Genomic DNA, 72089 nt, shown 5'->3' on the forward strand with positions numbered 1-72089 from the left:
GGCTCTCTGATCAAATCATATTAGGTGCTCACTGGCTGCAAGCGGTGGCACCTCTCCAGCTGGCGGTTGCACCTCCAGCTATCACGGGTTGCCAGAGGTTGCACCGCTCCAGCCAGAGGTGCAACCGCCCGCAACTCTGCCTTTTTAAACCCACACTAGGGCCGGCGGTGAAACCGACCCCAACTCACCCCCATTTCCTCCTCTACTCTTCCAAGTCTCCTCCACTCTCATTTCACTCCTCTAAGCCGTCCAAATACCTTCCATTTCGGAGCAAAACATCAAGAATCCTTCCCTCTCTTGAAGATTTCACAAAGGTACTCTTTAAGAAGCTTTTAAATTCTGTTTTGTTCTTCATTTACTCTAGCTCATCATCATCCCACTAAACAGCAGTAATTATGGGATCTAGAAGATCCTCAAGGGACAAGGGAAAGAGGAGATTAGTAGAAGAATTTGATTTCACTCTTTTCGATTCAAAATACCATGCTGAAAGATTTCCCTCTTTCGAACTTAGATGTATCACTAAAGGAAAATACGTAGATCTAAATGAACTAAGAGACTTAGAGACCATCCAATGGTTTGCAAACCTAGGTCTACTTCCAATCTTGCAGATTAACGAACCCATCTATCCTAGGCTTGTTAGATTATTTTACAATAACATACAAATAGATGATGAAGGAAGGATGTCCACCTATCTTTTGGGACAACACATCTCAATCACTGATAGATTCATTTGTGATATGATAGGCATTCCCATAAAAAGCATAGGACTCTACTTTAGAGGATCATGGGATGATGAAAGTATTGGAACATCCTATGTTGAAGCCTTAGGAACAATCTTTGCCAATCCTAACATAGCATTAGTTCCTAAAAGTTGTGAACATCTATTGCCTTTGAACACTAAGATACTTCATTATATCATGACTAGTATAATTCTCCCTAAACAATACCATCATGATGAAATTAGTCAATTAGAATTAGGAACTATGTACTCAATCATGAAGGGACATGACATCTGTCTTGGCTATCTTATTCAACAAAATATGTTAGAATTATCAAAAAAGGATATGATGCTCCCATATGGTGGTATAATCACTAGAATAATAAAAGCTTACGACATTCTAATATCACCAGAGGAAGAAGTAATGAAAGTAGATCGATACAGCATAATAAACAAAAATCTACTTCACCGACTAAGATGTTACTATAGAAACGGTAACTGGGTTAGACTCCCTAGAAGGACTGATCATCCTCAACCTGAACCAGAACCGGAAACACCAGTATTTAGGGGTACCCAATCTCCTCCGACCCTTCCCTTTGAGGAAACACATCCAGTTGAACAAACTCATACATCCATTGAAGAAATTGGGATTCGTATGGATCGATTTGAACAGAGACAAGAACGGATTGATCAAAGACAAGATCAAATCCTATCTGAGCTGCAGCAGATTCATAGTCAATTTAACTCCTTGTTTAGGCACTTTAATTTTCCACCGCATCAATGAACTCATTGAACACCTGTTGTTGTTGTAAACTTCTCACTTCTGATGTACTGAATATAAACATCTATTATGGTAAAAGTTATCTCAGATTTTTATGGTATCATTACTGTTTTGGCATGTGATATGTCCAAATTAAGAATGTTGAGCTTTGAAACGAAAAGTTTTGAAAACCTTGTGCTTTGATTCGAAGAATGTTGATATGTCCGAATACTTAAATTTGTTAAAATTATTTTTCGGACTATATTGTATGATCAAATCACTTGATTGCCATGTCTCTATGATTATATGCAACAAAATCTTCTCCGAATGCATCTTATTTTTCGAATGCTATGAACCAGATTTTTCGAATGCACTTTCATGAAAAATAAGTATCTGAAATAGATTTGATGAAGTGATTCATGTGTATGTATTCCATCCTGCAAAATCTTTACATGGACAATGGATTATAACACAAAGGGGAAGAAGTATTTAGAGCAATCTATGTGAAATTCCTCTATAAGCTTGCTTTGATTAATTTCCTGGTATCATGATTATTATGCTTTTTGTTGATGACAAAGGGGGAGATATATATATATGAATTGATAAACACTGCCATACTATAAGTGATGCTATAAACACTGCTATGATTATGCCATCCTTGCATCACCAAGAGATACAAAAACATGTGCTAAAGTTTGCATTATGCCCTGAGTTGATATGTTATCATGTGAAGAAAATGCAAAAACTTACTAGTATATTTCAAATGTATGCATCATGTAATAGTGCTTCACAGCTTTATATGATAATGTTCATACTACATGATGAATGGTTACAAACACAATCATACAAATCTGATGATGTATGTCAAGCCCTGACATCATCTTTGAAGAGATACATCATGATGAGTATCATGATGGGAGTATTGATAAGTTTAACTGATCTAACTTATCAATACGTCACTTGAATTCTTAGGTCTTGAATTCAAGGTTGACTTATCTCAACTATGGCATATAGACAGGGGGAGTTAAGGATAACTCCATTATCAATTGATTGTCATCATCAAAAAGGGGGAGATTGTTGAATCTCGGATTTTGATGATGAAGTCAATTGTCATTTGTTGTCTAATCTATGTGTTGAGATAAGTGTGCAGGATTAACTACGATGAAAGATAGACAAGCAGCAGGAGTTGCGCCGGAGTCAAGTTCATGATCACGTTGGGAGTTCGAGAGTTCGACGGAAGTTCGGACGGTCGTCGGAGGTTCTGCGAGAACAGATCCGAGAAGTCCAGAAGCTTGCCAAGCGAAGCTCGTCGGAACTTGCCAAGTGGATCGTCGCAAAGTCCAGGAGTTTGCCGGAAGTCCGCAGGAGCATCACCGAGGGTTCATCGGATGATCGATGGAAGTTCGCCGGAAACTCGCCGGAAGGAGCGATTGACGCACCGAAGCAAAGCTGCAGAAGTTGTCTTAGATTTAATCGTAGTTAGCACGATGATTAAGTTGGAAAATGGGAGGTGATCCCATTGGCTTAATCTTGGGGCAATTGGGCCCCTGAAAGATTGAAATTGGGTCGAATGGAATGAACCATTCGGACCCTGATTGCACCAAGAGGTGCAACCGCCCAGGCCAGGAGGTGGCACCGCCTGGGCTAAGCCTCCCAGTGAGACTGGGCGGTGCAACCTCCCCAACCGGGAGGTGGCACCGCCTGAGCTCAGTCTTCGAGCTAGACTGGGCGGTGCAACCTCCCTGGAAGAGAGGTGGCACCGCCTGAGCTCAGTCTTCGAGCTAGACTGGGCGGTGCAACCTCCCTGGCAGAGAGGTGGCACCGCCTGAGCTCAGTCTTCGAGCTAGACTGGGCGGTGCAACCTCCCTGGCAGAGAGGTAGCACCGCCTGAGCTCAGTCTTCGAGCTAGACTGGGCGGTGCAACCTCCCTGGCAGAGAGGTAGCACCGCCTGAGCTCGGTCTTCGAGCTCTGCCAGGCGGTGCAACCTCTCCAGTCAAGAGGTGCAACCGCCTGATCCCGGAATTCCGGGATTTGATCGTTTTGAGCTCCAAATTTGAATTGGGTTGGGGCCTATAAATTCCCCATCCATTCAACACTGAAAAGATACAGACCTACACCGAAATCTTGATCTTTTCTGTGATTCTAAGAGCTCAAAAGTGATTGTAAAGCCTTTAAGTCTCCTCCTTCTGTTCTTCAAGTTTTCAGTTGTAAAGTGAGGAGAGAAAGGTCTGTAAAGGTTGTCTCCTGAGCCTGTCAAAAGGAGAGAAACTGTAAAAGGGCAGTTTGGCCTTCACCCATTGAAGGAAGGCCCCTAGTTGACGTCGGCAACCTCGTCGGTGGAGGAAGCCAAAAGTGGAGTAGGTCAGGACTGACCGAACCACTCTAAATCTCTGGTTTGCGTTTATCTTTGAGCACTTTATCTTTACTGCAAACCTCCTCCACTACTACTGCTCTCTGCGCTTTCACGAACAAGTTCTAAGTGCTGTTCTTCCGAATCTGCATTCAGACGTAAAATCGTGTTTTAGTACATTACAGTTTACGTTTACGTTTTGATTATGCAGAACTGTCCTCTGTGCTTTTGCAAACGAGTTTCTTTGCAGTTTACACTTACAATTTGATTCTATTTATAACTGCAAACTGTCTTCTGCAATTTTACGAACGAGTTTCAACATTTAGACGTAAAACTGCATTTAGACGTAAATCGGCTTTCCTCGCACAATCGTCAGATTTCAGTTTACGTTTACGTCTTGATTTCAACTGCATACTGCCCTCTGCGAATATACAAACGAGTTTCAAAGTTCAGACGTAAATCTGCATTTAGACGCAAATCTGCGTTTAGACGTAAATCTGTTTTTTGCAGATTACCTTTTGAGCTGTACAACAACAGCACATTGTCTTTATACTTCTGCGCAATCTGCGCTTAGACGCAATCTGCGCTAAGACGCAAACTGCACTTAGACGCAATCTGAGTTTAGACGCAATCTGCATTTAGACGCTAACTGCGTTTAGACGCTAACTGCGCTTAAACGTAAACTGCACTTAATCATAAGTAATCTTAGAATCGGTTTTTGCATCAAAATAGTCTTTGTCGAACGAACGCAGCCTTCGCTTTTTAATCGCTGAAAAATATCCGCTGCACTAATTCACCCCCCCCCTCTTAGTGCTCTCGATCCTAACATGAGGGACTATAGGTACACGGTAACTGAGGATAGATAGGTCCAATGGATTGGATTCCCCTGTATCGTTTGGGGACTACGGCGTAGTGGCCTAGTACGTCCGTAGTCGATGAGTCAAGTGAATTATTACAGAGATAATTCACTGAGTTAAAAGGAGTTCTGACAGGTATGACTCACGACCAGCTCGATATTGGGCCTAGAGGGTCACACACATATGGTAGGCATTGCGATGAGTAGAGGTTCGGATATGAGATATCCGACGGAGCCCTTGTCTTATTGGATGCAGATCCAATACCCACCAGGGGAGGACCCATTAGGGTTTGACAGGGGACCTCTATAAATAGGAGGGATTCAGAGCCTCATAGGCTAGAGCCTTTGCTTGCCTCTCCTATTCTCCTCCCCCTCTCCACCTCAGAGTAGGCCTGGAGTTTTGAGGAGTGTCGTCGCAGCCCTGTTGTGTGGATCACCGCTAGAGAGGAGGACGCTTGACCTCCTTCACCCTCTCCTAAGGATCTGCAAGGAAACAGGGATATACGATCTCCCTAGGTAACACAATCTACTCTATACGCAGTTTTAAGTTTCGCGGATTTTGCGCACCAATCTTTGCACGACGAAGAACATCTCTTTGGGAATCGGGGATTTTGTTTTCTTATTCTTCCGCTGCGCATGTGATGTCGCCCCCCCCTAAGATTTCCCAACATATTCTTCTAGCGAGCTTCCGGCGAACTTATGGCAAACTCCTGGACTTCACGACGATCTTCTTAGCGAGTTCCAACGAGCTTCTCTGGCAAGCTCCGAGACTTCTTGGCTGGTTCCTCCAGAACTTCCGATGAACTCTCAAACTCCCAACGTAATCACGTCGTTGACTCCGGGACTTCATTTTGCTTCATGCCTTACTATCATAATTAATCCTGCGCATGTAAAACACACTTTGATCTAGACAATTAATACTGCTCTTCTTGGGCAATAGGCCGCAAGAGAGGACGATGCATCAAAGAATCGGATGAAGCGTCGATGGACCAATGACACATTAGATAACATGATTCATGCTTAGTAATAATTGTCTAGATCGAAGTGTGTTTTTACATGTGTAGGATTAACTATGATTGCAAGGCATAAAGCAAAATGAAGTCCCAGAATCAAGAACGTGATTTCGTTGGGAGTTCGAGAGTTCGTCGGAAGTCCGGACGTTCATCGGAAGTTCTGTCGGAATTGACCGAGAATTCCTAGAGCTTGCCAAAGAAGCTCATCGAAACTCGTCAAGAAGATCATCATGAAGTCTAGGAGCTTTCCGGGAGTCCGCTGGAACATTGTCGAGAGATCGTCGGAAGCTCGCCGGAAGAAACCTAGACTTACGGACTTTGTTTAGATTATTAAATGTCTTAAAATTCATAGTTAGCATATAATAGATATTAGAATTGGGCTAACCTAATTAGGGGACAGTTGGGCCAAGTTTGTGTTAGAATCAAGAGCACTAAGAGGGGGGGGGGGGGGGGGGGGGCATGAATTAGTGCAGTGGAAAGCTTTCGACGATTAAAACTGTATTCATACGATAAGAGTGATTTCGATAGAAAAGCCGATTCATAAATCACTTTAACTTATGATCAAGCAAGATGCAATTAAAGCAAGTCTATGAAGGCAGTTTGCAGTTATGATGGAAATTAGAATGTAAGCATAAACTGAAATATGATATTCGTACAATAAAATTGATTTACGTCTAAACGCCGATTCGGAAAATACTGAACTTTGAAACACGATCATAAATGCACAAAAGGCAGTAAGCTATTGAGGAGGTTTGCTGTAAAGATAATATGCTCAAAGTAAATGCAAACCGAGATTTAGAGTGGTTCGGTCAATCTTGACCTACATCCACTTTTGGCTTCCTCCACCGACGAGGTCACCGACGTCCACTAGAGGCCTTCCTTCAATAGGCGAAGGCCAATCACCTTTTTATAGTTTCACTCCTTTTGACGGACTTAGGAGACAACCCTTACAGAATTTTCTTTCCTCTCTTGACAGATCAAAACTTGGAAGAAAAGAGGAAGGAGAACTTTTAACTTATACAACACTTTTGAGCTCTAAAAATCATAGAGTAAGATCAGGATTTCGATGGTTTTTTGTTACAAAATCGCTAAAAGGGTGGGGTATTTATAGGCCCCAACCCAGTTTGAATTCCGAGCTCAAAACTATCAATTCCTGAAATTCTGGGGTCTGGCGGTTGCACCGCCTGGCAGAGCTCAAAGACTGAGCCTCTGGGCGGTGTCACCTATTGTCAAGGGCGGTTGCACCTCCTGCCAGAGCTCGGAGACCGAGCTCAGGTGGTGCCATCGCCTGACTAGGGCGGTTGCACCCCCCAGCCAGAGCTCGGAGACCGAGCTCAGGCGGTTCCACCTCTGTCAGAGGCGGTTGCACCGCCCAGCCAGAGCTCAGAGATTGAGCCTTGGGCGGTGCCACTGCCGACCCAGGTGGTGCCACCTCTGGCCAAGTAATCTGGGTCCGAATGGGCTGATCCATTTAGCCCAATTTGGGTCTATCAAGGGCCCAATTGCCCTAAGATTAAGTTAATGGGATTACCTCCTATTTCTAATTTAATCATCGTGCTAACTATGAATTTCTTAAGACATTTACTGCAACTTACTTCGGTGCGTCAATCGCTTCTTCCGGCGAGCTTCCGTCGATCATCCGATGAACCCTCGGTGATTCTCCTGGGGACTTCCGACAAACTCTTGGACTTGCGACGATCCACTTGGCAAGTTCCAATGAGCTTCTTTGGCAAGCTCCTAGACTTCTCGGATTTGTTCCCGCAGAACCTCCGACGACCGTCCGAACTTCCATCGAATTCTCGAACCCCCAACATGATCATAGTCTTGACTTCGGCGCAACTCCTGCTGCATGTCTTACTTTCATCGTAGTTAATCCTGCACACTTATCTCAACATATAGATTAGATAATAAATGACAATTGATGTCATCATCAAAATCCGAGATTCAATAGTTTGGGCTGTGTTGGGCCAAGAGAAAAGCCCAAACAATGACCAAACAGATGAAACCGTCGTGGCACAGTCTCCGAGACTGTGTTAGGTGGTGGTACTGCCCAGACTCAGTCTCTGAGACTGTATGGGTGGTGGTGCCGCTAGTCTGGGCGGTGGTACCACCTAGTGTCAGGCTACAAGCGGTGGTACCGCCTGTACCCTGAAATTTCGGGGGTTTGAATTTTGGGCTTCAAATTTGAATCCATTTAGGGCCTATAAATACCCCAGCTATTTCTACATAGATAAGGTAGAAATATTGAGCAAAACCCTATGATTCTACTATTTTAAACCTTAAAAAGTTGAGTTCCCTCCTTCCAAAGCTTAGAGTTCTAAGAGAGGGGTAAGAGGGATACCTTGTAAAAGAGGGTTATAAAATATTATCTCCTAAACCTGTGAAAAGGAGAAGAGGGGTGTCAAAGGATAGTTGGTCTTCTCCCATTGAAAGAAGACCGATAGTGGATGCCGGTGGTCTCAACGGAAGAGGAATCGACGAAGTGGATGTAGGTCACGACGACCGAACCACTATAAAAATCTGGTTTACGTTTCTCTTATGCGATTTACTTTACTGAAAACCACTTTACTTGCTTTACATCCACTATGCTCTTCTGTATGCTTTTAAAGTTAATACCTTTATGAAATGGTTTTTCGTCGGAAACAGATTTAATCACAATGAAGTTTTGAACCGATATAATTTTTACTACTGCACTAATTCAAACCCCACCCAAACCCCCCCCACTCTACCGACCCCCCCCACCCCCCCACCCCCTCATCTCTTAGTGCCGACTCTTTTCCTAACAATTGGTATCAGAGCCTCATATTTCTCATTTGGTTTAACACATAAGAGAAATAGCTCTTTTTGGCTTTCAAGAATTTCACTCTCTTATTCGTCCTCCCTTATTCCAATAGGATGGACTACACATACTGAAAAACTCGAATGAGAGTTTTTTTACTTTCGTTGGATTTAAATTTATGAAATACTATTGAAAATGATTTTCTTAGGTTTTCTCTTCCAATGAACCATTGGAATGATTTGGAGAAGAAGATTTTTTCTCTAAATGCAAAGTTTATGAATGCCCTATTTTGCGTCTTAGATAAAACAGAGTTTAATTGGGTTTCTACTTGGGAAACCACTTTCGATATTTGTCACACTCTCAAAATCACACACGAAGGCACAAATAGAGTAAAAGATTCGAAGATCAATCTTTTAATGTATAATTTTGAACTATTTCATATGAAACCAAGCGAAACCATTGGAGACATGTACACCCATTTTACGGATGTTGTCAATGGTTTAAAAGCACTTGGTAGAAGTTTTTTGAATTTTGAACTCGTTAATAAGATTTTATGATCGCTTTCTAAAAATTAGGGTTCGAAAATAATGGCAATACAAGAATCAAAGAACTTGAACCGTTTTTCAATTGAAGAACTTATAGGGCCTTTGATGACCTATGAAATAATGTATAATGCACGTAAAGAACTTGAGAACCACCTTCTAAAGAACAAGAAGGATTTCAGACTTAGAACAATTGAAGACCACTCGAGCATAAGCTCAAGTGATGGTGAACTTGAACTCCTCATGAAATTTTTAAAACGAGAATCAAAAATTAAAAATAAACTTAAAAAGAAGAAGAAGACGTCTTTGGATGAATTAAGCGCATTCGAAGACAAGAAGAAAATCAACAAAGGCAAGGTGGCAAACTATGCTTTAACGACATTCGACAATGAGGTAAACAACTCAAACAAAACTCCTTTAATTTATTTCGAAATTACATAATGCTTTTCATGAGTTGTTCTTAAATTAGTTTAGAAAAATTATCTTTTTTTTAATTACATATTTAATAAAAATAAAAATAAAATTGGATCATGCTTACCTTTCTAGTGATTTTAAAAGTAATCATGAAAATTACATGTTTTATGATAAACAAACAAAATGATTTTGATTAAAAATACCTTATGAAATCATGCTTGATGTTTTAATAATGAAATAGAATGTTAGATATAAATCTAATGCTTGTACACCTGACAAGATGAATCATATTGTTTCATGATTTTGATTAAAGATGCTCTATAATTAATGAAATCATGTTTGATTTGAAGTAATGATTTGATATCATGCTTAATAAGTTTATGTTTCGAATTTATGTATGATGATTCTTGAAATTTATGGATTATCGATTTTTATGATAATGAACGTGGCCTTTTCGATTTTAAACTATGATGTATGTTTTCATACAAAAAAAAAAAACTTGATCATGCTTATATGAAATCAATCACTTAAAATGAAACACATAAAAAGGAAAATATATCTTAATTAAAATATAATGATGACTTGAAAGCATGCTTAACGAGTTTGTATGAAGAACTTATGCATGATAATTTTTATGATCTTTTGAAAGTTATTTTTTGGTATTAATGAATGATGCATGGATTTGAAAGAAAAGAACATGCATGTATGAAATCAATCAATAAGTTGAAACAAAAGGAGGAAAGCATTTTTTGAAATTTTTTTTTCTCTATCTTATCGATTTTTCACTAAGAGATCAATAAAATTATTTATGCCATTTTGAATCTCTTGAAAGAAATGTTAAGATTTTGATGATTTTAACAATCTGAATTTGAATAAGTTTTATCAAAATCATGATATTGGTTTATTGGAATTACTTGAGATATTTTTTTTTAATCAAGATCTCTTCTTTGTACTCCTATGATTTTTCTTGGTATTTTACTAAAGAGGAGATTTTTCTATGTGAATCATAAGATTTCTTTTGCATGAATTGAAATTTTTTTCTCCTGCGTTTCCTTTTGCGATTTACTAAAGAGAATATCTTTTTCAAAATTTATGACTTAAAATTTTATTTGAATATCTTTTTCAAAATTCATGGCTTCAAATTTTATTTTAATATCTTTTATTATTTGATCTCCTAAGATTTCTCTTTGAATATTTAAGAGGAGATTTGTCAAAATGAATCATGTCTTTTGGTATTCACATGATCTCATCCTTCATGATATGATTTTTTGGCTTTGTATAATTCCTTATATTCTTGAAGTATATCTCATCATCTAATTCTTCTTGATATTCTTCATGTGATGATATGAATGCATGAAATACTCATGATATTGTTTTGAGTATCATGATATGATATTGTTTTGATATGAGTATCATGATATGAAATACTCATGATATGATATTGTTTTGAGTATCATTAAATACTCTAAAATGATATAAATTTACTAGCTTATGAGTATAATGTATGATATGATGATTGATTTATTTTTAGTATCATGCATAGATCAAGGATGATGTGTAATATTTTAAAATTGTACATGTTGTAAATTGAAACTATAATGATGTACAAACATATTGAAATAAGGTTGATACTTTACCTTTCTCATGATGTGAAGATTGATAAAAAGGGAAAAGAATTACAACATTGTATTCTTCCCTTCTATTTGACAATGACATAGAGGAGCAAATTTTGCTAGCTTGCTAGCTAGCTTGCATTCTTCAAGAAGAAGCAAAAGCTTCATCTTAAAAAGATGCAAAAATCTTGCCAACCTTCATATGTGTAAAGTTTGCTAGCTCACAAATTGTAAGTAGAAAAACTTGCTTGCATGCTAGCACATCTAAAGAGAAGCAAAAACATTGTATTCTTCCCTTCTATTTGACAATGACATAGGAGAAGCAAATTTTGCTAGCTTGCTAGCTAGTTTGCATTCTTCAAGAAGAAGCAAAAGCTTGCTCATCTCAAAAAGGTGCAAAAATCTTGCCAACCTTCATATGTGTAAAGTTTGCTAGCTCACAAATTGTAAGGAGAAAAACTTGCTTGCTTGCTAGCACATCTAAAGAGAAGCAAAAATTACAAATGTACATATCGCAAAAAGATGCAAAACTTGTTAGCTTGCTTTATGTAAAACATTATATCTTGCTAGCTTGTTATCTTGCATTATTTTTCAAAAAAACTTGCTAGCCTTCATACGAAGTAACACTTGCTAAATTGCTAGCTTGCATGTTATAAAATAATGTAAAATTTTGCTAGCTTGCACTTTGCAAAGGAAGCAAAAATGACACTTCTAAAAAGAGAAGAAAGAGCTTGCTATCTTGAACATCACCAAAAAATTGATAGATTGCCTATCTTAAGAAACAAAAATGTAAACTTGCATAATTTGCAATCTAGCACATCTTTAAAATTAATGATAATTTGATGATTATGTATGTTGTAAAGTGATGCTAAATTTGCTAGCTTGCATGATGATAAAACTGAATATTATGATTATATTGCAATGATTTGAACTTCTATGCCCAAATACTTGATAGTTGTAACTTCTCCTTTTTGTTGATGACAAAGGGGGAGAAGTATGATCATGTTATGCATGATGACGTGTTGCAAATATTCATGATAAAATTTATAATGACTTGAATTCAAGGTTCTATCAATATGACATATTGATAGGAGGAGTTAAGGTTAACTCCATCATCAATTAGCTATCATCATCAAAAGGGGGGAGATTGTTGAATCTCGGATTTTGATTATGAAACCAATTGATAAGTGTTTATGATTTGATTTACGTTTTGAGTTATGCAGGATGCTTCGATCAGGATGAGACAATTAAAGCAGGAAGAATCATGTTGGGCTAGTGGAACATGTCAGAAGATTGGACGTCTAGCTAAAGGATCAGATGACGTATCGATAGAAGGCTTCGGGCCATGGATTCAGACATCGGGCTAAGAAGAGCAGAAATTATGCCAAGGATATCAGAGTTACGGAGGTCAACTGGCCGATTGGGCAACAGGCCGCAAGAGAGGATGATACATCGAAGAATCGGACGAAGCGTCGATGGACCAATAACATGTCGGACAATATGATTCATGCTTAGTAATAATTGTCTAGATCAAAGTGTATTTTTATATGTGCAGGATTAACTATGATTGCAAGGCATAAAGCAAAATGAAGTCCCGGAATAAAGAACGCAATTTCGTTGGGAGTTCGAGAGTTCATCGGAAGTTCGGATGGTCATCAGAAGTTCTGTCAGAATTGATCAAGAATTCCCAAAGCTTGCCAAAAAAGCTCATCAGAACTTGCCAAGAAGATCATCATGAAGTCTAGGAGCTTGCCGGGAGTCCGCTGGAACATTGTCGAGAGATCGTCGGAAGTTCGCCGGAAGCTCGCTGGAAGAAACCTAGACTTACGAACTTTGTTTAGCTTAGTAAATGTCTTGAAATTAATAGTTAGCATATAATAGGGATTAAAATTGGGCCAACCCAATTAGAGGATAGTTGGGCTAAGTTTGGGCTATGTTGGGCCAAGAGAAATGATCAAATAGTGACCAAACAAGTGAAACCGTCATGGCATAGTCTCCGAGACTGTGTCAGGCAGTGGTACCTCCAATCTGGGTGGTGCTACCACCCAGACTCAGTCTCCGAGATTGTCTGGGCGATGGTACCACCCAGTGTCAGGCTGCAAGCAGTGTTACCGCCCAGTGTAGGCGGTGGTACAGCCCATACCCTGAAATTTCAGGGGTTTGAAGTTTGTGCTCAAAATTTGAATTCATTTGAGGCCTATAAATACCCCAGCTATTCCTGCATAGATAAGCAAGAAATATTGAGCAAAACCCTATGATTCTAAAGTTTTAAACCTTAGAAAGTTGAGTGCCCTCCTCCCAAAGCTTAGAGAGAGTTCTAAGGGAGGTGTGAAGGGATACCTTATAAAAGAGGGTTGTAAAAGGCTATCTCCTAAACCTGTGAAAAGGAGAAGAGGGTGTAAAAGGGTAGTTGGTCTTTGCCCATTGAAAGAAGACCAATAGTGGATGCTGGTGGCCTCGACGGAAGGGGAATCGACGAAGTGGATGTAGGTCACGACGACCGAACCACTATAAAAATATGGTTTGTATTTCTCTTGTACAATTTACTTTACTACAAACCACTTTACTTACTTTACAACCACTATGCTTTTCCATACGCTTTCAAAGTTAATACCTTTATGAAACGATTTTTTGTCGGAAACGGATTTAATCACAATAAAGTTTTGAACTAACGTAATTTTTACCACTGCACTAATTCAAACCCCCCCCCCCCCTAGTGCCAACTCTTTTCCTAACATGTTCTATATGAGTACTCCACTCTTTGATACCAGACTTATAGGTCTGGAGGTTTCAGATCTAGCATAACCAGCCATCGAGAGTAGTAGCCAACCTTACGAGGACTATTGAGTGTCGATAAAGGATCATCCGCTCTTAGTGTCATGAGAGGAATATCCTATGTGTTATTGCTAAGACAAATCCCTAACCATGATCATTCGAATTGAAAGAGAAAGAGTTCTCCGGGAGAATCCGATTAAATCGAGACTCGAGTAGAAACCGTATGGGTCTAACAGCACCATGCCCGGTATACGGTCTCTGGGATATTTGATGGATGAGGAACTATAGGTATATGGTAACTGAGGATAGACAGGTCCAATGGATTGAATTCTCTTATTTCTGTCAGGATCGAGTCGGCACTAGGAGGGGGGGAATAAATTAGTGTAGCAAATAAAAATGACGTCAGTTCGAAAAATCTTCATTTCGATAAAATCGCTTCAGAAATATACTTGACTTAAAAGCGTATGGAAGAGTGTAATGAGAAAGTAAAGCAAGTAAGGCAGTTTGCAGTAAAGGTAAATTGCTCAAATATAAATACATACCGAGATTTATAGTGGTTCGGTCGTCGTAACCTATATCCACTCTTGATTCTTCTTCCATCGATGCCACTGGCATCCACTAACAATCTTCCTTCAATGGGTGAAGAACAACTACCCTTTTATACTCTTTCTCCTTTTTACGGGTTTAGGAGACAACCCTTACAAGCCTCTTTTTCTTAAACCCCACTTCTCCCTTTAGACAAACTTCTAAATACTAGGAAGAAGTGATCCTAAATCCTAAGAGAGTTTCCTAATTTTTTCTCAAGTATTTTTCCCTCTTTTTCAACTAAATTTCATGCTCAATTCTTAACGCTTCAAAAATGTAGCCAAAAAAGGTCTCATCCTATGTTTCTTGGGTACTAGTAGTACCACCGCTTGTGGTGGGCGGTACCACCACCTGCAGCACTGACATTAGGCGGTATCATTGCTTGGGAGACTATGTTTGGGTGGTACTATCGCCTAGATTGGCAGTACCACCGCATGACAGTCTCGGAGATTGAGTATGGGCGGTACCACCACCCAAACTGGTGGTACCACCTCCTGACACAGTCTCGGAGACTATGTCACCGACAGTTCCACTAGTTTGGGTCACTATTTGGGCCTTTCACTTGGCACAACATAGCCCAAACTTGGGCCTAATTGGTCCTTAATTGAGTTGGCCTAATTCCAACCCAATTACGCCTAAAACCTACTTCGATCTAGACAATTATTACAAAGCTAATCAAATATTGTCCGGCATATCATTGGTTCATCGGCGCTTCATCCAAATCTTCGGCGCATCGTCCTCTCTTGCACCCTATTACTCAATCGGCCAGTTGACCTCTGCAACTTCGATTTCCTTAGTGTAATTTTCACTTTTCTTGGCCCGATGCCCAAACCTATGGCCCAAAGCCTTCTACCGATACGTCGACTGATCCTTTGGCTCGACGTCCAATCTTTTGACATATTCCACATGTTCCACTCCGGCCCAACATGATTCTCCTACTTTAATTGTCTCTCCCTGATCAATGTTTTCTGTATCACTTAAAGCGCAGATCAGATCATAAATACTATCAATTGGTTTCATCATTAAAATCCGAGATTCAACAATATCGTTTGAGGACTGCGCCGTAGTGGCCTAGTATGTCCACAGTCGATGAGTCGAGTAAATTATTATAGAAATAATAATTCACTGAGCTAGAAGGAGTTCTGATAGGTATAACTCATGGCCAGCTCGTTATTGGACCTAGAGGGTCACACACATATGGTAGGCATTGCGTTGAGTCAAGGTTCGGATATGAGATATCCATCGGAGCCCCTATCTTATTGGATATCTAATAAGCCCCTGAATTATTGATCCTATGAATGAGATCCAATAAGAGCTAATGAGAAATTATTGGATAGAGATCTACTAATCTAAGAGGCTTGGATAGTTGGATGGAGATCCAATACTCAATATGGCAGGATCCATTAGGGTTAAGTTGATGGGGGACCTTTATAAATAGGCAGGAACCAATGGTTCATAGGCTAGAATCTCTCTTGGTTGCCACCTCTTATTCTCCTCTCTCCCTCTCCTCCTCGGATAGTAGGCCTGAAGACTTGAGGAGCATCGTCTCAGCCCTGTTGTGTGGATCACCGCTAGAGAGGAGGATGCTTGACCTCCTTCACCCTCTACTAGAGGTCTATAGAGATTCAGGGATATATGATCTCCCTAGGTAGCACAATCTTTAATGTACATAGTTTTAAATTTTATGATTTATGTGCACCAATCTTTGCACGACGACGAACACATCGATAGAAAAGAAACCTTATTTTACACTTACCATAACTTTTGCACTCGATGATATTTTGTGTGCACCTCACATTAAAAGAAACCTCATTTTCATTTCTCAATTTTGTATACAAAATAATGCCTTAATTGAATTTTTTCCTAACTCTTTTCTTATCAAGGATTTGAGCATATGGGCATCCTTAGTTCAAGGCCTGAACAAAGACAACATTTATGAGTGGCCATCAGCTTCGAAAATTACCCAACCTACTGTTTACTCTTCAGTTGCAACTCTAGTTGATGTGCGACATCATCATCTTGGTCACCCCTCACCCTTTATCTAGCAAAAATTGATTTCTCATTATTTTCTTCCTACTTTCAAAACTAGTAGCACTATCACTCATTGTGATGCTTATCTTAGTAATAAAAATAATAAACTATCTTTTGGAACATCCTCCATATCTTGCTCTAAACCTTTTGAAATTATTTATACAAATATTTATGGTCCTGCCCCAACTCGTTCTTTTGATAAGTTCATATTTTATGTAATTTTTGTAGATTATTTCACTAAGTACACATGGTTCTATCCTCTCCATCATAAATATGATGTTTCAACAATCTTTACCAACTTTAAAAAGTTGGTCGATAATTTTTTTCAGTCTTACATTATAATAGTTTACTCTGATGGTGGAGGCGAATATCAAGCCCTCATATCTTGCCTCTCAACTTGTGATATACAACACCTCAAGTTACCTCCATATACTCGCCAATTAGTTGGCTCTGCTGAATATAAACATCAACATATAATTGGATCTGGTCTCTCACTTCTACATCAAGCATCCATGCCACCAACCTTTTGGTCAATAGCTTTTCAAAATGTAGTCTATCTCATTAATCATTTGCTCACTCCAGTCCTACAATACCAATCACCATTTGAAAAACTATTCCACAAGCTTCTAAACCTCTAGAAACTTAAAGTCTTTGGCTATTTATGTTATCCATGGCTATATCCTTATACCTCACATAAGTTAACACCCCGATCTAAGCCTTGCACTTTTATATGATACTCTATTGAACATAACGCTTTCTGATGCTATGAATCCCAAACTCAAAAAGTCTTTATATCACATCACATTATTTTTATGGAGTCTATCTTTTCTTTTTAAAATCATCCTACCATGCAAGCTACTCCGACAAACATACATCACTAGAGTATCCCTCTGATTCCGTCACATGAACCTCCCATGACACCATCTAGTCCTTACATGTTACTCTAATTCAACAGCTCCTCCCTCCCTCCATTATTTTTGAAGCAATACCCTCGATAACATCGCCATTGGCTTTACCTTCTCCTAGACCTTGTGACAATAAAGTGTCATAGGCTGACCCAGCCTATGTTAGTGACTCGCCACCGGATATACCAATAACACAATCTACCACTTCTATTGCCCCTAGTCATCTAATGACAACATAGTCCAAAAGTGGTATTTTCAAACCACGTCAAGTCCTTGACCTATATGCTATAACAAACTCCTCTCCCGAGGCCAGTGAACCCACTATAATTACTCAAACTCAAAAATCTCATCACTAGCGTAAAGCCATATGTCAAGAATATGACGCTCTCCTTTATAACTCTATATGGACCCTAGTACCCTTTCATCATATGCAAAATGTCATCGGGTGTAAATGGATCTTTCGAATTAAGCGGAACCCAGACGGATCCATTGCTAGATATAAAGCATGTATAGTCGCCAAAGGGTTTCATCAATTACCTGGTGTTGATTTCATAGAGACATTCAGTCCTATTATTAAACCCACAACAATCTGACTTATCTTGAGTTTGGCCATCTCAAAAGGCTGGCACCTATGACAACTGGATGTTAATAATGCTTTTTTATAGGAGTCTTTGACTGAAGATATCTTTATGCAGCAACCTCCTAGTTTCGTTCATCCTCAATATCTGAGGCATGTTTGTAAACTACAAAAAGCTATTTATAGACTTTGTCAAGCTCCAAGAGCTTGGTATACTAAACTTGGCTTATTTTTGACATCAATTGGCTTCATCAATTCCAAATATGATACTTCATTATTCTTACGATAATAAAATGAAAGCACAATATATCTTCTGGTGTATGTGGATGATATTATTGTCATGGGCAATGATCCCTTAGATACTCAGGTATTCTTAAAGCAATTGGTCGATCAATTCTCCCTCAAAGATCTAAGAATCTTAAGCTACTTTCTGGGAGTGGAAGCAACATTTACATCTTCAGGTCTCTTCATATCACAAAGAAAATATATTCAAGATTTATTATTAAAGACAAATATGCAAGATGCAAAAGCGGTTACAACTCTCCTCTATACTAGTGAATCACTCAAGTTATATGATAGAAGCCCTATTATGGATTACATTCAATACCGACAAGTACTTGGCTCCTTACGGTACTTGGCTCTCACCCGTCCAGATATCTTATTTGCAACTAATAAATTATCACAATTCATGCATCGACCATCTGCTACACATTGGTCTACGATCAAATGAATTTTACAGTATCTTAAAGGGACCCTTAATCATGGCCTTTTTTTTACAAAAGTGCTCCACTCCATCTCCATGCCTTTGCTATGCTAATTAGGTAGGAAACTTTGATGATATCACATCTACGTCAAGGTATATTATCTTTCTTAGAGCTACTCCAATCAGCTAGAGTTCTAAAAAATAAAAGATAATCACACGATCTACAACTAAAACTGAATACCGTGTCGTCGCCACCTCCGCTGTTGAACTCAATTGGGTCATAAATTTACTCAAAGAACTCAACTTCAACTCCACCGTTACTCCTACAATATATTGTGATAATGTTGGAGTTACCTACTTATGTGTCAATCCAGTATTCAACTCCCATATGAACATTACCATCGACTTTCACTTCGTGCAAGATCAAGTTGTCAGACATCAACTACGTGTTTCTCACGTGTATATGACTGATCAACTAGCAGACTCACTTACAAAGCCTCTCGCCCGCAAACTATTTTCATTGTATCGGTCCAAGATTTACATCCTTGATAGAAGCTCAATCTTGTTGGGGCATGTTAGTAGATAAGATTTTCTTAACTACACGAGGAAATCTATGAGCAGTTGAAAAAAATCCTCTATGCTAAAATGTATAAATAGCCATCAAGTTCTAAGTTCGCTATATCATGTAATTACATTTTATATTCTATCCGAACTTATTAGATGCATGCTATAATGTGCACTTCATCGTTGCGCTTCATCCACGTTTTTTCTTTTTTAGCTTGAAGTGGATGCAAGGTTCGAGGAGCTCTAATCCAATAAGTTTTCCATTTGTCGAGTAGGGTGTGACCTTTTAGTCTTCCCTAGCTTCATCCACAGGGTAGAGGAGCTAACTCGACAAACGAAAAAAGCTCTTTGGCCTAAGTTCGAAGTGAAGGTGCTCATCAATATATGAAGTGCCACTGGGATTCACAAAGAAGGTCACCAGTTTATTTACGGTTATCGTATGGTGATCTGTTCGAGTGCTCCATGACTAACTGGATCTAGCAATCTTCGAAGACCCAAGTGACTGAGGTTCCACAGATGGCCAAGTCACTCTATTCGACAATGACGACTTCAACAACTACAACAAATGGTCAACTCCAACAATCGGCAGTAGTGCTCGAGTGGGAGTTGGAGGAGTTGAGCTCGGTGAAGAGATTGAGAGAGGTCTTAAGCTGTCGACCAAGTGAGTGAGGTGGCTTCGACCAGCTTGTAATTTCTTTTGGCAAAGATTCATATTGAGGTAGTAAGCATACAGTTAAAAAATATATATTTACTACAGCTAATCCCATTGCTATAAAAAGGGCAATTGAGGCACCTAAAGTCATCTAAGCTTGTCGGTGGGATATCATCGTAATGTAGTAGTTTTTAATATATGATAGGGAGATGATAGTTAGTATTTTTTTTTTTACAGGGATTCGAGGCTGTTTTTGAAGAAGTATGGATAATTCTTTAGACACAATTAAAATTTAATATAACTTTTTTGAGTTCACTAATCCAAGAGAATAATACAAATTTGAAAGATCTTAAGAGCCTGTACCTCAGATTCAGGAGATAGTTGATATATGCATGCATGTTATATTTAAGTGGTAACATGATTCAAACAAAGAGGCCACTCCATAATGATAAGAGAAAATTAGAAAGTAATATCAATATTTATTTTCTAAAAGTAAATTAAATTATAGGACCATGTATCTTTTAAGAGGGGATGAATGTAACCATTAACACATTTTTTTCCTTTCCAAAAATAAAAGTTTCTATGTTACCTTATGTGGTTTATCTATTTTTATTATTTGAACAAATAGTTAGAAAAGACTAATTAATTATGCCAATGGATTTAAAATGAAATTAATTAATTAATTAATTAATTAATTAATTGATTAAATAATATAAAATTTAATTTTTTGTTTATTAACTTTTGGATAACCCTCTCTCCTATTTAAAGATGATCCCTCTCCCTTGTTGCTCACCATTTGACAAAGACAACCGAGCTCCCAAAGTGAGAGGTAAGTCCTCTGTTCATTTTAAATTAAATATTTTGATTTATTATTTTTTATAAATTTTAAGAATTTTAAAAATATTGTATCCTCATGTCGCATGACAATGTTTATTCTATTAGTTTATAATAAAAAAATTTTAATTAATGAGTTTTAGGATCCTTTATTTTTAATATTATGATGCATGAATTTTAATGTCATTTTTAATGGTTTAAGTTTTGAATAATGTTTCGTAAAGATTAACTAAATAATTTCATGAAATCCATCTTAAATTAAATTATTTTAAGGTTGATTTAAGCATTCTGTGGCATGTTGATTTCTTTGATGAAGCATGTTGACTAAACCATTTAATTAATTTCTATAATGTTTGCTGTTTGATTATCTTCATGTGTGTTATTGAATTAGGTTGGTTATATTAGTTATTAGTAATGCTATTCGAAAAAAAAAAGAAAAGGGAGAGTGGAATTGAATTGATATATGGGTCGACATAACTTGGTGTTTGAAGGCTAACAAAGGTGTGACTTTTTTTGACGATAGGATGTTTGATGGATTATTGATTATCTTTAAATATTTTGATTAAATTTTATAAGATATTATTGTATTCAAAACTAATATAACCTATCATATCGTGCGAAGACTTTGTTTTCCTATCGATAACAAATATATCAATGTTGATAAGTTGATTTTTTTTTAGAGATTAATAGACTATCACACATGACTAAACATCCAATCAAATAAATATATGACATAATTCTATCAGTCATTAGATGAACGAACATAAGGCTCATCTCAAATCTTCATATTTATTATTAAAAGAGTACCTAGGCCTATGCAAATCGTGATGACTATGATATGATATCTGACATCACCAATAAATATATGAAGTTTTTTTTGGAGGTTTATACTCAATATATTTACTAATTATTTTTATTTTTATTTGTATATTTTGAATAATAACTTTATGATAGATTAGCGTGCATTTAAAATTTTTATTTATGTAAAATATTCTGTGACAATGGTTTAATTCCCAAGATCATTTAAAATTTTTATTTATATAAAATTTCAGGTGTTATATTATTGTGTCACCAAAAAAATAAAATAAGGATGGAGGAGTCTTCCAATGGTGCCAAGAAGCAGGTCTCCTTCTCCGACCCAAAGGATGAAGGGAAGAAGGAGAAGAATCCCAAGCCACCGGCTTCGGCGAAGGGTGGCAGCGGCCAATGCGTGTGCTCTCCAACAACCCACCCGGGCTCATTTCGCTGCCGCCTCCATCACTCCGGACCCACCGGATGGAAGCGTTAGCTCCAAGTCCATGCCTTCCTCCTCCACTCCCCCGGATCAGACTTTTGTGTTTCGTTCGTGTAGTCTCTCTCTCGTTTGAATCACCGCAGTTACTGCATAAATGAATGACGGTTTGAGAGTGAAAACATGCGTGCGAATGCTCTCCTCTTGAATTTGTCTGTTTGAAAGGATCAAGTTCCTCCATTGTACTTACACTACTCGTATTCTGTGTTGGTGGGACGCATCTAATGACCGGGTTTTGCGTTGCACGACATAAGCTTTTTATTCCTGTTGGCGCTTTGATGTGATCGAGGACCGTGACACGCAGTTCTCGGAGCTGTTGTATAACATTCTGGCGATTTGCTATCATCGTTTATATTCTGATCCAGGTGAATGATTATTATTATTATTATTATTATTATTATTATTATTATTATTGTTATTTTTATTTAGATTCAAATAAACTAAGAATTGAGGCATTTCTATAAAAAATCTCTCTCGTGGTGTTTTTTTGTTAGAGGAAAGTGATACACCATTTTGAAAATAATCTTGTAATGTTAAATTAAAATTAAATTCATCATATGGTGACTTCGAGACATTTTAGGAAGATTTTGTTCGAAACAATGCTTGTAATGTTAAATTTGATTTGGTTTGGGAAAACGTTAGTCCAAATTAGGTTAGAAGATAAATACCGACATCAGATGAATTAGGTTGTAAATCAGATGTATAGGTGCTAAGAATGTAAATCAGATGAATTAACCTTTTAAATAAAATAATATTGACTGTAAATTTTTTAATGACACCAAAAGGAAAGCATCTGTTTTCATGTGTTCAAAAAAAAAAAAAAATTCATCCTCAATTAATTCAAGTTTTATGTATTGAACTTAAAACTTGTTTTCTACCCACATGTAAGTGATAAAGTTTTAAGAATATTAATCATATCATTTCTCATCTACTACTAAATTAACTTTTATATGAAATGGAATGGCTAAAAAAACAAAAAAAATACAAAAGCAGAAAATAAACACCATCAACTAATTATCGATGGATCCTTCAGATAGCTATCAGTATCACCATATCTCATTTACTGAATTAAATATTCTCAATGAAATGGTATTGATAAAAACAAAATAAATAAATAAAAAATCATCAACTGATCATAATAGGTGACATGCTATCCTACCTAGCCGTATCTCGATTGGAGAAACCGGTGGGAACCAGTGCGGATCGACAGTGGGTAAACCGTGGGTTGTTGGATGCTGTTAGAGTATATATTCGACGTGTATATGCGCCTTTCAAGAAACGTTTCGTCGAACACAATACAGCGTTGGACAACAGCACGCGAGAGAGAGAGAGAGAGAGTTGGGGAGTCTCCGAGGGAGATGGCGGAGCTCCGCCACTCAGCTTCCATGGGCAACAGGGCCTCCGCGGGCTCCTCCCCCGTCAAGCGCGACGATCCCTCCGCCCCATTCGTCTCTGCCAGCGGCGCCGATGGCGGTGGGCGCGATCGGGACCGGGATCGCGACAAGGATCCGCACCGCGCCCCCTTCGCCTCCTCTGTCCTCCATCTGCCGCCCCCCATCCGGTCCCTCCTCGCCCTCGAGGACCCCAGGGTCTCCACCTCCACCGCTTACCGGATCCTCGTCGCTTTCCTCGCCTTTCTTGTGCTGGCTGGCTTCCTCTCCCTCCCCTCTCTTTGGAGTCGCCTGGTGAGCTCCGCTTCCGCCACCTCTCTTTTTCTGTGCTTGATCTGTCTCGTGGTTCTTGATTTGGGATCTTTGAGTCGCTTAGTGAGTTCCTCTTCCTCTGTATTTATTTGTCTTGTGATTCTTGCGGATGTTTTCAAGCTTCTTTCTGATGACAAAGAAGGGATCTTGGTCCTACAATTGCAGTGATTTTCCCATCATGATGTTCAATAAGATATTTGACTGACTATGACTGACTAGATTGTGCAGTCTAAATGACTGGAGTCTCTTTGTTTGGTAGAATGCACCTTATTTGTGCCGCAAGGAAGGGATTGTTCTTCACTGCCCTCGCGTAAGTTTTCATCAAATATACATATCTTGTTTTGTGATTGCCTCTGTGATGTGATGTAGCAAAATATCTTTCTTATTGCGATAGCATCTTTTTGATTGTTTTCTTTATTTTCCCTTTCTTCCTACAGGTGAAGGAGCCTCCATCACTTTGGGAGAATCCCTACTCTGCGACTACCTCATGGAAACCATGTGCTGAGCGCCGGGAGGGTGGTATCTCGGGCAAGTCTTCTTTTCTTTTTTTTTTTTTCCATGTGAAATCATCTTCTTCTGTGTTGATGTTCGATATACAGTGTGCAACATTGATACACAAAACGTTTTCAAGAAAACTATAGCAGGGAGATACGGAGAGATATTCTGGTGCATGTACTGTAAATCATTACTATGCTAAGAGGGCCTTTGGATGCTAAGAGTGATGAAGGCACATTTTTCACAAGGAAACATCATTCTTCCTCCGTGGTTTCAGTATTCCCTTTAAGTTAACCTCCCAGTTTATTGACTTTTGGGCAAGCTATATGCTGGTGGTGAGCTATTATGCACTTACCTTATTTAACAACTTGAGTGGGATATGTCCAAATTAAGTTAAAAAAAGAAAGGGATACCCACATGTTGAATAAAAGCAGTAGACTTCGATCGATTGTGTTTTTCTTGTGCTACAGTTGGAAGCAATTTGCTAAATTACATGCTTGTCCCCATAACAATGCCCAATTTGTAAAGTCCAAAAGTTACTTGATTGAAAAATTCTCTGCTGAAATTCATTCAAATGATATCTTCTAGATTAGATAATGTAGCACATAAATTGAACAATAGAGCCTGACAAAATATGCTTTGCTTATTTTTAATGAAATTTCATCTACTAAGATATTGAAGATTGAAAAGTTTTATAGTTATGCATTCAATGTTTTGGGGAAAGGGTTACAGCTCATATAAATGATATATTTTCATTTGCAATTTACACTTTCATTTTAAGTTACATTCCTGAAACTTATCTGATTGTTTTTATTGCTTTTTTAAGTTGATTGTATAAATCAATGTTATAAAGTATCTTTATAACATTGTTTTACCATAAGATGGTTGTATATATATCTCATATTTGTCACTTGTGCCACAATGTATAAACACATGATTGCCTAGCAGCCTAATTTTACTTTAACCTTAAGATCTAGATATTGGTGTTGAGGGTGTTTTAGTCACTGTTAGTTGTTCTCCATTGTTCATTTTAATAATATTCTGTTCTTTCTTAATAATCTTTCATTTGTTCTTTTGTTGACTAATTAAATTTGTCTACAGAAGTTCTCTTTAACTAGAAAAATTCAGTGGAAAAAAGTAGCACATATGTCATTTTCCACTTCAGTCATAAAATGGAATGACCTGCTGGATGAGGATCCTACAGGTTTAGAGAGGGTCAATGCCTGTAGCCTTATCTTGGAAGCAGAAAATATGTTTTCATGACTTAAATTCTGGTACCCAAGTCCATATTAGATGTTATAGTTTAAATTTATCTCAATATTTTCTTTAGCATCAGTGTTGTGGATTATCATTTCAAGGTTAAAGCAGCATATATTTTAGTTTATAACTACCTTTCTCATTAAATTTACTATATGTTATTGTTTTTTATATTTTTTTATAGTTGACTTCTTCAAAATTCTTTATAGGTTGTTGTTGCCAAGAATTTGAACCTCGGTTTCATAGCGGTAACCGGTTGGACTAGTACAGTAACAGTACACAGAGTAGTATGTTTAACTCATGCCACCCAGTATTGATGAATAAAATAATTGAAAATCAAATTGAACCATATGTATTGGTATCAAACTATCCATTTTGATACTGGTACTTGGTTGGACCAGTATTTAAAACCTTGGTTGTAGTGTCATTGCTCCTTTCCTCAGAACTCACTTTAATCAGTAGTAACTTTAAACCTTAACATGCTCTTCAGTGTTTGTTCCTGTTCTTTGTACTTACTGCAATTTGCCTTTTATTAATTTCTTGCTTTAGTTTTTTCATCTCTTCGTAGATATTAATTTTATTACCCTTATGCTTCCTTGGAGTGGCTTTACATTAATTTGTCCAATCTAATCAATTTAACAAGCGATAAGATTGACTATAACATGCAGATATTGTTGCATGCTCTCTTGTGTGCCTATATAGTTCTTTACATATATATGAACTATTGTTGCATGTCACTATAATAATTCTATGAAATATTGGATGTACCTGTATAGTTCTGACATGTATATGGATATACTTCTAATTCTGATGATTTTTATGTTCACGCATCCATATGCAAAATGTTTAATAATGTATGCTAATTTTTTCTTGAGAGAACATGCTGATGCTAATAAGGGAGTATGGAAATCTCTATTGGACAATAATAAATGCCACTGCTGTTTTAAGATGTTAAAGATAAACTAAATACGCTGTCTCGTGTTGCAGCCTAGCAAATAGAGTTTGAATTGAGTTTCCACTTCATACTGTCCTTATAGCCACATTTATCAATTTTATGCTTTGTGCATCTAAATGATGATACCATAGTGCCATGGTTGTAAGCTAGAGATGCATCCTGTGGTGTAAACTCTGGTTTTCATGGTGAGTACTTTGTCATACCATGAGAGTCACATGGCGTGCGTACATGATCACAAAAATTTCAGTTGTGTAAGCCAAGTTCAGTCCCATTGCCAGGATTGATATAATCTCATATGGTCACTGTCACTTTACATTGTCCTTATCAGCCACACCAAAGTTGTATACCTTGTGGCCATCTAAATGATGACACCATAGTGTTATGGTTGTAAGCTAGAAATGGTATCTGGTTTGCTAAATTCTTGCCTGCATGGTGTTATTTTGTCATACCATGAGGGTCACATTCCAAAGTTGTTTACATAAGTTCAGTTGTACAAGTCTGGTTCAGTCCTAGCACCAGGATTAATATAACATCACATGGTCCCTGTAGACTTCATGTGGGCACACATTCATGTCGCATTAGATTTAACAGGCTGATTAGACAATATGTTCTTCGATGTTCATGCACTTATATACCTACTGATATGTGAACCTACATGCACTAGCATTGGCCAGAATGTCCATTCTTTGTTTGCAACTGATTCATGTACATTTAGAGAATTCTTTTAGTTTTCTTGAGGATATGGTAGTTGTGAGTCTAAATTAAACTCGATGCTGCACAAGATTTTTTGGGTTTATGGAATTTTTAGCTTTATTAGGTGTTGCCAACATTATCTTGTGACTTTGATCAAGTTTGTTTTTTCACAAACTATGTATCTTGGCATAGCCATTATCTCTGTGGTTCTTCTGCAGATCTTCCTTCTGAGAATGAAACCAATGGTTACATATTCATCCATGCTGAGGGTGGTCTTAACCAACAACGTATAGCTGTATGTACTCTTCTTCATCACTTACGTCTGTACTTGTTTCTTTTTGTATCCCATCATTATAACGAGACAATGTTACCATGACAGTTGGATCTTGTTTGCAACATTAGGATCACTTCACATTAGGATCTACTTTGTCTCACTAAGCCAAACTAAGTCATCTTGTACAACCAGTGCAATTATAGATCTTTCTTTGAAAATGTCCAAGCCATGTTGAACAGTTTCTCTCAGTTTTTCCTCTATTAAAGCTGCCCCTGATTGTTGTGATGTGTACAGTCATTTATTTTTTCTCTTCCTGGTAACTCATGCTTACATCTATCATCCTTATCTAGGGCAACACTAACATTTTGGGTTTGTTGTTTTTTAATTACTCAATGTTTTGATTCATAATTATAGATGCCATTACAGTTGTCTGATAATTTTTTTTTCTTAATCTAGGGGCGCATATGTTACATTGATTGCATGTCTGTTCCCCTTGTCCATCTTCTTTGAACTTTACAAGCATTATCTTTATCAATATCTCCCTTTTGCTGTATAGTACATCCAATGTCCTCAAAATTTTTTCTTTTGGTGACTTACCATAAATTTCAATTGTACTTACTATGAAACTGTTGTTTTTGATGATCAACCAATTTTTTTCCCCTTATAACAAGGCTTATTTGGTTGTGTCAAGTCATATTGTTGCCGATTGATCCATTGTCATATTTTCAAAAATTACAGGTGGCTATTTCCTGCACATTAATATTATTTGTGAAGATATACTACACTGTAAATTGCACTCCACATTGATAAATTGATAATATTTGGTTTATAATTTTTATGTTGCACATTGATGGGAACATGTTTGATGGTGATGTTTTTAATTTGGTTGCTTTGCAGATATGTAATGCCGTTGCTGTTGCCAAAATAATGGGTGCAACTCTTATTTTGCCGGTGCTAAAGCAAGATCAAATCTGGAAAGATCAAACGTAAGGTTCTGATGACACATTGCCTCATTGGTGGACTTGCAACTCCACTTTATGTTTGCTTATCAAGATAGTTTAACTTAGGAAGAAGCATATTCTTGCATGATAGAAAAATGCATCTTCATTTTGATGACAAAAATTTAGTTAACAAATTGATTTCAAGAGTTCATGTAGTTCAAATCAAAGATTGAGAGACATTATGATATTGAATTCTTATGAAGAACTGATTTTTAGTCTGTGCAATTGTCATTTGCTACCTACATGTCATAGTTGAGTTCTGATTTTTGGTGTTTTTAAGGATCAATGCTTGCTTGATAGAAAAAAAATGCTAGAGAAATTAATCATCTTGGTTAAATTTAATGATAAAATATCTATAATTTTAATCATTCTTATTATCTCATGCAGGAAGTTTGAAGACATATTTGATGTTGATCATTTTATTGAATACTTGAAGGATGATGTACGTATCGTAAGAGATATTCCTGAGTGGTTTGTAGACAAAGCAGAGCTTTTCACCAGTATAAGGTTTTATGCCGTGTTTTCTTAATTTAATTCCTTGCTTCATGCAAAACCTTTTTGATTTCCCACTAAGTCTTTCTCAGATCTGCATTCCACAAACCCACCAAAAAAGAAGATATATGTCTAAGAGCTCCATATATTTAGTATGCAACTCGTAAATAATTTCATTATATCCTTAACATCCGAAATGATAACTCGCATTTTGAATGAAATGGAAATGCCTTATGAATTATAATTAACTCCAAATACTGTGGGATACGCAAAGGAAACAGAAATAGCAATTACATAGGCTCTTAAATTTCAGATTGACTAAAATCCTTCTGACCTGATTTCCAAAACAGGCATTGGAGGAACTTATACCCCATGGCCCAGAAAAGAATTTATTAATAAAAAACATAAAAGCCGAAAAATCAAAAGAAATATTATAAATTGCGTAAAGATTCTCTTGATTTCATATATTATGATATATAACTTTTACAAAAAATCAAAATATGAAATATGTAAAATGTACAAAAGGTAATAATATAAACATGAAAGTGTATTAATTAACTATGATATATATTGAAAAATTAATGTTAATCATAATGTAGAATGGTATTATTGTAATAAATAATTTTTTTATTTATATGTTATAGAGAGCCTAAAACTTTTCCAATTGTAGTTTTGGAAATAGCAATTGACCTCAGTGTATCTCTAATGCTTCTCTACATACTTGGTAATGCTATTTCTGGTACATACAAAAAGAAAGGACTATATTTGAAGAAACCACTCATATTTTTCAGATTCATTATGAAGAAATGAAGATTTTGTATTGGAATTTAATAATACCATATACTCTACTCTATTGTGTTCACTACTTTATCGTCAGCCACTTGGTACCTTTGCTTTTGTAGTAAGAATGAGATGACCTGTTGGTAGAAAAGTAGGAAACCTGGATAGTTTATTGCTTTGCTCTGACTATGATCAAACAATACATAAAATGTTTTTTTAATCTTTTATTAAGAAATAGACACAATTTATAGGTTCTGGGTTATAGCACAAGATGATGGCTGTTTTATAACTCAGATTATGTATTTTCATTTTTATATCTGCTGAAGTATGTGCGATCATTTTGATTTTGCAATTCAACTATCTTCTTAGATCAATATTCCCTATGATCACATACTTTTCGTTCTTTTAAAATTTAGAGTTCACTGCAACTGTAAAACAACTTCCATAGTGGCAAATAGGCTTTGCGTTCGATGAGTTTGTTATAGCCAGAGCCTGACTTTAAAAACTTGGTATCATGCAGTATGCCTGACTTACTGTCCAATACTAGCTATATGTAACTTCTTTGTGCATGTACCATAAAACAAAAGTTCTATGTGTAGTGTAGAGTTGATATGTACAGCCTTCTGCATGGTGTTTTTGCCCTTTTCTTCTCATTCGTGACAGTCATCCCTTTCATCTTTCCATTATCCTATTTATATTAAAAATGAATTAGTAAACACTATGGATCACTTGGACATATATATCTTATATCTTTCTTGAATATCTTAAATTATGCATTGTCCATAGTAGCACAGAGCTTTTGTTTAAATGATATAGATCAAATATAATTTATTTAGTATTCATCAAAATATAATTTATGTAGTATTAATTATTGATGGTTTTCATGACAGACGAACAGTAAAGAACATTCCAAAATATGCATCAGCAGACTTCTATATCGACAATGTACTTCCGAGGATCAAGGAGAAGAAGATAATGGCTCTAAAACCTTTTGTTGATAGGTTGGGGTAAGTTGTTCATGCTAAAAGACATTTTATCTTCAATTGAGATTTTTAATTTCCTTTTTTGCCATCTTGTGCCATCATTGAAATCTTCTTTAGCATCTAACTTTTGTGAGAATGTGCTCTCATCATGTTAGCACCTATTGATTCATAAATGAGTTATCCTAGGGATTTTTTTTGTTACAAGTCTATCCAATTAATTGACAATCTGTATCTTTGCTTAGGTATGATAATGTTCCACCAGAAATAAACAGGCTCAGGTGTAGAGTTAATTATCATGCCTTAAAATTTTTACCTGAGATTGAGGAAATGGCTGAGAAATTGGCGGCAAGAATGAGGAACCGCACTGGAAATGTCAACCCGTACATGTATTAATCCTTTCAGTTCCATGATATGGATTCAACTAATCATTGATTTTTTGCATAAGCATCTAGCTCTTTTCCGACAGGGCACTACATCTGAGATTTGAGAAGGGAATGGTGGGCCTCTCTTTCTGTGATTTTGTTGGAACTAGAGAAGAGAAAGCAATGATGGCAGCATATAGACAGAAAGAATGGCCGAGACGGTACAAGGTAATAGGGAATCTTATTACTTGATAGGAGGGAATGATGGCTTTCGTATTTACCAAATAGAACAAACTAGTATAGAGCTGGCTTTTTTTTCTGAGGACCTCAGTGCTGTCGTTTACTTCTCACTCTTGCACATTGTTTACAGAATGGATCCCACCTCTGGCAGCTAGCACTTCAGAAAAGAAAGGAAGGACGTTGCCCTCTAGAGCCTGGCGAGGTTGCTGTCATATTGCGGGCAATGGGATATCCCAAGGAAACACAGATATATGTTGCTTCTGGACAAGTGTATGGTGGAAAGAATCGGATGGCTCCACTTAGAAATATGTTCCCTAATCTGGTAAACACTTCAACTCTTGAGGAATATAATTTACTTTGCTGATACATTAAAATTGAAACGAAATAGGAAATGAAGCTTGGCATTGCATTATTTATACTCTATTTTTTTTCGTATTTTATGTAATACCTTCTATAAGAACTTATAGAAGGGATATCAAAGTGATAGTTTAATGTCTTTGGGTTATAATTCGAATATTCAATCTGAAACAATTGATGTTAAGGACTTCATTTGATGTGATCTTTGTCAGAAAGCTAATGCAAGAGACTGCATATTATGTATAATTGTATATCATACACGTGATTCATTGGATGTACTTACACATGTACCTTGAACTTGTATTTTTATTGGTATTTTCTCTAAGCTTGTGTTTGCACCTAGGCATTTCAACTAGGCCTTTTAAGGGGCTAGTGCCTATGATAGCTTAGACAACATTTTGACAACTTTGGTTTGTATAGATTGTTTCAGGTACCAGTTCTTAGATTTGAAGTATGTATTGCTGATTTCTTCTGTCATGCAATTGGCAGAAAATATCTAACCAATGGAGTTAAACATTGCTAAGTAATACCTGACTTCAAGCATTGTGATGAGCATGTAAAAGTAAACTAAACTAGAACGAGGCTTCACTATCCACGGAATAAATATCCATGAGGGTTTGGATCTGGCACATTCATGTCAAATAAACAAATAAGTGAATTAACTTGCTTTTATAAAAATGCAAAAAGTAAAGACCTAAGTAGCAAGCAAATCATTATTTTGGCAGCATAGACATTCATTCATTCTTCATTCAATGCCAAAACATGATTTCAAATTTTCAACTATATCCCACTTCATGGCACTAATTGCACGTACTTGTCTGTAAGAAAAATTGGCTAACTCAGTTGTCGCTGTTAACTCATGAATACTACCTGTCATTGCTGTCTAATAAATTTGTTACTGATCTTGAGCCAGTAGAACATCTTGTATCTGAAATTATTGAACACAAAAATACTCTCACTTGAGTTGTTGTCTTTGTAAACTTGTTGCTATTTTGCAACTGCAGTGTACTAAGCTTGTTTTGGTTTCTAAAATCCTAAACCTGAAAATTACTACTGAAATTAAAACACAGAAAAAGCTTAGGAACTCTAGGTTTTGCTATTTCTACTTGCAAACTAATCAAAGGTTACTGTAGATTTAGGATATTCATGTATCTGGTTTTGGCTTGTGAATATATGCAATGCGATGCTATCTTCTTTGATATGGTTTCATAGTAGTTATTCGCTGAGCCAACTGTAGATGCTGATGATGCAACATGAGGTCTATATGAGTGTATTACACTGATAGTAATTCTTGTTTGATACCTAGTATTTCTCGAGAACAATCACAGTAACATCTTCAAATCAGAGTATGTTTGGTTATACAGGAAAGTTCACAGGAAAAACATTTTTTTTCCTTGGAAATATTTTCAAATATTTGTTTGTGAGATAAACCAAAAGAATGGAAAATAACCTTCCAGATTTCTAGGAAAGGTTACCTTTTTATTTTCTGGATTTTCTCCTGACATTGGACAAAGAAAACGTATTCAAAACCTTCTAGTGGTTTTGAATGTGAATTTCCAGAAAAAATAGAATAAGTACCTTTTCCATTATTGCAAACACACTAAAAGTAAATGGAAATTGACTTTCAATTAATTTTCTTTTTCCTACAAGCCAAATAATTTTAATTATTATTCATGGAGAAATTTTGTTAACTCAATAGTTGGAAAAGTTCCATTTTAACATGAGAGTGCTTAAATATACTACAATCACTTTGTGAGGATCTTGCTGATTCTATGATATTCTTTACAGTTCACAATGTTGTCTCGTAGTTTTTAACCCAGCTCACTCAAATATGGACAGCTCATAAGCATATTCCTTAAACAAAGTTAAAGCTATTTCAAGGTATTTTTCTTCATGACTAAGGAATGCATTAAAGGGGTTAGTTACCAACTGTAAGACACTTAATTTTGTAGTTCTCTATGCATGAAGGATTGTTTCATGCAGTAATACTTATTTTGATGTTTTGGGGTTAGAAAGAAGTTTAGAAACTAATGGTATTGGCAGAAACTCTCTTGAAGTTCTCTCTCTTAAATTTTGTATCTCTTGGATGCTTCCTTGAGTAGTGAGTCTTTTATTTTCAGTTCTGTATTCTTGTTTATTTTCCTTGGGGTGGTGAACTTTCTGTATCCCTTTGTGATTTTAAACTCGGTGGTGAGTTGTTTCTTGATTTTATTAAAGTATTATCGTGAGTTCGTTCCTTTTCAATCTGAAGAACTTATTCCAGCAGTTACAACTGTACTATTGACTTTCTTTCAAAGTCCATTCCGTATTATCCCGATATGACATTTAGCTCGTCCTGAATAAGGCTTGTTGTGGTCATTGTTAGAGAAAGTTATTTTCCATCATGTTTTTAGCAGCTAAACAGGCTGTAAGATTGTTAGGCAAAAATCTTAGGCCATCTTGCCTATCCATGTTAGTTGCTTGTTTCAGGAAAAGATCCAGCTGGTTCATGGAGGCTCTAAATTCTTTCAGCAAGTGCCACATATCCTACTTCTTTCCTTGTAAACTTAATGAATACAACGCCATTTTCTTATTTGTCTGACAGGTCACCAAGGAGGAACTAGCAAGCAAAGAAGAAATAGACCACTTCAGGAAGCATGTGACGAGCTTGGCTGCCCTCGATTTCCTAGTATGTCTGAAGTCAGATGTGTTTGTTATGACCCATGGTGGAAATTTTGCGAAGCTAATAATAGGAGCTCGCCGATACATGGGACATAGGCTCAAGTCAATAAAGCCAGACAAGGGGCTCATGTCCAAATCCTTTGGGGACCCCTACATGGGTTGGGCATCATTTGTCGAGGATGTCGTGATCACCCACCACACGCGGACTGGCCTTCCAGAAGAAACCTTCCCCAACTATGACATATGGGAGAATCCTCTTACTCCATGCATGTGTAGAGCTTGAGCAGGGCTTGTCCTGTTTCCTACTTGTTATATCTGTTCTTTTCTTTCTTCATGACTAAATTCAGGCCTTGAACACTGTCGTTTTAGAAAGATAGGCTATATATGTGATAGTGTTAGTTCTGCAGGTCATGTTTGTTCTCTTTGTGAAAAATAAGAACTTTATTCCAAGTGATAGAAAGGGGATGTCATGAGAGGGGATGGTGGTTTCCAGGTTCAGCTGCAACCATCGCTCCTTCATAAATTTGATGTCAACGAAGTGATATATGTACATACACACACAAGGAATAATAAATACTATGAGTGTAATGATCATATACCAACTGGTAGATACTAACTTGAGAAAATTGGAGGGACTGCAGCAAGAAGAATTTACGATCGGTTTATGTGCAAAATTTAAAAGAATTTATCTAAGAAAAAAAAAAAATTACTTTACGTAACACATGAATAAGAAAGTTTTCTCCTGTTTTCTTAATTATATATATATATATATATATATATATATATATATATATATATATATATATATATATATATATATAGTTTTCTAATTCTTTGGCTTAAAAGCCTATGCTTTTAAGTCATCAAAATTCGATTCAAATGATCTCAAAATCCCAAAATCTCTCCCGTCTCAATTATTATGGTCCAAATCTTTGTCCTAACCTTATATATGTAATTGAAATTATCTTCAAAGAATACAAGAATCAGTAATATTTGGCAAGAAGCCATATGACTTAAATACAATCTTGTGTCTATTTATTCTACTTGTGCTGCTTCAGTGATGAGTGTTATCACCCCATCACCACTGTATTCTTCACAATTTTCTCTGCCTCTGCAATTGTTAGATGTTTTATACCATTCTCCCTCAACCATCTCTCATCATGTCTTAAAATACCATCCTTGAGCTGCTTCTCCTCCATCTTCAGCAGTTTCAAACCCTCGGCCAGCCTTGGCAAGAAGCCTTGAGGCCTCAAACACCATGCTGAAAACACCCCAAACAGGACCTCCAGATCACCATTCAGCCTTTCCACAGCACTACTGTTGAACTTGATACTGCTCAGAAACACGCCACTAAAAACTAGCTGGTCCACACCACTGGCCACGGCTCTCCACATTGGTACAAAGTCCATCGCATTCAATCCCTCTTCCAACTTGGAGATCTTCCCTTGGATGTAGTCCAGGGCAGTAACAAAAGTCTTTGAAAGAGATACTCCTTCAGTCTTCTCTTGCCACTGCCTCCTATTTTTCAGGTAGTCTCGACAAAGTGAATCGAAACCCCTCAGTACAACAGTGGCAATTTTCTCAATCCACTCTGTTCTGAACTCTTTAAACATAGTTATCTCTTCTTCAAAAATGCGCCTCCCCTCCGTATCATCTTTACCTATACTTTCCATCTCGAGGAAGAACACATTCTCACACCATTCAGTCAAGCCTGAATCAAAATGCCGAGCTGAATTGATGGACTGGGAGACCTTCAATAAGGCATCATCATCTGCCAGAGCAGTGAGGCCCTCAGCTTCCTGGCACCTACGAAGCAAACAATCAAGGAACTCCCTCACGATAGGAGCTCCAGCCAACCTAATAAACCTTGCCCTGAGCTCAACACTCGGCAAAGGCCGAGACCTGTCAATCAGCAAAGATAAACCCTGAAGAACAGCACCAGAAACTGCAGGAGATTTGTAATCCTCTGAGCCAGTCATTAGCACCGTCCCTTGGAACCTCGTTTTCCAGCTCTTTTCGTCGTGCATAGCTACTCTTAATTTCTCTACCGTCTCACCAAGCTCAATTTCAGCCCACATCTGAAGCCAATCTGGTCGATCACAGAAGATGGACATAGAGGAGACACGCTGCAAATTCGCATCATCAGTCAGTGATAGCACCAGCCCAGAGTTGGTGATCAGGGTCTGGATTCTCTTATCAAAAGATATCATCAAGTCAACAAGATGAAGCCATGACAACCTAGCCTGTGACGAGTTACTGCTCGAATGGCTACCTTCTAGAAGATCAACATATTTTGGAAAAATCTCTTTCGACAAGAAAGTAGAGAGTGAAGTCACCATTGCTGAAATCCACTCCTCTCTACAACTACGGCCCACAAGCATGGCCTTGTCTACCAGAGGTTGCAATATCTCATCCACGGAGGCCACAAAATCCATTGTCAATTTATAGACAAGAGCAAAAATGAATTCTGGTTTATCATGCCACTTTGATAAAAAGTGCTGAGCAGCAACCATTATTGGGTTCACTAACTCCTCTACAACCCAAAGTGGTTGGCTAAGTGCAATCTCCAGAGTATGCCCTGAGAGTTGTCGAGATTTTCTCCTTCTCTGCAATTCTTGCAACTTACACAGGGAAAGGAAGTTCTCACAGTACTTAATCTTCAGGTTCCCAGTCATCAAGAAAAGAGGATTGTAAAGCTCGGGTGATGCCCCTGTGTTTGGATGCACAATGTTGGAGCCCGAAAGTGGAGGTGGCCAGCCGAGGGATGCTAGAAGATTTCTGTGGTCAGCAATTGCCTGCGGTCGTAAGATAGATAAAGCCCGGTCAACTCTGTGATCTACAGCTGAGACAAGACGAGACCACTGAGGTCTTGATTTTGTCACAGAAGCTAACATATCCTCTATTTGTTTGAGAGAATTGATTGCCACCATACAAATATCCTGCAAGAAAGGCAGGAGAAAGAAGGCTGAAAAAACGTAAGCAGTTTGAATATCTTTTACCATTTATTCATGTCAAATCTCACCACCGAGTTAGTTGCACTAGGAGTTTTAAGTTTTCCTGTAACAGAGGAAGAAACAGCATCTTCAACATCACCAATCAGTCTGTCGAGCTTGAGTGTGGTCTCTGAACTCAAAACAGAAAACAAATCCTCTCCAATCAAATATTCACAAGAATGATAAATGGTGTGACCATTTGATCAGTTTAAGTAAAAACAAAAAAAATAAAAAATAAAAATGTTAAGTTTGGTACAAACATAAAAAACTGCATGAGGTAAATACATATCCAACTTAATCATGTCACAACATTGAATATCATATGTCACATATAGAGCTACTCAGAAATGAAAACAACTATACTGGAAGAAGATCTAGCAGAACAAATTGCAGCAAAAACAAATATCCAATTTCAAGTCCAGTTATTCAATGTTATTATGTAGTGATTTTTAACTATAACATTCGATACTTTGAATCAACCTGTAAGCCATGGGCACTGTTCTTGACTAATCTTTCTCATCGAAATCATCAGTGAAACATTTGAAATGAATACGAGAATTTAGGAGGAACTTCATCAAAATGTCATCAAGAATTCACATCTAAGGGTTCACATCCACCTTACCAAGTCATGTTTTGCATGCAAATTTTAGATCTATCACTAACTACATAGAGTTGGAAAGATTAACAATTTATTTTAAAAAACAAAAATTCTTTGTTATCAGACTTATTTTACCATAAATTCGTCAACAAAATTGTTCGATGCCAGATCTAAATAACTTATGACAACCAGTAAAATTTCAGCATCTATTACATCACCGTGAGGAATATTTGACAATAAAACATCATTAACAAAGAGAAAGAAGAAGATAACAAGAAAATGTCCAAAAGTCAATCTAGTGATTCAGTGATATATGTTTGTTTTGCAATATCCAATTGACAGGGAAAGATTAAAAACCTTAAGAACTGGAAGTTTCTCTGTTCTTTGATTAATATAGTGACCTACAAGTCATTATTTGACAATTAGTTTTTTCTTAGAGTGTCGACCTTAACTAAGAACTACAATGTTCATAATCCACATAATGTAGAATTCATAATCTTTCACCATTTTAAGCATACAAGGGGAACAAACTAAAAAATATGTCAAACTCACCGGCATAAGACCGAACGGTCTCCACCCTCGCTACCTCCTTCGCGAGCGCCGGCAGCTCATCAGCCAACATCTGCTCTCTTCTTCCCGACCCATCTTCTGTATCTCCACCATCTGAAAACACATCAGTTTCGGGTGGTAACGAACACAACAATTAGGTCAATACAACCAAGAAAAATCTTGTATTGGAATTCAGGAACTCGAAACCTTTCGAAGAGCCGCGGAGGGAGGATCGAAGATCGACAAGCCCCGCCCTGACGCCACCGAGCAGTGCGCCGGTCTCCTCCGAGCGCACGGCGTACGCCGCAACACTCCCCGCCAGCCGTCTGCTCAGATCGGCCAGAGAAGCCTCGAGATCCGAGCATCGGCTCGTGAGTTCCGCCTCGAGGTCGGGGGATCGAGGGAGGTCCTCCGGGGTCCGGAACTTCTCGGCGAGGAAGCCGACGAGCGACGGCGAGAGATCCGACGGCCGGGGCAGCGATGCTGCGACCCCTTCCATGGCTTGTCGGTCTCACCTCATCGGCAGATCAATTTTAGGGCTTGAAGCGACTTCTCGTCGCGAAGACGACGGCGAGGGCGAGGGCGAGGAAGGACCGACAAATTATGTATTTATGCGCAGGTTAAAAGATTAGATCTAGTCCGTTCATTCAGTTGACTGATCTGATCATGATCGTTGAATTAATGGCTAACTCATCTATCGGCCAGACCCAATATTTCGAATAGGTCGAATTAATGTGGCTCGACCCAATATTTCGTGACATTTGTGTATAATATATATTACAATTAATGACAACATTGTGAAACTCTCTAAATAATAATCATCGATTATAATTTAACTATGGTTTTAAAACCATACACATAAATGTATTATATGCAATATTATGTAAAAAAAAGAAACCTCCAACAAAAAAAATGACATGCAGGCTTTTATATAACTTCATCAATCACGTCATCACTGTTGGGCTGATGGCCCATATTCAGCCCATGTGGGTTTTATCAGCCCACAGCCCACACTCCCTCTTAACATAACCCTAATTAAGATTAGGGGGTGTGGTGGCTGCGTTTTAGATGCAGATTAAGGCTATAAAAAGGCAACAACGAGGCAGATCAAAGTGAGCCACGAGATTCCAAAGAGAAGAAGGAGAACAAGGCAGAAAAGGAAGAGAAAGAAAGGGAAGAAGACAAGGACAACGCAGAGAGACTGTTCTCAATCATCTAGCAGTGTTCTCATCTCAGGTTAGATCAAATCTACAGTAGGCTCTTGCTGTGATTACTTGGGAGGTTTTAGATATTGTGGGCAGTGACGTGATCCTTGTATCCCAGTTATTCTCTTGTGGTTGTTGCTAGGGTTTTGGGCAAGAGATTGAGATTTGTACATTCATTATTCTCATAGTGGATTATCTCTAGTTTGCCCCGTGGTTTTTACCCTTCACATTGAAGGGGTTTTCCACGTATATCTTGGTGTTCTGTTTGATTGTGTTTCCATTTTATTCCGTTGCGTATTTTGGTCTTCTAGTATTTGTTCCTATACAAAGGTTATTCCTGTTTATATCCCCATCAACTGGTATCAGAGCGGGGTTTTGGTGATTTAATTTTTGTATTTGAACATGAAGGCCAGTAATATTTCTCGCATGATTAGTTTGAATGGAAATAATTGGATGATATGGAAACCAAGAATGGAAGATCTCTTGTATTGCAAAGATTTGTATGGATCTTTGCAGGGGGATAGTGCAAAACCTACAACTATGACAAATGATGAGTGGAAGAGGTTAGATCGAAAAACAATTGGGTTTATTAGACAATGGCTTGATGATAGTGTCTTTCACCATGTTTCTACTGAAATTTCTGCATATTCTCTTTGGAAAAAATTGGAAAGTCTCTATGAAAGAAAAACAGTTGGCAACAAAGCTTTTTTGATTAGAAAACTTGTGAACCTAAAATATAGAGATGGTGCTTCTATTGCTGAGCATTTGAATGAAATGCAGAGTATTACTAACCAGTTATCCTCTATGAAAATGTCTCTTGATGATGAGTTTCAGGCATTGTTACTTCTCAGTTCATTACCAGAAAGTTGGGAGACACTGGTGGTTTCCCTCAGTAATTCTGTACCAGATGGTATTGTCACTATGAGTCAAGTAACAAGTAGTTTGTTGAATGAGGAGTTGAGAAGAAAGAGTTCAGCAACATCTCAGAATGATTCACAGGCGCTTATCTCAGAGAATAGAGGAAGGTCAAAGTCTAGAAGCAGTTCACGTATGGGTAGGAGCAAGTCAAGATCAAGAAAATATATTGTTTGCTATAACTGTGGTAAGAAAGGACATTACAAGAACCAATGTAAGCAACCTAAGAAGAACAAGAAAAGGGGAAAAGAAGTGGAGTCTACAGAGTCAAATGATATTTTTTCTTGTGTGTGTTAGGATCTTGAGTGGGTGATTGACACAGGTGCTTCTTATCATGCTACACCACGGAGGGAGTTTTTTTGCTACATACAGGTTTGGAAACTTTGGTGTTGTCATGATGGGCAACTATGGCACACCAGACATCATTGGCATGGGTGATATCCATTTAAAGACCAACCTTGGCTGCAAGTTGGTACTTAAGGATGTGAGGCATGTGGTTGACTTGAGGCTGAATTTAATTTCAGTTGGAAGACTAGATGATGAAGAGTATGAAAGCAGATTTCACAGAGGGCAATGGAAGCTCAGTAAGGGTTCTCTTGTTGCAGGCTAAAGCTTATGGTGAGTAGTTAAATGCTACAGAGAAAGACTTCAGTATGGAGTTGTGGCATAGGCGATTGGGACACATGAGCGAGAAGGGGCTGCAAGCTCTTTCCAAGAGAGAGGTATTACCAGATCTCAGAGGTATACATCTGAACCCTTGTATTGATTGTTTGGCTGGTAAACAACATAGAGTTTCATTTGCTAGTGCTGCTTTGTCTAGAAAAATGCATGCCTTAGACCGTGTTTATACAGATGTATGTGGTCCTTTGAGGACAAAAACTCCTGATGGATCTGTTGATGTTCTTGGTATAAGTGGTGCACTTTATTTTGTTACTTTTATAGATGATTTTTCCAGGAAAGTTTGGGCTTATGCTTTGAAGACCAAAGATCAGGTTATTAATGTCTTCAAAAAGTTTCATGCCAGGGTTAAAAGGGAGACAGAAAGGAAATTAAAATGCATAAGATCAGATAATGGTGGTGAGTATACGGGATTGTTTAATGACTATTGTAGGTCACATGAGATCCAACATGAGATGATAGTTCCTGGTACACCTCAGTATAATGCAATTGCAGAGAGGATGAATCGCACCATCATGGAAAAGATCAGATATATGCTTTCACAGGCCAAGCTACCCAAAAGGTTTTGGGATGAGGCTTTGAGGACTACAGTTGATGTGATCAACTTATCACCATGTACAACCCTAGATGGTGATGTTGCAGAGCATGTATGGTCAGGGAAAGATGTTTCCTACAAGCATTTGAGAGTGTTTGGTTGTCGCGCATTTGCACATATTCCAGACAATGAGAGGTCCAAGCTGGATGGTAAGTCTAAAGAATGTATTTTTCTTGGTTACTCACATGATCATTTTGGTTACAGGCTTTGGGATCCAAAAAAGCAAAAGGTGTTCAGGAGCAGAGATGTGGTCTTCTTTGAGGATCAAACCTTTGAGGATTTGAAGAAGAAGGCACCAGCCAAGACTTCTACAGAAGGATTAGCAGATTGTGACCCAGTTATTCCTCCAGTATATCAAGGTGATGGGGGAGATGTGCAGGAAAATAGTGTAGAGCCTGATGTTGATTTACCTGCAGGACATGTTGAGCAAGAAGAAGTAGGAGAGCAAGTTCCCGTAGAACCTCAGTTGAGAAGATCTTCTAGACAACGTCAACCTTCCAGAAGATACTCTACAGATGAGTATGTGATGCTTATGTTAGGATCGAGAGCACTAAGAGGGGGGGGGGGGGTGAATTAGTGCAGCGGAAATCTTACAGCGATTTAAAACCAAAAGCTGCGTTCGTTCAATAAAAACTATTATGATGCAAAAGCTAATTCTCAGTTTGTATCTAAGTGCAGTTTGCGTCTAAGCGCAGATTGCGTCTAAGCGCAGTTTGCGTCTAAACACAGTTTGCGTCTAAGCGCAGTTTGTGTCTAAGCGCAGTTTGCGTCTAAACGCAGATTTACGTCTAAACGCAGTTTTACGTCTAAACGCAGATTTACGTCTAAACGCAGTTTTACGTCTAAACGTAGATTTATGTCTAAACTCAGTTTACGTCTAAAATGTCTAAACACAGTTTGAGCAGTTTTACGTCTAAACGCAGATTTACGTCTAAACGCAGTTTTACGTCTAAACGCAGATTTACGTCCAAACTCAGTTTACGTCTAAAACGCAGTTTGCGTCTAAATGGAATCAAGACGTAAACGAAAATTGCACAGAACCTTGTTCGTAAAAACGCAGAAGACAGTTTGCAGTTGTAAATGAAATCAAGACGTAAACGTAAACTGCACAGAACCTTGTTCGTTAAAGCGCAGAAGACAGTTTGCAGTTGTAAATGAAATCAAGACGTAAACGTAAACTGCACAGAATTCGTTCGTAAAAGCGCAGAGAGCAGAGGCTAAGTAGGAGGTTTGCAGTAATGATAAAGTGCTCAAAATAAACGCAAACCAGAGATTTAGAGTGGTTCGGTCAGTCTTGACCTACTCCACTTTTGGCTTCCTCCACCGATGAGGTCACCGACGTCAACTAGAAGCCTTCCTTCAATAGGCGAAGGCCAACTACCCTCTTACAGATTCACTCCTTTTGACGGGCTCAGGAGACAACCCTTACAGATGTTTTCTCCTCTCTTTACAACTCAAACTTGAAGAACAGAAGGAGGAGGAAAACTAGCAGTTTTGAGCTCTAAGAACCACTGAAAAAGATCAAGATTTCGGGTAAGTTCTTGCTTTCTCAGTGCTGAATGGGTGGGGTATTTATAAGCCCTAACCCAATTCAAATTTGGAGCTCAAAACGATCAAATCCTGGAATTCCGGGATCAGGCGGTTGCACCTCCTGACTGGAGAGGTTGCACCGCCTGGCAGAGCTCGAAGACCGAGCTCAGGCGGTGCCACCTCTCTGCCAGGGAGGTTGCATCGCCCAGTCTTGCTCGAAGACTGAGCTCAGGCGGTGCCACCTCTCTGTCAGGGAGGTTGCACCGCCCAGTCTAGCTCGAAGACTGAGCTTAGGCGGTGCCACCTCCCGGCTGGAGAGGTTGCACCGCTCATTCTCGCTGGGAGGCTTAGCCCAGGCGGTGCCACCTCCTGGCCTAGGCGGTTGCACCTCCTGGCACTATTCCAGATCACTGGTTGGGCTCCAAACTTGGCCCAAACCGGTCCGAATTCGGGCCCAATTGGCCCAAGATTAAGTTAATGGGATCACCTTCCATTTTCCAACTTAATCAACGTGCTAACTACGATTAGTTCTAAGACAATTTCTGCAGCTTTGCTTTGGTGCGTCAATCGCTTCTTCCGGCGAGTTTCCGGCGAACTTCCGTCGATCATCCGATGAACCCTCGGTGATGCTCCTGCGGACTTCCGGCAAACTCCTGGACTTTGCGACGATCCACTTGGCAAGTTCCGACGAGCTTCGCTTGGTAAGCTTCTGGACTTCTCGGATCTGTTCTCGCAGAACCTCCGACGACCGTCCGAACTTCCGTCGAACTCTCAAACTTCCAACGTGATCATGAACTTGACTCCGGCGCAACTCCTGCTGCTTGTCTATCTTTCATCGTAGTTAATCCTGCACACTTAAAGCAAAACTTCGATCGAGACAATTAATCCTAAGCAATTAACCAAGTTGTCCGGCATGTCATTGGTCCCTCGACGCTTCGTCTGATTCTTCGGCGCATCGTCCTCTCCTGCGGCCTATTGCCCAATCGGCCAGTTGACTCCGCAACTCCGATATCCTTGGCACAATACCCGCTCTTCTTGGCCCGATGCCCGAGTTCACGACCCGAAGCCTTCTGTCGATACGTCGACCGATCCACCGGCCCGACGTCCAATCTTCTGACATGTTCCTTCGGCACAACATGATTTTCCTGCTTTAATTGTCTCATCCTGATCAAAGCATCCTGCGTCACTCAAAACGCAGATTAAATCATAAACATATATCAAGTAGTTTCATCATCAAAATACGAGATTCAACAATCTCCCCCTTTTTGATGATAACAACCACTTGATGACGGAGTTAAACTTAACTCCCGGAGTTTAAACAAACTCCCCCTATCAATATGCCATATTGATAGAACCTTGAATTCAAACTGAATTCAAGTCATTGCAATATTCATCATGAATACTTGCAACACGTCAACATGAACATATGCATAAACTCATGCATCACATGTCATGTCATCAACATACTTTCATCAACATACTTCTCCCCCTTTGTCATCAACAAAAAGGAGAAGTATCACAATCAAGTGTTTGTGATATTGGTTCAACTCATTGCATGAAAAACATATTATCAAGTTTTATCATCATGCAGTTTTGAAGCCAGAAAATTTAGCAAATGTTACATCATGCTTAGAATATTCAGGCTATCAAGTTTTAGATATGCAAGTTTTACAGCATACAAGATAGCACTTTTAGAACATGCAAGCTAGCAATTTAGAGATGTTCAAGAAAGCAACTCTTGCTTCTTGAGATATGCAAATTTGTCAAGTTTTGCTAGATGTGCAAGTTAGCATTTTTGCCTCTTGAGATAGGCAAGATAGCACTTTTGCAATTTTTTTGTTTGGCAAGCTTGTGATGTTCAAGATAACAAGCTCTTTCTTCTCTTTTGAGAAGTGTCATTTTTGCTTTCTTTGCAAAGTGCAAGCTAGCAAAATGCCAAACTAGCAAGAGATGATGTTTTACATGAGGCAAGCAAACAATTTGGCAAGTGTTACATTTGCATCTTCTCTTTAGATGTGCAAGAAAATAAACAAGTTTTTGTATTTTCTTGACATTTCAAGCTAGCAATTATCGGTGATGTTCAAGATAGTAATTTCTTCTCCTTTATAATTTTTGCCTTTTTTTTTTGAATTGTGCTAGCAATCTATCTCCCCCTTTGTCATTGTCAAAAAGAAGGGAAAAACCCTTTACATCAATTTCTAAATCATGACAAAGGTAAGTAATCATTCTTATTTGTGCATCATTATAGTTTCAATGCACAAATTCATTAACATTACATTTCATTTTTTTTTTATACCGAAAAATCAATCATCATCATGAGCATATCAAACATGATATTCAAGTATTCATGATATATCATTTTGGCAACATGATCATAGATATTCAAACGATGGTATCTAAATGTCAGAATTCATTACATCCTTATTATGCATGATCATTAACTCCTCATTTGTATTTCATGCATTATTTCATTTCATCTCATGAGGAATATCAAGAAGAATTATTGGATGATGAGATAAATATTTTATGAATACACGGAATTGTATAAAAATCATATCATAAGTGTTTCATGTATTCATATTATCACATGAAGCATATTATCATTTTTGAGATTCGTAACATGAATAACGTTATTACTATTTTATCAAAATCAATTTCGAGATTCACACAATATCATGAAATCATTAATCTCGATAAGATGGGAAAAGCATTTTCTTTTTAAGTGATCATAAAAAACTCATTCATAATTCAAGTGATTTACAAGATATTATAAATGAATTTATCACTTGTATTTCATCAAAATAGAGAACTCTAGAGATAGAAAATGATTGAAGCATTTAACATGATTGAAGCATGATTCATATTTAAAGTGTATCTTATGTCGTAAATACGAATCAAGCATTTGTAAAATCTGAAATCATCCTCAAAATTACATTCAATAAATTCATATATGACAAGCATAGATTTATTGAAAAATCAATAAGATAGAGGATTATATTTCAAGTGTTTATCAATTGTAGCATTTCATCACATGGTAAGATATCAATGCGTAAAATTACGATACAAGTTCTTGATATCTTAACGCATGATGCAAACATGGCATAATGCAAATTTGGCAATCATAGCATCAATTCATATAAATATGGCAATCATATCAATTCATATATTTCTCCCCTTTTTTAAGCGTTTCATCTTAAGTGATTGATTTCATGTTAGCATGCCTTTTCATTTATGTCAAATAAAGACATGCATCAACGTTTAGGATCGTAAAATGAATTTCATCATAAAACCATCAATCACAAAAATCATCATGTATAACTTTAAAATCTCATGCATAAAATCATCAAATCATAGTATCAAAACTTTAATATTTTCATTGCAACATTAAGCAAGGTTTCATTGAACTTAATTTTGAATGATTCTTATAAATGCCTAAAACTTCTTTAGCTTTAATTTATATGATTGACTTTATAATAACATGCTTGATCTTTATTCTTATGTCAAAACCATACATCATCTCTAACAATCAAAGACAATGAAAAATATCAAAAGCCATGTATCGTCATTGAAAAGCAATATGAAAATCATCAAAATATACATTCTTGCTTTTCAAGCACATAAATAAGATTAATCTCACAAGGTGTACAATCATTAGATTTCTATCTTGCATTAACATAAGACATGCAGTTTTCATTATCATTTTCAAAATTACAAGCATGATCATATTTTTGCATTTTCATTATTAAATTATTAAAAATGTAATTTTCAAGAAAATTTAAAGAAAAAGAAAATTGCATCATGAAAAGCATCATGTAATTTCGAAGTAAATTAAAGGCATTTTGATTACCTCAGCGTCGAAAGGCGTAAAGGCGTAGTTTGCCACCTCGCCTTTGTTGATTTTCTCCTCGTCTTCGGAGGAGCTCGATTCATCCTAATTTTTATTCTTCTTCTTGCGTTCAAAGCAAGTAGTTCCGTTTTTTTTATTTTTTAATTTTTGTTTCATTTGTAGTTTAAGTTCACCATCACTTGAGCTTATGCTCGAGTGGTCTTCAAATGTTCTATGTCCCAAATCCTTCCTGTTCTTTGGAAGGTTGTTTTGTTCATCATTGTCCTCATCACTTGAGTCATCGCTCAAGTGGCATTCATTTGTCCAGAGTTCCAAATCCTTCCTGTTCTTTGGAAGGTAATTGTGTTCAACATGTTCATCATGTGTATTGTGCACCATTTCATATGTGATCAATGAACCAATTAGTTCTTCAAGTGGAAATTGGTTCAAGTTTTTCGATTCTTGAATAGCAGTTACTTTTGAATCCCAAGTTTTAGAAAGTGAGCGCAAAACTTTGTTAACTAGTTCAAAATCCGAAAAGCTTTTACCAAGTGATTTTAAACCATTGACGACATCCGTAAAACAGGTGTACATGTCAACAACGGTTTCACTTGGTTTCATATGAAAAAGCTCGAAATCATGCAGTAAAATATTAACTTTCGAGTCTTTGACTCTACTAGTTCCCTCGTGCGTGATTTCAAGAGTGCGCCAAATATCGAAAGCCGTTTCGCACAAAGAAACCCGATTGAATTCATTTTTGTCCAAAGCGCAAAATAAGGCATTCATAGCCTTTGCGTTTAAAGAAAAATACCTCTTCTCTAAATCCGACCATTCGTTCATCGGTTTAGAGGGAAGTTGAAAACCGTTTTCAACGATATTCCATAAATCCAGATTTAGAGAAATCAAGAAAACTCTCATTCGAGTTTTCCAATAAGTGTAGTCCAATCCGTTAAAGAACGGTGGACGAAAGACCGAAAAGCCCTCTTGAAGAGCCATTTCTCTCGGGTGTAAATCCGAAATGAGAAATACCCCACTCTGATACCAATTGTTAGGATCGAGAGCACTAAGAGGGGGGGGGGGGGGGGTGAATTAGTGCAGCGGAAATCTTACAGCGATTTAAAACCAAAAGCTGCGTTCGTTCAATAAAAACTATTATGATGCAAAAGCTAATTCTCAGTTTGTATCTAAGTGCAGTTTGCGTCTAAGCGCAGATTGCGTCTAAGCGCAGTTTGCGTCTAAACACGGTTTGCGTCTAAGCGCAGTTTGTGTCTAAGCGCAGTTTGCGTCTAAACGCAGATTTACGTCTAAACGCAGTTTTACGTCTAAACGCAGATTTACGTCTAAACGTAGTTTTACGTCTAAACGCAGATTTACGTCTAAACTCAGTTTACGTCTAAAATATCTAAACACAGTTTGAGCAGTTTTATGTCTAAACGTAATTTTACGTATAAACGCAGATTTACGTCTAAACGCAGTTTTACGTCTAAACGCAGATTTACGTCCAAACTCAGTTTACGTCTAAAACGCAGTTTGCGTCTAAATGGAATCAAGACGTAAACGAAAACTGCACAGAACCTTGTTCGTAAAAACGCAGAAGACAGTTTGCAGTTGTAAATGAAATCAAGACGTAAACATAAACTGCACAGAACCTTGTTCGTTAAAGCGCAGAAGACAGTTTGCAGTTGTAAATGAAATCAAGACGTAAACGTAAACTGCACAGAATTCATTCGTAAAAGCGCAGAGAGCAGAGGCTAAGTAGGAGGTTTGCAGTAATGATAAAGTGCTCAAAATAAATGCAAACCAGAGATTTAGAGTGGTTCGGTCAGTCTTGACCTACTCCACTTTTGGCTTCCTCCACCGATGAGGTCACCGACGTCAACTAGAAGCCTTCCTTCAATAGGCGAAGGCCAACTACCCTCTTACAGATTCACTCCTTTTGACGGGCTCAGGAGACAACCCTTACAGATGTTTTCTCCTCTCTTTACAACTCAAACTTGAAGAACAGAAGGAGGAGGAAAACTAGCAGTTTTGAGCTCTAAGAACCACTGAAAAAGATCAAGATTTCGGGTAAGTTCTTGCTTTCTCAGTGCTGAATGGGTGGGGTATTTATAAGCCCCAACCCAATTCAAATTTGGAGCTCAAAACGATCAAATCCCGGAATTCCGGGATCAGGCGGTTGCACCTCCTGACTGGAGAGGTTGCACCGCCTGGCAAAGCTCGAAGACCAAGCTCAGGCGGTGCCACCTCTCTGCCAGGGAGGTTGCACCGCCCAGTCTTGCTCGAAGACTGAGCTCAGGCGGTGCCACCTCTCTGTCAGGGAGGTTGCACCGCCCAGTCTAGCTCGAAGACTGAGCTCAAGCGGTGCCACCTCCCGGCTGGAGAGGTTGCACCGCCCAGTCTCGCTGGGAGGCTTAGCCCAGGCGGTGCCACCTCCTGGCCTAGGCGGTTGCACCTCCTGGCACTATTCCAGATCACTGGTTGGGCTCCAAACTTGGCCCAAACCAGTCCGAATTCGGGCCCAATTGGCCCAAGATTAAGTTAATGGGATCACCTCCCATTTTCCAACTTAATCAACGTGCTAACTACGATTAGTTCTAAGACAATTTCTGCAGCTTTGCTTTGGTGCGTCAATCGCTTCTTCCGGCGAGTTTCCGGCGAACTTCCGTCGATCATCCGATGAACCCTCGGTGATGCTCCTGCGGACTTCCGGCAAACTCCTGGACTTTGCGACGATCCACTTGGCAAGTTCCGATGAGCTTCGCTTGGCAAGCTTCTGGACTTCTCGGATTTGTTCTCGTAGAACCTCCGACGACCGTCCGAACTTCCGTCGAACTCTCGAACTTCCAACGTGATCATGAACTTGACTCCGGCGCAACTCCTGCTGCTTGTCTATCTTTCATCGTAGTTAATCCTGAACACTTAAAGCAAAACTTCGATCGAGACAATTAATCCTAAGCAATTAACCAAGTTGTCCGGCATGTCATTGGTCCCTCGACGCTTCGTCTGATTCTTCGGCGCATCGTCCTCTCCTGCGGCCTATTGCCCAATCGGCCAGTTGACTCCGCAACTCCGATATCCTTGGCACAATACCCTCTCTTCTTGGCCCGATGCCCGAGTTCACGACCCGAAGCCTTCTGTCGATACGTCGACCGATCCACCGGCCCGACGTCCAATCTTCTGACATGTTCCTTCGGCACAACATGATTTTCCTGCTTTAATTGTCTCATCCTGATCAAAGCATCCTGCGTCACTCAAAACGTAGATTAAATCATAAACATATATCAAGTAGTTTCATCATCAAAATACGAGATTCAACAGCTTACTGATGCAGGTGAACCAGAGAGTTACCATGAAGCAGTTGAGAGCGAGCAGAAAGAGAAGTGGTTAGTTGCTATGCAGGAAGAGATGAATGCTCTTCAGAAGAACCACACTTATGATTTGGTACTGCTACCAAATGGAATGAAGGCCTTGAAGAACAAGTGGGTTTTTAGGTTGAAGACTCAATAATATTGTTCTCAACCAAAGTACAAAGCTAGATTGGTTGTGAAAGGCTTTGGTCAAAAGAAAGGTATTGACTTTGAAGAGATATTTTCTCCTGTTGTTAAAATGTCTTCTATTCGTGTTGCTCTTGGTATTGCTGCTAGCCAGGACTTGGAGGTTGAGCAGTTAGATGTGAAGACAGCTTTCCTTCATGGTGATTTGGAGGAGGAAATTTATATGGAGCAACTAGAAGGCTTCAAAGTCAAAGGTAAAGATAATTTTGTCTGCAAGTTGAAAAAGAGCTTGTATGGGCTAAAGCAAGCTCCAAGATAGTGGTATAAAAAGTTTGATTCATTTATGACAGAAAATGGATACAAAAGAACGGCTTCAGATCATTGTGTGTACATCAAATGGTTTGGTGAGGATTTTATTATTCTCTTACTTTATGTTGATGACATGCTTATTCTTGGGAAAGATATGTCTAAAATTGACAGGTTGAAGAAGGAACTGAGTGAGTCTTTTGCAATGAAGGACATGGGGCCAGCAAAGCAAATACTAGGCATGCAGATTTCCCGTGACAGGAAAAATAAGAAGATTTGGTTGTCATAGGAGAAATACATCGAGAAGGTATTGGAAAGATTTAGTATGAGCAATGCTAAGCTAGTTGGTTCTCCTCTTGCAGGTCACTTCAAGTTGTGCTCAGAACAGAGTCCGTCAAGTGATGAGGAGAAGGAGAAAATGCAAAAGGTTCCTTATGCTTCAGCAGTTGGAAGTTTAATGTATGCAATGGTATGTACGAGGCCAGACATCGCATATGCAGTGGGTGTTACTAGCAGATTTCTTGCAAATCCAGGCAAAGAGCACTGGGCAGCAGTGAAGTGGATTTTTAGATATATCAGAGGGAGCTCTAAGGTTTGTTTAAGCTTTGGAGGTGGACCACCTGTGTTAACAGGTTACACAGATGCAGATATGGCAAGAGATATAGATACGAGGAAGTCTACTTCAGGTTATGTACTTACTTTTGCAGGGGGAGTTGTGTCATGGCAATCCAGGTTACAAAGGTGTATTGCTCTCTCCACCACAGAAGCAGAATATATTGCTGCTACAGAGGTATGCAAAGAAATATTATGGATGAAAGAATTCTTACAAGAATTAGGGCTGAAATAGAAAAATTATGTGGTGCATTGTGACAGCCAAAGTGTCATCCATTTGTGTAAGAACCCAATGTTTCATTCCAAGTCAAAGCATATAGATGTCAGATACCACTGGATTCGAAATGTATTTGAAGAGAAGCAGTTGCAGCTTCAGAAAATTCATACATATGACAACGGAGCAAACATGTTGACGAAGACCTTACCAAAAGAAAGACAGGAGATATGCCGACAGTTGGTCGGCATGACTTCATATTGAGGAGTCATGGGACAGCCTCCCTTATGGGCTGAAGGGGGAGGTTGTTGGGCTGATGGCCCATATTCAGCCCATGTGGGCTTTATCAGCCCACAGCCCACACCCCCTCTTAACCTAACCCTAATTAAGATTAGGGGGGTGTGGTGGCTACGTTTTAGATGCAGATTAAGGCTATAAAAAGGCAGCAACGAGGCAGATCAAAGTGAGCCACGAGATTCCAAAGAGAAGAAGGAGAACAAGGCAGAAAAGGAAGAGAAAGAAAGGGAAGAAGACAAGGACAACACAGAGAGACTGTTCTCAATCATCTAGTAGTGTTCTCATCTCAGGTTAGATCAAATCTACAGTAGGCTCTTGCTGTGATTACTTGGGAGGTTTTAGATATTGTGGGCAGTGACGTGATCCTTGTATTCCAGTTATTCTCTTGTGGTTGTTGCTAGGGTTTTGGGCAAAAGATTGAGATTTGTACATTTATTATTCTCATAGTGGATTATCTCTAGTTTGCCCTGTGGTTTTTACCCTTCACATTGAAGGGGTTTTCCACGTATATCTTGGTGTTTTGTTTGATTGTGTTTTCATTTTATTCCGCTGCGTATTTTGGTCTTCTAGTATTTGTTCTTATACAAAGATTATTCCTGTTTATATCCCCATCGATCACGATATGGAATCTTCCATAACGATACAGGATTGAGAATGGACCGTAGGATCACTCGTCGAGTCGACGATCAGAAAATAAGAAAAGTTAATACTAGTTGATAACAGCCATGTTTGCAACCTACTCGCTGAAAATGGACCGTAGGATCACTGCTCGGAAACAAACACTACTCGCGTTTTACACCAATGGAAAACTGCCATCTGTATCTTATCTCTCGCTCGACCCATCTTTTATTTGAACGCGTCGAGCTTCCGTGAGGGCGCCCGCGTATCGCCGGCCTCGGAGGCGTTGTCCGTGCGGGCTTCGATTTCGGAAAGAAAACCCATGTTTGCAACCTTTCACTGTGACTGGATAACCTAGTGGGTTCTACCGGGGCCCAATATTTCATCCAATCAAAGGGCAGCAGAAGAATGAAGACGTGTTCGCCACAAGCCACGGTCTTCCCGTGTCCCGCCGACGCTCAATGCAACGCCAGGAACAGCCAGAAAGAAACAGGAATACTAATACCGCTATTATATTGTATTATTTACTAGCCCATCATCCCCGAGGGATTTACGATCGTAACCAGATTTCGCAGCTCGGAAGGCATCGCATCGCGCATTTCCCAATCTCATCTCGATCAGTCGTTTTCTTGCGTAGATTCGCGATCGGACTGTTTCATCTGGCCTCGGATGAAGACTAGGGTTTCTTGGTGGATCACGATGCTGATGCTTCGCTGATGTCTGTTTTCCTGCTCGATCTGGCGATCTTGGCACAGTTGCACTTCGGCTTCGTCGCTGGTTCGGTTTTAAGCGTTCACAAGGAGTGTCTATCTGGTCAGATTGGGAGTTCGTGGTCGGCGGATGAGTGCGAGTTCTTTGTAGGTCTGAATAAGGTGCTCGATTTTGTTTCTCTGTGTCAAGAGTTGGAATCGTACCTGGCGAGTGGGTGCTTGGTTTGTAAGTCTCACGCTGAGGAATGGGAAAGAATCAGCAAGGAGCACTGTGACCTGGACTGGACAGTCTTTGCCCTTGAGGAGAGTGATGCATGTCCCTCAGGTAATTCCTCTCCTTTGTTGTGCTCATGCATATATATTATGTAGTAAAAGGTATCTTCGAGGATATATTTTCTTTCATGAAATCTGTGTTGCTCAGCGAATTGGTTATCTGGGATTGTAATTATGTTTTGCATTGAGATTTTGCGAGCACCGAATGGTATATCAACCTAATAAGCAGTAAATGAACTTTATGTAGCCTGGTGCACCTTTTCATGGCTAGTCCCTATAATGCATGGCTTTAAGCTAATCTGACAATGAAGACAAGCTTTGTGGCTTGCATGGCAGAAAAATAGACAAGTACAAATGGAAGAATACACATTCTTTCTCTCATGGTGAACCATCGAGCTCAAAAGGCATCAGAACTAAGCTATATATAGCCACAACAAGCACACAAATAACATTGGAGATTATAAGCTGAAGCCAGTTTAAGAAACTGGGAATATGTTTCCATATTGTTGAAAGTTATCATTACAGCAGCAAATGGAGAAGCAACTATTATCTTATGGCAGGCATAGCAGCAAATTAGATTAGCACAAATGGGATATTACACATCCTTTTTCTCATGGTGAACCATCAAGCTCAAAAGGCACTGAATCCAAGCCATACATAGCCAACAACAAGCACAAAAGTAATGTTGGAGATTATGAGCTGAAACCAGTGTAAGAAACCAAGAATATGTTTCTAAATTGTTTAAAGATATCACTGCTGCACTAATAATTCTGAAGAAGAAAAGAATAATTAAGCTGCTCTTAAACTAAAAAACTGGAGGCATTAGAGCAGCTAGAGATGTGTGTACCTGTAAGTCTGAGATATTTACTGTTAGGAAATTTCCAGCATTTTCTTAAGGTCAATTCTAAATAGATAGAGTTGCTTCATGAGATATTCAAGATGCTCTAACGACGGAGTTAAACATAACTCCCCCTATCTATATGCCATATTATGAGAAGATAAAAACACTTGAGTTCTATCCCATTGAATTCAAGCATAAACCGATAAGTTCTAACCGTAGAACTTATCGTTATTCTCATTAAGCATAAGTAAATACGAAACTTCAATGAAAATCATAAGTCAAATGATAAGGGATGATTTTTACTACGATAGGAGATAAAGATTTTCAACATGAATTTCATGATATAGATGTAAGGCATGCTTTCAATATGATCAATCAATCTTGTGATATTCTCAAGGATTTTGCAAGGCATTTTGCAACACATATAAGACATTCATATCACACAAGCTTTTGCAATTCATATAAGTCATGCTGTCAAAATGGTACAAGTCATCACTTTTCTCCCCCTTTGTCATCAACAAAAAGGGAATGAGACTTGAAGTACATAATTTGTGATTATAACATCAGGAATTCAGCATTGATCATACAAAAATTTTATCATTTCAAAATTAAATATGCTAAAATATTTACGCAGAGTTCATCTTAAAGGAAAATTCAGCATTCATCTATTTTATCAAATCTCTTCTTTCTATAAATAACATAAATTGTAGGTGTACAAGGAAGAGATTGTGATTAAAAAATTTCAAGTAGTAACTCTAATAAGTCAAGATCATAATTCGAATACAAACTCATTCAAATTCAAATCGTCAACTTGAAACTCATAATCAAGCCATCAAAATCAATTTCGAGAATCACAAAATATCATAAAATCATTAATCTTGATCAGATGGGAGCGGTGTTTGACTCAAGATAGGATAAGGTAATTTAACGTGTCATTTAGAATCGAAAGAGAAGGATCAAATTCATCGAGGAACGGAGAGAGGATGAAAAACTTTACAGAAAATCCATTCAAACAAGTTTATTCTTAGAGACAATTTAACATACCTAATTCCCTTCTAATGAATTCAAATTGGTCTTCATTCAAAGCTTTTGTAAATATATCTGCTAATTGATGCTTTGTGTCAATGAATTCTAGAACAACATTATTGTTAAGGACATGATCGCGTATGAAATGATGCCTAACGTCGATATGCTTAGTTCTAGAGTGCTGAATTGGATTTTTAGTAAAACATATGACACTAGTATTATCACATTTTATGGGAATGTTTTTAAAGTGAATTCCATAGTCTTCTAATGTATTTTTCATCCAAACAATTTGTGCACAGCATGCACTTGCAGCAATGTATTCGACTTCCGCCGTAGATAGTGCAACTGAATTTTGTTTCTTGGAAGTCCAAGAAACAAGTGCATGTCCTAAAAATTGGCATGATCCGGATGTACTTTTTCTATCTATCCTGCATCCGCCAAAATCGGCATCTGCATAAGCTATTAAATCGAATTTTTCAGATTTTGGATACCACAATCCTAAATTTGGAGTTCCTTTAAGATACCTAAATATTCTTTTAACACTCTTAAGATGAGATAATTTAGGATTAGATTGAAACCTAGCGTAAAGTCTTATACTAAACATAATATCCGGTCTAGTCGCGGTGAGGTAGAGTAGACTACCTATCATTCCCCTATATGTTTTTTGATCGAAATTTTCACTATTTTCATCCATATCTAACTTAGTCACAGTACCCATAGGGGTGTTTATTGCTTTTGAATTATCCATGTTAAATCGTTTTAACAATTCTAATGTATATTTAGATTGGTTAAGAAATATACCATCACTAAGTTGTTTGATTTGTAATCCTAAAAAGAAAGTTAATTCACCCATTAAACTCATTTCAAATTCATGACTCATACATTTGGCAAATGATTCACATAGTGATTCATCCGAAGAGCCAAAAATAATATCGTCAACATAAATTTTCACAATAAGAAAATTATTTTCAAAATGTTTAATAAACAATGTAGTATCAACCTTGCCTTTGGTAAAATTATTTAAAATAAGAAAGGAACTAAGCCTTTCATACCAAGCTCTAGGAGCTTGTTTCAAGCCATAGAGAGCCTTAGTCAATTTGAATATATGATTAGGAAGAAGAGAATTTTCAAATCCGGGAGGTTGTTCGACATATACTTCTTCGGAAATAAAACCATTCAAGAAAGTACTTTTGACATCTATTTGAAATAGTTTAAAATTATTACTACTAGCATAGGCAAAGAGCATCCTTATGGCTTCTAATCGAGCCACGGGAGCGAAGGTTTCTTTGTAATCGATACCTTCTTCTTGGTTGAAACCTTTGGCCACTAATCTAGCCTTGTTTCTAACCACGATACCATTTTCATCTTGCTTGTTTCTAAAGACCCATTTAGTACCAATGACTAAATGGTCACTAGGTCTAGGAACAAGCTTTCATACCTTATTCCTCTTAAATTGATTTAATTCCTCTTGCATTGCTATAACCCAAAAATCATCTTTTATGGCCTCGTCAATGCATTTAGGTTCGATTTGAGAAAGGAAGGCGGCGTTAGCACAAAAATTCTTGAAAGAGGAACGAGTTTGAACCCCTTTTGATGTATCTCCTATAATTAGCTCCTTTGGATGAGCATCTATATACTTCCATTCCTTGGGTAAGGAAATTTCGGAAGAAGGTGCATCCAAGTTGCTATTTTGAGGAGGGGGTTCATTTAAATTCAAATTATCAAAACCAAGATCATCATCAAAATCATTTTTCTTTAAATTAGAAATTTCATTAAAAACTACATGAATAGACTCTTCTATTACTAAGGTTCTTTTGTTAAAAACCCGAAAAACCTTAGAAACGGAAGAGTAACCAAGAAAGATGCCTTCATCAGATTTAGCATCAATTTTTCCTAAGGCATCCTTTTCATTCAAAATAAAGCATTTATGATCGAAAACTTTAAAATAGGAAATATTTGGTTTTTTGCTATTCCATAATTCATAGGGAGTTTTTGATAGGGATGGTCTTATTATGACCCTATTCATGATGTAGCAAGCTGTATTTACGGCTTCGGCCCAAAAATACTTGGGTAGACTATGTTCATTTAACATTGTTCTTGCCATTTCTTGTAGGTTTCTATTTTTTCTTTCAACTACTCCATTTTGTTGGGGATTCCTCAGAGTGGAGAAGTTGTGATTGTATACATTAACTTCATAAAAATTTTGAAAGTCACGGTTTTGAAATTCGCCACCGTGATCACTCCGAATTGATGAAATCATGAAACCTTTTTCGTTTTGAGTGAGTTTACAAAATTTTGAGAAACACTTGAAACAATCACTTTTGTGAGCTAAGAAATAGGTCCAAGTGTATCTAGTATAGTCATCCATAATTACAAACGCATATTTGCTTCCCCCTAGACTTGTCGTGTCAATTGGTCCAAATAAGTCCAAATGAATCAATTGTAATGGTTTAGTGGTGCTAATTTGAGTTTTTGGTTTGAAACTAGGTTTTATTTGTTTACCTAGTTGACATGCATCGCATACTTTGTCCTTAATAAACTTTATATTTGGAATTCCTCACACTAATTCTCTAGAGGAGATCTTAGATATTAGTTTCATGCTTGCATGGCCTAGTCTCCTATACCAAAGCCAAGCATCATCATTTAAAGCAGAGAAGCACATTTCATTATTTAGTTCATCAAAGTTGATGGTGTAGACATTATTTTGTTTTAATGCAATCATAGTTATGTTATGATTTGGTTTTTCAATAATACACACATTTGATTCAAATCTAACGATATAATCTTTATCGCATAATTGACTAACACTCAAGAGATTATGTTTCAATCCATCAACTAGTAAGACATCATCAATAGAAAATTTTGATTTTGCCTTGGTTGTTGTCTCCGAAGGTGACGTACCCTTCTTCTTTGCTAGTGAGCATAGAGAAATGAGATGGATCTCCAGTCATATGTCTTGAGCATCCACTATCTAGATACCATCTCTTGCTCCTAGCTTATGATGGTGTATGTTTCTACAAGAAGGGATTATTTTTAGGTACCCATTTTCTTTTGGGTTCCTTAAAAACTGATTTAACTTGTTCATCATATTGCATAGAATTGATCATGGTTCCTTTAGGAACCTAAATTAGTTTGTTCGGACTAATTTTCTTGAATGGACATTTATAAGTTTTATGTCCATATTTGCAACAAAAGTTGCAATTGCTTTGGTGCCGAACATGTAAGACGGGGCCTTTAATGAAGGTGGTTGGATTTTGGTGAAGACTTCTCACAAATCCGATTCCACTTCTTTTAGGAACGTGACCCTTATTTGTAAGGATCATGTTCAAAGATTTGCTACCAACCTCGAATTTCTTCAAGGTGTCCTTAAGTAGCAAGTTCTCCTTTTGGAGAGATTCTAGATCATGACATTTTATACATGGGGCTAAACTATCATGATATTCAGTTTTTAATTTATCGATATCACAAGTGAGACTATCATGCTCCTTTTTTAGCAATTTGTATTTTCTACTAATTGTCTTACATTCATCAAATAACTCATGGAAAGCATTTAATAATTCATGATAAGGTAAATCTGCATCAATTAAATCCGTTACCTCTTCTCCGATGGCCATTTGGGCGTAATGAGCAACTTGCTCGGTGTTGGACTCCTCTTCTTCAGACGCGCTTGAATTATCCCACGTTGCCTTGAGCGCCTTCTTCTTTGATGTTCTCTTTTTGGCTTGAGGACAATCGTTCTTGTAGTGTCCCAATTTTTTGCACTCATAGCAAATTACTTGGTCCTTCTTGTGTTCGAATTTATTTTTTATATTATTTTTAAATTTGTTCTTTCTTAAATATTTTTTAAATTTTTGAGTCAAAAGTGCAATGTCATTGTCACTGTCCTCATCACTTGATGTTCCTTTCAAGTGGTCTTCTTGTGATGTGAGTGCCATATCCTTCCTGTTCTTTGGAAGGGGGTTCTCGAGCTCGTCATGAGCTTGACATGTCATTTCGTAGGTCATTAGAGACCCAATGAGTTCTTCAAGAGGGAATGTTTTAAGGTCTTTGGCCTCTTGAATGGCCGTAACTTTTGGATCCCAACTTTTAAGAAGGGATCTTAAGATTTTAGTTACAGTTTAAAGTTAGTAAAATCTTTACTAAGAGCTTTGAGTCCATTGATGACATCCGTGAATCGGGTGTACATGTCTTCGATGGACTCACTTGGTTTCATTCGGAAAAGTTCGTAAGAGTGCACAAGGATGTTGATTTTGGACTCTTTCACTCGGCTAGTGCCTTCATGAGTGACCTCAAGAGTTCTCCAAATATCAAAAGCTGAATCACAAATTGAAACACGATTAAATTCATTTTTGTCTAGTGCACAAAACAAGGCATTCATAGCCTTTGCGTTTAAAGCAAAAACCTTTTTCTCCAATTCATTCCATTCGCTCATCGGAAGAGAAGATTTTTGAAATCCATTTTCGACAATAGTCCAAAGCTCGAAATCCATGAAAATGAGGAAGATCCTCATACGAGTCTTCCAATAAGTATAATCCGACCCATTAAACAAGGGTAGACGTGTGATAGAATGACCCTCATGTATGTCGGAGTAAGCCATCTCTCTTGGGTATCAAACCAAATATGAGAGTGAGCCTAGCTCTGATACCAATTGTTAGGATCGGAGCGGCACTAAGAGGGGGGGTGAATTAGTGCAGCGGATTAAAACGTCGGTTTTGAGAAATCTTTCGTACGGTAAAAATTGAACTCGGAAGTGCTTAACTTGAAAACGTATTCGCAAAGTTGTGCAGCAAAGGTAATGAGAAAATAAAACAAGTAAGAATGTTTGCAGTAATGTAAATAGCAGTAATGAAATGCAAACCAGAGATTACGTCGATTTTAAAGTGGTTCAGTCAAATGACCTACATCCACTTGCGAGGCCCCTCTTCGATGAGGCTCCCACCTTCCACTAGCAAATCTCTTGAAGGGGAAGGGTAAATACCCCTCTTACAACTTTTTACAAGCGGTTCACTCTCTTACAGATTTTCAGCAAGAAAGAAGGAGGTGAACACTAGCAAATTGAAAACAAGACTAGCTAAGACTTTTATAAGACCTTTCTCTCAATCAATTGCTTCTCAAAAAGTTGTAATCTCAGTTGAGATTTGAGGGGTATTTATAGGCCTCAAGAGGATTCAAATTTGGGCTCCAAAATTTGAATTCTCTTTAGTTCCCGATGCTGGCGGTGCCACCGCCTGTCAGTGTCAGACACTGATAGTGGACTGGCGGTGCCATCGCCCAGCCAAGCGGTGCCACCGCCCAGCTCGGGTGCTGGGCGGTGCCACCGCTTGGCTCTCCGGTTCATTGGTTGGGCTTTAAATTTAGCCCAAACCCAATCTAATTTTGGGCCTAGTTGGCCCCTAACCAGGATATAGGATTATCTCTTAACCCTAATCCTAATTACAAGTGAACTACATAACTAAAAACATCCTAAGCAAGTTTTCAACCGCGAACGTCGAGTCTTGTTCCGGCGAGCTTTCCGACGAACTTCTTCCGATGGACTCCCAGCAAGCTCCCGATCTTGTGATGACTTTAACGAGTAGCCGAGCCTTCTCGGTGATCTCCGTGAACCTCCGACGATTTCTTCGACGAACTTCCGAAAATTCCGACAGGTTCTCGATTTCTTCTCGGTTGGTTCCGGCAGCATCTCCGACGATTTTTCGAACTCTTAAACGTCCATCGAACTTGACTCTGGTATTCTTGCTTTGTGTTTTCTGGTTATCGTAGTTAATCCTGCATACTTAACTCAATAATATGGATTAGATCAATTAACCCATCAATTGATTTTATCATTAAAATCCAAAATTTTAATACACCAGATTTTATCATCAATATGGATTAGATCATGAACAGCTGGATACACCAGAATATATCAGTACCTTTCACCTCACACCTAAGAGTGATGTTTACTCTTTTGGTATATTGCTATTGGAAATTCTATTGGCACGACGCCTGTAGAAATAAAGAGAAAGGTTGATGAAAAGATTACTGTGAGATGGGTAAGCTTAATTTTAAACTATATTTCGGTGGTGGTGTAGAATTAAACTATAGACATGATTTTGTAATATTAATTTTACAGCACTTTGTCAATTTAGTTGTGTCAATTTCTGATGGTGCAGGCCTTAAGCAAATATAACGAAGGCAATGAAAGAGAAATTTTGTATCGTTGGCTGCGGGCAGTGGTAGAAGCGGAGGTATTAAAGAAGATTATCACTTTGTCTTTTCGGTGTGCTGCACCGACCCGTAGAGATCGACCAGTCACGAGGGAAGTTGTAGACCGGCGTTGGGGGATAATGAGTCGAGCTGTCATATCTCGTATTTATAAAATATAATAAATTGTTATTTTATTATTTATAATTTATAGACAATGTTTTTTCTTTTCTTCATTCTTGAATTTAAATTTTTATCTTTATAATAATAAATATTTTATTAAATAAAAAATTATATTTTTTGATAGGATCATAAGTTTCTTTCGTTAGGTTTCAAATCTATTATAAAATAATAGATTATTTTGAAAATAAATATAAAATAAAAATATTTCAGTAATCAAACACATGTACACATGATAGAAACATCTAAAAATCATAAAAATAATTTTTAATATTTATAAAATATATATAAATAATTTAATATTAGAATGATAATATATTAATTCATCATAAAATTATTTTATATAATAAAAAAATAATAATTTCTTATGTAATAAATAAAATTATGTATTAGCCACATGCAACATGTATATAATAATAAGATAATAAAGACGTACATTACACTCGATGATGTACTTTTCTAAAAGTAAAGGAGAGGTATATTTCACAGGATGGAATTCTCCTAATAGCAGATAGAGTGATATCTTTCATACATTATATTTGTGTCCTAAAAATGGGGATATGTTCCTCCTAGTAGCGGATGGAGGAACCAAATCATTACGTCTGACGGCTCGCTAATCCCCGAAGAGAATCATCATATTTGCTTTCAGCAAGGATATATAAATATCTATGATCATTCATTTACATTCATCCATTCATTCATGCATACATCCAAGAAATAGTATGATCAAATACTATAAGAGATAATGCTTGATATATGATCTAGTAGACTATGTCCATTGGTGGCTTTGCATTGTGATGGGCTCACAGCTCCTTTTACATGTTGTACTTTCAATATGGACTACTAGTATAGTCACTTTTTCTACATGGTAACAACCATATCAATAATTATTTTTAAATGACATCTACAGATAAAATTTTTAAGTTCATCAAAATAAAACATTAATATCTCAATAGTCTTCAATCAACCAAAATCCTAATTGGAATAGCCTAATTGATTTAAACTAAACTCAATTCAATTATGATCTAATGAAACCAATCTCAAATCCTTATAGAATCGATCTAGAATCACCATAGATTAATCTAATTTACATTTGATTGATTTTGATTAGCTTAAGTAGGTTTAAACTAGTCAAGTTTGTCTGAAATCACCCTAAATGGTCTAATCAAACATATCTGATTTAATCAATTCACGAGCTCAAGCCAATAAAGGGATAGGTAATTGGGCTATGTCATATAGTGCTATCCTAAACTAAATCAACCAACCTAAGTCTTGGACAAGTTATGTGCGCTATACATGCTTGTCCCTAGTAATAGGCTAGATTGAGGTACAACGGGCTACAAAGAGAAGTGATGATATGTTTAGTGCCAATCGTAGAACTACGCGAGCCTAACTTTGCGGATTTAACTTAGCCTCACTCATAACTTTAGTTGAGTCTTACCACTATACTTGACTCATAGGTTGGGTCATGTCTGACCATATGGATTGGGTCATATTTTGTCATATGGGTTGGGTCATACTTGGCCATATGGGTTGGGTCATGTCTGACCATATGGGTTGGGTTGAACCTTTCCACATGGGTTGAGACGTACATGGCCACATGGGCTGAGTCATGCATGGCCACATGAGTTAGGTTGTACTTTATCATATGGGCGGGCTACTACTTGGCCACATGCATTGAAAGGACTATCTTCGATCATGGAAAGGTAAATCGATTGAAGTAGGAGAATCAGACGTTGGGTTGGAATGAATCATGTCAAAAGATTGGACGTCGGGTCGGAGGATTGGTCGACGTGCCGGAAGATAGACTTCATGCCGTGAGTTTGGGCATCGGGCTAGAGGGATCAGATATTGCATCAAGAAGATCGGATACTAGTCCTAGGTGCTCTGCAAGCTAATCACGTGAGTGATGACACGCGTGACATGATACGTATTTTTTTTACTTATTATATTATTTGATATTTTCTTACTTTATATTGCTTGTTGCATATATATATATTGTGATGTCTATGAATCTATGCATTGGGAATCAGATCATAATGAGATCACGATAATGAGACCGATTCGCCTTTACACACAAACCCTAAATAATCTCGATCATAGGTTACTCGAAAGAGACATCGAGATAATTTGACAAACTATTGTAATGTATACCCGTCTATATGATGGAGGCGGTTGGTCTCAAAATTGCTTATGTGGGGACACTAGATATACAGTGCATGTGCTCATTAGAAAATGAGTTCACTAATTGATTCGCTTACAGAATGTTAGATGATTAATGATACCTCATTGTCAGACAACGATTTCGTCATCCTAGTAGTGTATCTGGTCTTTAGACTTTAGACACCAAGGATGTCCTACATGAGTACTCCACTATTTGATATCGAACTTATAGGTCTGGAAGTTTCAGATCTTGTATAATCGATTATCGGGAGTAGCAGCCAACTTTATGAGGGCTATTGAGTGTCGATAGAGGATCATCCGCTCTCGGTATTATAAAAGAAATATCCTATATATTCTTGCTTAAACAAATCCCTGGTCAGGGTTATTTAGATTGAGAGAGAAATAGTTCTCCAAGAGAATCCGATTAAAGAGAAACTCAAGTAGAAACCGTATAGGCCTAACAGCACCCTTACCCGGTATATAATCTCTAAGATATTAGATGGATAAGGGACTATAGGTACATGGTAATTGAGGATAAATAGGTCCAAAGGATTAGATTCTCTTGTATCATTTGGGGACTACGGCGTAGTGGCCTAATACATTCGTAGTCAATGAGTTGAGTGAATTATCATGGAGATAATAATTCACTAAGCTAGAAGAAGTTCTGACAGATATAACTCATGGCCAGCTCAATATTATGCATAGAGGATCACATATATATGGTAGGTGTTGCGACGAGTAGAGGTTCGAATTTGAGATATCCATTAGAGCCCCTATTATTGGATATCCAATAAGCCCTTGAATTATTAGATCCTATAGATGAGATCCAATAAGAACCAATAAGAGATTATTAGATATAGATCCACTAATCTAAGAGGCTTGGGTAGTTGGATGGAGATCCAGTACCCAATAGGGTATGATTCATCAGGGTTAAGTGGATATGAGGCCTCTATAAAAAGGAGAGAACCTAAGGGACATAGGCTAGGCCTTTTTAGCTACCACCTCTTATTTTTCTCCCCTCTTCTCCTCCTTAGTTAGTAGCCACTATTTGGGGTATATGGAGATTTATGTGTTCGAAAATTTGGGGCGACAATATATGTACATCGGAAGAATAGAAAGACAAAATCCCAGAGTTCCCACATAAAAGAAGGTTTCATCGTCATGCAAAAGTTGGTGCAAAAACTCGTGAAACAAAAAAACTACGCGTAAGAGAATTACCTAGGGAGATCGTATATCCCTAAAAACTATAGATCTGTGGAAGAGGATGAAAGAGGTCAATTATCCTCCTCTCTAGTAGTAATCCACATGGTAGGGGCTGCGAAGATGCTCCTCAAATTACTACCCAAAACTCTTCCTTGCGTGCACCACACAATCAAGAAGGGGCTGCCATTTCTTGCTGTCCACACGCCCCAAATAGGAGCTGCAGTATGAGGAGGATAAGGAGAGAGGAGAATAGGAGGAGGCAGCCAAAAAGAATCTCTAGCCTATGGGTCTTTGGTTCTCTCCTATTTATAGAGGCCACTTGTCAACTAACCCTAATGGATCCTACCATATTGGGTATTGGATCTCTATATAACTACCCAAGCCTCTTAGATTAGTAGATGTCTACCCAATAATCTCTTAATAGCTCTTATTGGATCTCATCCATATAATCCAATAATTCAGGGGATTATTGGATATCCAATAAGATAGGGACTCTAATGGATATCTTGTATATGAACCTCTACTCGTTGCAATGCCTACCATATGTGTGTGACTAGCTAGGCTAAATATCAAGCTGGTCGTGAGTCATACCTGTTAGAACTCCTTCTATCTTAGTGAATTATTATCTCCATACTAATTCACTCGACTCATCGACTGTGAACGTACTAGGCCACTACGTCGTAGTCTCCAGACGATACAAAGGAATCCAATCTTTTGGACATATATATCCTCAGTTATCATGTACCTATAGACCCTCATCCATCTAATATCCCAAAGACCATATATCGGGCATGGTACTATCAGGCCCATATAGTTTCTATACGAGTCTCACTCTAATCGGATCTCCCAGAGAACTCTTTCTCTCCCAATCCTAATGACCATAGCCACGGATTTGTTTGAGCAAGAATACATAGGATATTCCTCTCATGTCACCGAGAGCCGATGATCCTCTATCGACACTCAATAGCCCTTGTAAAGTTAGCTACCACTCTTGATGACTGGTTGTGCTAGATCTAAAACCTCTAGACCTATAAGTCCGGTATCAAAGAGTGGAGTACTCATATATGACATCCTTGGTGTCTCAAGTTTAAGGACCAGATACATCATTAGAACTGTTAGGATCAAGAGCGGCAGCACTAAGAGAGGGGGGTGAATTAGTGCAATGGATAAAATCATCGATTTAAAAAATTCTTCGTTCGATAAAACTAATATCGGAAAGATAACTTGAAATCTCGTTTGTAAGCATAGTGAAAGCAGTAAGTAGGTAAGGCAGTTTGCAGTAAAGATAAGTTGCAAGAATGGAAATGCAAACCGAGTTTTATAGTGGTTCGATCGTCGTGACCTACATCCACTTTGCCGATTCCTCTTCCGTCGAGGCCACCGGTATCTATTAACAATCTTCCTTCAATGGGCCAAGATTAACTACCCTTACAACTTGATTTTCCTTTTTAACAAGTTCAGGAGAGAACCTTTACACCTGCTTTTTATAAAGCTTCCCTCATACTCTCCCTTAGAATGGTCTCTAAACTTTAGGAGGAGGGACTCTACACTTTAAAAGAGTTTTCAACTCAAGAAACACAGAGTTTTTGTTCACTTTTTTGCTACTCCATGTAGGATTAGCTGGGGTATTTATAGACCCCAAATGGCTTCAAAACTTGGGGCCAAAATTCAAATCCCTGAGATTTTGGGGTACGGGCGGTACCACCGCCTATAGCTTGACATTAGGCGGTACCACCACCCAGTCTGGTGGTACCACCGCTTGACACCTTACCATTGGGTGGTACCACCGCTTGATAGTCTCTCGGAGACTATGTTTGGGCAGTACCACCGCCTGACATAGTCTCGAAGATTGTGCCATGATAGTTTTACCTATTGGATCACTGTTTAGGCCTTTTTACTTGGCCCAACATAGCCCAAACTTGGGCCCAATTGGCCCCTAATTGAGTTGGCCCAATTCTAACCTAATTATGTGCAAACTATGAATTTTAAGGCATACACTAAGCTAAATAAGTCCGGTAAGTCTAGGTTTCTTCCGATGAGCTTTCGGCGATCTTTTGGCAAACTTCCAACGATCTCTCGGCAATGTTCTAGCGGACTCACAGCAAGCTTTTGGACTTCATGATGATCTTCTTGGCGAGTTCCGATGAGCTTCTTTTGCAAGCTCCTGGACTTCTCGGTCAATTCCGGTAGAACTTTCGACGAACGTCCAGACTTCTTGCTAGTCATAGGAGCCTAACAAGCCAATTACGTGAGTGATGGCGCATGTGACTTGACACAAAATATTTTTACTTATTATATTTTAGCATTTATTAATTTATATTGACTATTGCATATATGCATGAATATATTGTGATGTCTTTGGATCTATGTAATGAGAATAAGATCGTGATGATATCACAATAATGAGATCGATTCGCCTTTAAACACAAATCCTAAATAATCCCGGTCATAGGTTATTCGAGAGGTATATCAAGATAACCGGACAGACTGGTGTGCTGTATACCCGTCTATATGATGGATGCAGCAGGTCTCATAGCTGCTCGTGTGGAGACACTAGGGATACAGTACAGGTGCTCATTGGAGAATGAGTTCAATGATTGATCTGCTTACGAAATGCTGGATGGTCGATGATGCCTTATTGTAAGACAGTGATTCCGTAGTCTCAGTGGTGTATCTGGTCCTTAGACTTGAGACACTAAGGATATCCTATATGAGAGCTCCATTCTTTGATACCAGACTTATAAGTTTGGATGTCCCAGATCTTATACAACCGGTCACTGGGAGTGGTAGTCAACCTTACGAGGGCTATTGAGTGTCGATAAAGGATCATCCACTCTTGGTGTCACGAGAGGAATGTCTCATTTGTTCTTGCTCAAACAAATCCCTAGCCAGGGTCATTCGATTGAGAGAGAAAGAGTTCTTCGGGAGAATCCGATTAGAGTGAGACTCGAGTAGAAACCGTATGGGTCTGATAGCACCATACCCGGTATACGGTCTCTGGGATATTAGATGGATGAGAGACTATAGATATATGGTAACTGAGGATAGACAGGTCTAATGGATTGGATTTCCTTGTATCGTTGGGGGACTACGACGTAGTGGCCTAGTACATCCGCAATCGATGAGTAAAGTGAATTATTATAGAGATAATAATTCACTAAGCCAGAAGGAGTTCTAACAGGTATGACTCACGGCCAGCTCGATATTGAGTAAAGTTTATTACAATTTAAACTTTTATTGTAGGCGTTACGATGAGTAGAGGTTCGGATATGAGATATCCGCCGGAGCCCCTATCTTATTGGATGTCCAATAAGCCCATGAATTATTAGATCCTATGAAAGAGATCCAATAAAAGCCCATGATAGATTATTGGATAAAGATCCACTAATCTAAGAGGCTTGGGTAATTGGATGCAAGTCCAATACCCAATAGGGGAGGATCCATTATGGTTTGATAGGGGACCTCTATAAATATGAGGGATTCAATGGTTCATAGGCTAGAGCCTTTGCTTACCTCTCATATTCTCCTCTCCCTCTCCTAGAGATCTACAGGGACATAGGTGTTAGGATCAAGAGCACTAAGAAGGGTGGGGGGGGGGTGGGGGGGTGGGTGAATTAGTGAAGCGGAAAACTTTCGATGATTAAAACTGCATTCGTATGATAAAAGCGATTTTGGTAAGAAAGCCGATTCGTAAATCACTTTAACTTGTGATCAAGTGAGATGTAGTTAAAGCAAAGATATAAAGGCAGTTTGCAGTTATGATGGAAATCAGAATGTAAGCGCAAACTGAAATATGATGTTCGTACGATAAAACCAATTTTCGTCTTAATGCCGATTCGAAAAATACTTAACTATGAAACACATTCGTAAATGAGCAGAAGGCAGTAAGCTACTGAGGAGGTTTGCAGTAAAGATAAGATGCTCAAAGTAAATGCAAACTAAGATTTAGAGTGGTTCGGTCAATCTTGACCTACATCCACTTTTGGCTTCCTCCTCAGATGAGGTCACCGACGTCCATTAGAGGCCTTCCTTTAATAGGCGAAGGCCAACCACCATTTTACAGTTTCACTCCTTTTGACATGTCGGCTTAGGAGATAACTCTTATAGAGTTTTCTCTCCTCTCTTGAAAGATCAAAACTTGAAAGAAAAGAGGGAGGAGAACTTCTAGATTTTACAACACTTTTGAGCTCTAAAATCACAGAGTAAGATCAAGCTTTCAGTGCCCTTTCATGCAGGAAAGGGTGGGGTATTTATAGGCCCCAAACCAGTTTGAATTCCGGGCTCAAAACTGTCATCTCTCGGAATTCTGGGTTCTGGCGGTTGCACCGCTTGATTAGGGCAGTTGCACCGCTTGGCAGAGCTCGGAGACTGAGCCTCTGGGCGGTGCCACCTCCTATCAAGGGCGGTTGCACCACTTGACAGAGCTCGGAGACTGAGCCTCTAGGCGGTGCCACCGCCTAATAGGGGTGGTTGCACCGCCCAATCTCGCTCGGAGACTAAGCCCAAGTAGTGCCATCGCCTGACTAGGGCGGTTGCACCGCTTGGCAGAGCTCAGAGATCGAGCTCAGGCGGTTGCACCGCCCAGCCTAGCTTGGAGACTGAGCCCTAGGCGGTGCCACCGCCGACCCAGGTGGTGCCACCGCTGGCCAAGAAATATGGGTCCGAATGGGCTAATCCATTCGGCCCAATTTGGGTCTGTCAAGGGCCCAATTTCTCTAAGATTAAGTTAATTGGATCACCTCCCATTTCTAACTTAATCATCGTGCTAACTACGATATTTCTTAAGACGTTTACTGCAACTTGCTCTAGTGCGTCAATCGCTTCTTTCGGCGAGCTTCCGGCGAACTTCCGTCGATCATCCGATGAACCCTCGGTGATGCTCCTGTTGGGAAATCATTGGGGGCGACATCATATGCGCAGCGGAAGAACAAGAAAACAAAAATCCCCGATTCCCAAAAAGATGTTCGTCGTCGTGCGAAGATTGGTGCGCAAAAATCCGCAAAACACAAAACTGCGTATAGAGATTGTGTTACCTAGGGAGATCGTATATCCCTGTTTCCTTGTAGATCCTTAGGAGAGGGTGAAGGAGGTCAAGCGTCCTCCTCTCTAGCGGTGATCCACACAGCAGGGTTGCGATGACGCTCCTCAAAACTCCAGGCCTACTCTGAGGTGGAAAGGTAGAGGAGAATAGGAAAGGCAAGCAAAGACTCTAGCCTATGAGGCTGTGAATCCCTCCTATTTATAGAGATCCCGTGTCAAACCCTAATGGGTCCTTCCTTAATGGGTATTGGATCTGCATCCAATAAGACAAGGGCTCCGTCGGATATCTCATATCCGAACCTCTACTCATCGCAATGCCTACCATATGTATGTGACCCTCTAGGCCCAATATCGAGCTGGCCGTGAGTCATACCTGTCAAAACTCCTTCTAACTCAGTGAATTATTATCTCTGAAATAATTCACTCGACTCATCGACTACGGACGTACTAGGCCACTACGCCGTAGTCCCCAGACGATACAAGGGAATCCAATCCATTGGACCTGTCTGTCCTCAGTTACCATGTACTTATAGTCCCTCATCCATCTAGTATCCCAAAGACCGTATATCGAGCATGGTGCTGTCAGACCCATACGGTTTCTACTCGAGTTTCGCTCTAATCGGATTCTCCCGGAGAACTCTTTCTCTCTCAACCCGAATGACCCTGGCCAGGGATTTGTCTGAGCAAAAACACATAGGATATTCCTCTCATGACGCCGAGAGTGGATGATCCTCTATTGACACTCAATAGCCCTCGTAAGGTCGACTACCACTCCCAATGACCAGCTGTACTAGATCTGGGGACAGCCAAACCTATAAGTCTGGTATCAAAGAGTGGAGCACTCATACATGACATCCTTGGTGTCTCAAGTCTAAGGACCAGATACACCACTAGGACTACGGAATCGCTGTCTGACAATAAGGCATCATCAACCATCCAGCATTCCGTAAGCGGATCAATCAGTGAACTCATTCTCCAATGAGCACCTGTACTGTATCCCTAGTGTCCCTACACGAGCAGCTATGAGACCAGCTACATCCATCATATGGACGGGTATACAGCACACCAGTCTATCCGGTTATCACGATGTCCCTCTCGAGTAACCTATGACCGGGATTATTTAGGATATGTGTTTAAAGGTGAATCGATCTCATTATCGTGATATCATCACGATCCGATTCCCATTGCACAAATCCAAGGACATCACAATATATGTATGCATTTATGCAATAGTTATAAAGTGATATACGTCAAAATATAATAAGCAAAAAGATTCTGTATCAAGTCACACGTGCCATCACTCACGTGATTGGCTTGCTGGGCACCTATGACTAGCAATCTCCCACTTGACCTAAAGCCAATCACCTATGTGTCTGATCCCCATCAGACCCCTATGACGCTCAAAGACAAAATGAGACAACGTCTTTGTTAGTGGATCTGCAATGTTATCTTCGGATGGAACTCTTTCCACTGCTACATATCCTCGGGTTACGATCTCTCTTATAAGCTGGAACCTCCTCAGAACACTTCTGATGAGACCCGGGTTCCCTTATTTGAGTAATCACCCCATAGTTGTCACAATAAGGGAAGTCGACTTGTCGCTATCTGTATCGACTCCCAAATCTGTGATGAACTTCTTCACCCAGACTCCCTCCTTTGCTGCATCTAATGCGGCAATGTACTCCGCCTCTGTGGTCGAGTCAGCAGTGGTATCTTGCTTGGAACTCTTCCAGCACACTGCTCCTCCATTCAAGGTATACACATACCTTGAATTCGACTTGCTATCATCGATATCAGACTAAAAACTTGAGTCAGTGAAGCCTT

The 72089-nt window shown here is 38.5% G+C and overlaps 2 protein-coding genes across 3 annotated transcripts; one reads left to right on the plus strand and one right to left on the minus strand.

The window, feature by feature from the left end:
* Positions 1 to 23248: 23248 nt before the first annotated feature.
* Positions 23249 to 34622, plus strand: LOC135641309 (protein PECTIC ARABINOGALACTAN SYNTHESIS-RELATED-like). The gene is made up of 11 exons (XM_065156635.1): positions 23249 to 23648; positions 23926 to 23976; positions 24104 to 24194; positions 27285 to 27361; positions 28238 to 28326; positions 28729 to 28848; positions 30504 to 30620; positions 30839 to 30982; positions 31063 to 31186; positions 31329 to 31520; positions 34140 to 34622. The coding sequence occupies exons 1-11, from the start codon at positions 23322 to 23324 to the stop codon at positions 34497 to 34499; spliced, it is 1692 nt and encodes a 563-aa protein (XP_065012707.1). The 5' UTR covers positions 23249 to 23321; the 3' UTR covers positions 34500 to 34622.
* A 525-nt stretch (positions 34623 to 35147) lies between these two features.
* Positions 35148 to 38941, minus strand: LOC103974671 (RINT1-like protein MAG2). 2 transcript variants are annotated; one of them, XM_065156465.1, is made up of 4 exons: positions 38564 to 38941; positions 38360 to 38455; positions 37239 to 37339; positions 35148 to 37155 (listed from the first exon to the last, which is right to left on the minus strand). In XM_065156465.1, exons 1-4 carry the CDS (start codon positions 38853 to 38855, stop codon positions 35287 to 35289), a joined length of 2358 nt encoding a protein of 785 aa, XP_065012537.1. In that variant the 5' UTR covers positions 38856 to 38941; the 3' UTR covers positions 35148 to 35286. The 2 variants fall into 2 exon arrangements, with proteins under 2 accessions (XP_065012537.1, XP_009387817.1); XM_009389542.2 differs by having other exon boundaries at positions 38360 to 38470.
* Positions 38942 to 72089: the final 33148 nt, after the last annotated feature.

The sequence above is a fragment of the Musa acuminata genome, chromosome BXJ3-6 (genome assembly GCF_036884655.1).
Source record: "Musa acuminata AAA Group cultivar baxijiao chromosome BXJ3-6, Cavendish_Baxijiao_AAA, whole genome shotgun sequence".
NCBI lineage: Eukaryota > Viridiplantae > Streptophyta > Magnoliopsida > Zingiberales > Musaceae > Musa > Musa acuminata.

Coding starts and splice junctions, on each gene's coding strand:
- LOC135641309 (XM_065156635.1), top strand. CDS start 23,322: ATGGCGGAGCTCCGCCACTCAGCTTCCATGGGCAACAGGGCCTCCGCG. Junction 31,187..31,328: donor AATGGCCGAGACGGTACAAG/GTAATAGGGAAT, acceptor CATTGTTTACAG/AATGGATCCCACCTCTGGCA. Junction 31,521..34,139: donor GAAATATGTTCCCTAATCTG/GTAAACACTTCA, acceptor TTTGTCTGACAG/GTCACCAAGGAGGAACTAGC.
- LOC103974671 (XM_009389542.2), bottom strand. CDS start 38,855: ATGGAAGGGGTCGCAGCATCGCTGCCCCGGCCGTCGGATCTCTCGCCG. Junction 38,471..38,563: donor CCTCCGCGGCTCTTCGAAAG/GTTTCGAGTTCC, acceptor ATGTGTTTTCAG/ATGGTGGAGATACAGAAGAT. Junction 37,340..38,359: donor GACCGTTCGGTCTTATGCCG/GTGAGTTTGACA, acceptor TTTTGAGTTCAG/AGACCACACTCAAGCTCGAC.